General features: G+C 40.0%; 2 protein-coding genes across 4 annotated transcripts; both read right to left on the reverse strand.

Moving 5' to 3' along the window:
* Positions 1-4,567: 4,567 nt before the first annotated feature.
* Positions 4,568-26,604, reverse strand: mafgb (v-maf avian musculoaponeurotic fibrosarcoma oncogene homolog Gb). Of its 3 annotated transcripts, none has more exons than XM_004539010.6 (3): positions 26,420-26,604; positions 11,194-11,259; positions 4,568-8,810 (listed from the first exon to the last, which is right to left on the reverse strand). In XM_004539010.6, the coding sequence occupies exons 2-3, from the start codon at positions 11,227-11,229 to the stop codon at positions 8,331-8,333; spliced, it is 516 nt and encodes a 171-aa protein (XP_004539067.1). In that variant the 5' UTR covers positions 11,230-11,259; positions 26,420-26,604; the 3' UTR covers positions 4,568-8,330. The 3 variants fall into 3 exon arrangements, with proteins under 3 accessions (XP_004539067.1, XP_004539068.1, XP_004539066.2); XM_004539011.5 differs by lacking the exon at positions 26,420-26,604 and adding an exon at positions 25,512-26,263; XM_004539009.6 differs by lacking the exon at positions 26,420-26,604 and adding an exon at positions 11,392-13,316.
* A 6,882-nt stretch (positions 26,605-33,486) lies between these two features.
* Positions 33,487-42,073, reverse strand: pycr1b (pyrroline-5-carboxylate reductase 1b). Its single transcript, XM_004539008.4, has 9 exons — positions 41,910-42,073; positions 41,298-41,381; positions 41,109-41,179; positions 40,813-40,992; positions 40,330-40,437; positions 40,090-40,203; positions 36,680-36,772; positions 34,849-35,012; positions 33,487-34,626 (listed from the first exon to the last, which is right to left on the reverse strand). Exons 2-9 carry the CDS (start codon positions 41,362-41,364, stop codon positions 34,449-34,451), a joined length of 975 nt encoding a protein of 324 aa, XP_004539065.1. The 5' UTR covers positions 41,365-41,381; positions 41,910-42,073; the 3' UTR covers positions 33,487-34,448.
* Positions 42,074-52,241: the final 10,168 nt, after the last annotated feature.

Consider the following 52,241-nt stretch of genomic DNA (forward strand, 5'->3'; position numbering starts at 1 on the left):
CAGACAGACAGTGTGAAAAATGAAACTTTTTGCTTCATTTGCTGTACAGCAAATAGTTACACATGTCATAAATGCTTTTATATATTTATGCATTTCCATATATGGACTATTTTTTGTATAAACTTTAATTTAATTGATTATACTGTATTTTTTCAGTACTACAAAAGGCTTTGCCTAGGAAGCTTGCTTGATCTCATTAAACCCTGTACATAACTGTCTTCACTAATCAATGCAGTTATTGCAACAGAATAATGCAACAATATTCAACATAATTGATGACATTGTACGCACTGTTTTTATATAATAAATGCACTATATTTGCTTAAAAATGCTAATAATACTAAAGATTCATGAATGACTAACACGTAGACAGTTCCATTTTAAAACATGTTTATTGGTCATATACAAAATAAAGTAAGCTGTTTATCAACAAACGTACACTATATACATCAATAAATTAAACAATGCATCGGACCGATGATGAAACAGTTAATTTCATGATTACCCATACCTTGTCATCGTCACTATCTACAAATTGCCAAAAAAAAAAAAAAAAAAAGGAGCGAGAGAGAAAAAAAAGACAATAATTTAAATTGGAAGATAAATACTAACAAAGACTGTCACATTTTAAGTAGTTTCCCATAGAAAGTACTGCCATCGAATAATTTATTACATCCCTTACAGAAATATTACAAAACACAGAATTTCCTATTACAAGGGCTTTTCTGATTAGGTTACACCATATTCACACAAACTCACTACTTTTCAAAGGCTTTAAACGGACCATTATTTATACTGCGTTTCCATGTGTAAGATTTAGAAACACACACACAAAAAAAAAAAAAAAAAAATCCCATGGTGAACCTGGCTGAATGCTCGCATCAAGAGTCAAATTTGACGGGGACACTGCTACAATAAAAAATAAATAAATACTAATTTAAATGTGCTGATACCTGAACTCTGTACGATTTTTTTTTATTTGTACATTTGATGCAGGCTGGGTATGAACCTGGGATGCAAAAAACAAACATCACTATTGATGCAAACACCAAACAAAATGATCAAAGGAATCCTTGGTTCATTTACTCCTATCGATCAGGATCAGCGGTGGGTGAAAGGGCTTTTAGAGTCCAGTGGCGTGACTCACTACACAGGAAAATCACTGGATGCCTGCATACCGATTGGCCAAGCAGCAAGATAAGGAGTTAATGATTTGCATCTTCTGGAAGAAGTGTGGGTTTTGAAGAAGGGCTTGGTAGGCTGCTGAGTTAACTAAAGCAGGAGAGAATAAGTAGAGTGGTAAATGGTTAAGAGCTTTATCAGACGCATCTCCACCACTCCTTTTCTGTCTCTGTAAAATATTTATAGATGTAGTCTGAGTGGTTGTTTTAGGGTTTGTGATGAAAAGCTTCATTATGACGAGGGTTCGACCCCTGCAGGGGTGGCAGAAAATAAGGTCAGCATGTCTTGACAATCACAGGAGGTCTGAGGTGTCAGCTGACCGTGTCTGCTGAGTGATAGTCTGGATTAAACTTGTGTAATGTTTAACCTTTTGTTTGTTTAGAGATGTGGCACATGGTTTCTCACTGGAAATGCCACAAGAAGTTTAAATGTGGAAGACAAAAAAATAAGAACTCTACAGGTCAGCAGGAGGCCTTGCATGACGGCTGCATCATTCTCGGTTAGAAACGGATTAAAAAAATTAAATAAATAAAAACACAAGAATGCACCAATTGTGAAATTTTAAGCAGATAACAATGTTTAACCTCACTGGTGACTCAGCTAGGGTTAAGATTAGGTTTCTGAAACACATTTTGCTTCTGAAATAATTGCACAGTCAAATGAAATAATTTTAACAAACTCGAAACAACAACCTGTTGCGGTAAGGTGAAGCGGTTTGAGGACTTTATGGACTTATCAAAGGAACAAGTCGCTGCAGTTCTACAAGCCTGAGAGGAGTTGGATGTTCTTTGTGGAATTTAATTAAATCTTGCTTTGTTTTTTTTGTAGTGACTGTATTACTGCATCGCTACTACACTCTGTAGTCCTCTCACTCTCTTTTTTGTTTGTCTCTCATTGTAGTTACTGTCCTTTATATTTTTATTAACAACACAAAATTTAAAACAAATGTTGACGTGGATTCTCTACAAATACAAATATCTGAATATCAGATGTAAAAGACTTCAACCTTTTTCATATGACATAAGAGATAAACTGCTTACAAGTCCGTTACTCATCTAAAGTGGGGGTTTGAGTTACTAAAACACACAGTATACTTTTGTTTATCAAATGGCCAAAAATAACAGGCCAATACTGTTATCGACCGAGGAACAGTTTTATGGCCAGGTGAGGCCAGTTCTTTCGTAATGAAGCCTCATTGAGGTCTGAAGTGGTTTTGTTGCATTTGCATTTGGTTGCTGTTCTCTTGAAATCTAAATATGAGGGTCAACAGACGTGTCAATCTAAGCGAAGGAAGCCATCATTAGTTTCAGAAAACAAAATATTGTATTCTAAGTGTCGTCCAGACACATGCACCTGACTGGATGTGAGAGACCCATTCTGAGCTAGAAATGGACACCAAACTGATGGAGCACAACAAACAAACATCAGTTGCTGCAGTTTTTGAATGCCGTCTTATTTGCTGAATAAACTGATGGGAGTTGAAGCCAATATCTGCCAATAAAAATGGTGCATCCCTGTAAAAAAAAAAAAAAAAAAAAAAAATCCTAAATAAATTAATTTGAAGACTTTGTGTTTTCACAGTTAACTGCTAAGTGAAAGTGGGTAAGCCACACCACATATGCCAGATTTAAACAGAGGCAAGCTGACATTTTAATTTATCAGGTATATTTAAAAAAAAGAAGAAGAAGAAGAAGAAGAAGCTAAACACCGCACATTAGCTCTTTAACCTCGTCACATCACACTGTACAGTCAGGAAAACAGACAACTTGACAAACGACTACGATAGCGTCAGTGCTCCTGTGAGGCAGGAGTTTGGATTTTGCCAGTTTGCATAATTAGATGTGTCTATTTAACAGCAGCCACATGTTGACACATTAATGTTTACACAGAATGCTTCTCTCTTTTTTTCGTTTTTCTTTTTAGAAACCAGAGGAGCATAAAAACACAGAGAAGCAGCACACGTAATTGTACAATTTGACATAACTTACAGTCTCAACACAAGTTGAGTTTCCTCTTGTTTTATATGATGTCTCACACAAACACACACACAAGCCCATTCAGCTATCTTAGTGAGGACCTTCATTGACATAATGGTCTCCTTAGCCCCTTACCCTAACCATTAAAAATAAATGCCTAACCCTAAAAAAACCAAACAAAAAAACCAAACAAAAAAAAACAACAAGGTTCTATTAGTGTAAGAAATAAGGTTTATAATTATTTTTTTAGTCAAAATATTAAAATAATTATATAAAAAAATATTATATTGATATCGGATAGTTTAGACAGGTTCCCCTTCCACTGAGACTGCATGTATATTATAGAGTGTGTAAATAAAGTGTTACTTATAAAACTAACAGAAAATTGTGTGGATATTGATAAATACTAAAAAGTGAATGACCTCACAATTGATTTAACAGCACAAAATAAAGCACAAAAACTAAAAGACTCAGTGTTCTGTGGAGGCTAAATCCACTCCAAATCAAATCAAATCAAATCACTTTTTATTGTCACATCACATGTGCAGGCACACTGGCACAGCACATGCGAGTGAAATTCTTGTGTGCGAGCCCCACAAGCAACAGAGATGTGCAAACACAACAACACAAACGAGCAAAATACAAGAATGGCCAACCTGAAACTAATAAATATATGTACAATATATAATAGTGTATGCATTTCTGGATGTGTATACTAAATATTTTCCTACGTGTGTGTGTGTGTGTGTGTGTGTGTGTGTGTGTGTGTGTGTGTGTGTGTGTATACACATTTTTACAAATTAAATAGTAAAAAAATAAAATAAAATAATAATAATAATAATAAAATATATAAAATATACAGAGTTGAATATGTGCAAAACAAGTGGCATTTATATACAGTGTGGAGTGCATAATGTTGAAGGGTTAGTGGGACCTGTCTACCTTTTTGATTTTAATATCATGTTTTTAGCTGATATTTTAATAGATACCACTCTTTCTGTTAGCTCAAAAGCTGAATATCTCCACAATAGCTTAATACATGGATCAATTAGTCAGAAGGGCTCGACTACAGTACAACGCCAAAGATGACCGTCGGAGGAAGGAGAAGAGGAGCAGAAAAGCTTAACAGGAACTTTAAAGGAGAGTCTGGATGATCCAGCAGCCCCAAACTTTCTCTACACCTAACCATAACCTAGTTGTAACCCTGACACTAAAACCACATTTTGAGCCTCAAAAAGGCCTTCAAATTTGGTGTGTGTCCTCACAAGTGACTGTTGGTTCTCACAAGTATAGTAGAATGCAGATTTCGGTCCTCACAAAGATAGCTAGACAGAAACACACACACGCATGCACGCACAGCTGGCCAGTGAAAAACATCAGTGAGACAGGCAGGAAGCAGCAGACTGATGGAGAGGGACAGAATACATTTTTAAAACTCAGATAACGGCATTCAGGACGTACAAAACAGGGCGTTTTCTTTAATATGGAGAAAACACGTTAATACATTGTATGAGATACTGAAATTTGCTTGTTGCTCAATACCATTAGGTGTGATAAGTGATTTTCATTTGACATCTGAAGCTCTCTGGTTTCACGCCTGACTGAACGTGTGAACGTTTATCCGTTCAAAGACTACGGAGAAAAAATGTTTTCAATCACAAACCCATTTATCCTCCTGCGCCTTTTTCACTGTTCACCAGTTTGACTTCTATTTCTGTACAGATGAAGACACTCCTTACTTATCATAGTAACTGCACAGCAGTAGGCGAGCTAACCCATTTTTCTTCACAGTGGAGAAGTAGCGGTTCAGGTAAAAGGCTGCATGTATGTTTTCATCTGTGTAAATTGCTTCTCTTTCAGCTTTAAAATCAGGTTAAAAAATATTTGAGGCAATTGTACTCAAAGGTAAACCTCACTCTTTGACAGACAAACCATTAAATAGCAGAATAGTTTTTTTTTCACTTCATAAAACACCATATAACAATTGTTATTTCACTTCCCTGACACTTCAAGAACAGTTAAAAAAAACAAACAAAAAACAAATACAACTGGAACGATGTTAAATACACATAACCGTGTAAAATACAGAAGCAAAAAAAACAAAAACAACATTTTTTTTAATCACACACTATAAAAATAAGTTATTGAAGGAGTGGGTGTGATGTAGCCACAAAGGTCTTCAGCAGAGTTTCACATATTTGCTACTTTGCCTGATGACCTGAATACACAACACAACGCAGTGTGTGAGGTTAACCATAAAACTTCCTCATCTCGTTGGTCACTTTATCTGCAACAGGCTGCACAGACCAAAAATAAAGACATGGAGGCCTGCTCAGAAATACGTCACAAACGTGAACTCTGCCAAAGTGCAGTTTAGCAAATGATCTAACACGTCTGCAGGGCTGGAGCTGAACGATGAGGGCCGGGGAGGACAAAGACTACGATTTGAGAAAGAGTGCAGTTACTCACTGTGTCATCACCCGCTTCAGCCTGAAATCAAACACGTATCAAAGTCATATCCATGAAATAGGGAACGTTATATTACCTCGTCACATACCTACACAGCACACCACACACTAGTTCACGGCTACACACACGTGCCTAGTAGCTAGAGAAAAAACAAAGCTATTCAGTAGTTAAGCCACTTTTGGTACAATTGCAAAATAGAGAGATACTGTATATCAAACAGATTTTGTTATACTTTTTTTTTGTTTTGTTTTTTTATACATGTCATTACAAACGATGCAAAGATAATTGTCTTTATAAAAATCCAGACTCCACCATACATAGACAAAGATTCTTTAAGTATAGAACACCACGTAAGACTACTTTTTATGGTAAAGCCCGCGTGAAATATGTGAAATTCAGAGAAATGTTTGTCACCCATGCCCGCTGACTGCACTGTCAGAAATCACAGTTGCAGTTTGCAGTTGTAAGTTTTGCGGGTAAAAACAAGAAAAGAAAAGTGCAACCCAAATTGCTCTGATATGAGGCAAAGGTTTTCCTGCAGGTGTTGTAACCTACAGCAGACTTTGTTTATAACAGACAAATGTATTTTATGCAAAAAAAACCCAAAACAAGACCAAAAAAAAGAAAAGAAAAAAAAAAAAGCAAGAATAAAATTCAGGCTCTTTTTTTTTTTTGTTGCTAATCTCCCTTTTTCTTTTCACTTAAAGAGGACCTATTGTGCTTTTCCTTTCTTTCTACATATGTATACATTATCATGGACAAATAACAAATAGAAAAAAAAACAACCTGTGAGTGAAACGCACAGACGAGAAGGCTCAGCTTTAGACTGTTTTTCTACTTCTGGCCCAGTATGATGTCAGTGAGAGCAGATTCCCCTGGTAATTTCAGGGACATAGTTTGGACTGTGAGTACAGACAAAGATCTTCTATTTAGGATTAGCAGCCAATCAGAATACAGCCTAAATGAAAAGGGAATGGAGCTATAACTGAACTGAAGGGCTGCATAAAAGGACCAGTATCAGATAAACAAGCATTATTTCAACTCTGAATCATGCAAAGCCACTCTATGAAACCATGTTTTGAATGTTCTCAACTCATTGTCAATCCTTCTGCTTACCAGAAGGTTGCCTTAAAAGGGTGAAGAGCTAAAGCAGCTCATGTCAGACACAGAAATGACCTGAAGGGCTGCATCAAGGACTAGTGTTGAATAAATAGGGATCATTTTGCACTGAGACTTATGCAAAGCTTCTCTAGAGTCCAAGAATAAAAATATAGAGATGCAAACGAGCAGAATAGGTCCACTTTAAACAAATGACTTGCCAAGGTACATAACTGTTAATAATCATCATCATCCTTACGTGCTATTACACAGCTTAAATAACAGTGTACGGGAAGAGTTCAATGCTGTCACTAGCTGACTCCTGATTGGTCAGTTTATGCTATAAAGCACAAGCATACGCAACACATCTACACTGAATCTCCACCATCCTTCCACAAGTTATCATATTATTTGTTCATCAGTTATCCTTTTGACTTCTTCTCTATGCATATCACTAGGAGGAAAAGGCACTTGCCCTTCCAAATGTCTTGAATAATCAACTTTGAAGCAAAACTCAAAGAGGCTTTTATCTTCATATGACCATTTCCCTGAAAATTCCCACACTAAAATAAGGTCAGCGAATTAAATAACGTCATCTCCTTTTCCTATAATATGTTTTGGTAAATATTAATTGCCTCCTTTTCCCCTCCTCCTTTCATAAAATTCAGGAAGTACTGCATGTAATAATGGAAGCCAGTTGGAGTTGAAAAATCGAAGGACAGAGAAAAGAGTAGGTAAGAGAACGCGAGAGTGTGACTTGAAAGTAAAAAGACCATAAGAAAAACAAAGTAAAAATACAGCTACCCAAATATAGCAATACCAAAACGAACACGCGCCACAGAATTTCACAGAATTCCTGATATATAACAATTCACACACAGAGAATACACCTTGGACCTCATGTGAATGACAACACAGTACAAAACAGTAGAAATACAGTTACCACCATTGTATAATATATATATCTTCTATAGTACTTTTCTGAAAAAGTTCTTGGCTAGGTGGAACAAGATGGGGCCTCTCTGCAGCCACTCAAATCAGCAGGTCACATTAAATTCAATGATTTCCATAGAACTAATCAAGAATAAATGCTCTGATTCTCATGTGTGTTTAGGATTGTTTGATGATGTACCAAATTTCAATTTTATACATTTTATTTCGATCAGGCACCTCTTCAAATCTGTGTGCAAATTCGTGACATGGTTATTATGTACTTAAAAAGAGATTCACCAGCACTGAGCACCGAAAACCAAATAAAAACTGTTGGAATTTTCTCATTTTGAGTATTTACAAATGTCAGATTATTTTCTTGATCAGGAATAAGACAGTTTTCATATTATTTGGGATTTCCGGGTCTTCAGTGCCCATAGGAACCCTGTGTATTTGTCCTGCATTGGTACAAGAGTTCTCCTCCGCTTCCATCCTTTCCTTCATCTGCACTGATCAGAAGTGATAACGTGACAGGAGCGTGCCGTGACGATGCAAGCGAGGCCGCCCGGCTGTTTGTCTGTCAGTGCAGATGGAGGAGGAGTCCGGCAGAGGGGAAGATTGACTCAGATGCAGCTAAGCTCCATCCTGATGCACCTTCATCTCCCTTCCCTTCCCTCAAGACCGTGCGTCTGTTTTTGACTTCACTATTGTAATCACGCTCGTCGCCGTCGCCACCTTCCCTGGGATGAGCGGACCGATGACCGATGACGCCACCCCTCCCCCTCCCCCTCCAGCCCTGACCCCGACCCCGACAGTGGGGCTTCGTGCCACAGTCCTGGCGAAGGTCTGTAACGCCTCGTACTTAGACCTCAGAGCGTCCAGCTCAACGCGCATCGAAGCATTCTCATTGGCCAGTTTGTCCACCTCCTGCTGCAGCTGAGCCTTCTGCTTCTCCAACTCCTCCTTCTGGGTGACACGCTTCACCCGGCAGCTGGCGGCGTAGCCACGATTCTTCAGGGTGCGCCGCCGCTGTTTCAGTTGCAGAATCTCTTCTTTGGTGAGCCCTCGGAGGTGCTGGTTCAGCTCCCGCACCGACATGGTCACCAGCTCCTCGTCTGTGAGGCTGGTGCCATTCTCGCCCGGCTCACGCTTCACCTGCAGGACACAGGAAAAAGAGAGAAGTGAGAGAGAGAAAGCAGCAATGAGTTGACTGTAAAAAGCCCCGCCTGACACCTTTAAGACCTCATATTATCTGTTACTGCCAGGAAATGTTTATGTGGCCTGAACATTCAGACCTGTATCAGACTCTCCAGTGGCCACGTGTCACCCTGCCAACCCAGAAAACCGAGATTTAGAAGAAGTGGCAGCTGTTGTGCTTTAAGCCAAACCATGACCTTTCTCTAAACTTAATTACCATTAAAGGTGGCTTGGTTAACAACATATTGAAAATAATTCACGTGTTAAATCTGTGACATGATTTAACCATCCACATTTCAAACAGTGGTTTGTGGTTTACCGATTTCTAAATCCTGAAGAACCCAAGCTTAACCCCAACAAACTCTGGCCCTTGGAGTTTTTTATTAAATTGTTATCCTAAGTGTTGACAATCAGGGAACAAAGAAAATAATCATCCTACCATGCACTGTTTTGCTTTCTCCAAACTACTGGGTTAGGGTTACCACATATGATGACTCAGGCCTCAGTTAAGAGGCGAAGTCATTCCCTCCACCACCAAACCCTCAAGCCTGCAAATGTAGACTTTGTCATGCTTTAAAACGGGAAAATATTTCTAGTACAAAAACACAAATGAGTACATGTAGCACTGGAAAGATTTAATAAACAAAAAAACAAAAACCCCTTCATTACTGCATGAATTCAGGGTTAAACTTTGATTTAATCATCACAGTTTGGATTCCTCCATCAGCTGATGCAAAGGTCAGCAGATGACTGTGGTGAATGGCAACAGACATAAATGGACCCAGATCACCCTCTGCACCACGTCCTGGACAAGCAGCAGAGAACTTCGTGTGTGTGTGTGAGAGAGACTATGTATTCCTATCTTTGTGGGGACCAAAAATGAGAAGTTCAGAATCCTGGTCCCCATAAGTTTGAAGGCATTTTTGAGACTCAAAATGTTTTTTAGTGAGAGCTAGTACGGGTTAGTAAGGGTTAGGGACTCATTTTTGATGGTTAGGGTTAGGGTGAGAGGCTAGGGAAAGCATTATGTCAATTCGATGTCCCCACCAGATATGAATACCACACGTGTGTGTTTCTTTTCAAGCTCCTTATTCAATTACATTTAGATGTTTAATTATTTTGTCACAGGTTGTGTTTAATGGTTTTAGTCATTTTATTTTGGATAAATTCAAAGAAGAGTTTTTAGAAGTAGTATAGGAGGTCCCTCTCCCATGTAACCAGCTCCCAGATCCCAGGACTGGATCAGGTGATCCTGAACCATCCCTTAGTTATGCCGTGAGAGTCAGGCTGCTGGGGGGACTTCCCAGCATTGAGCATGTTTTTCATGCCTCGTGTGTTTATCCCGCTACAACATGTGAATGATGTTTTTCTTCTCTACTCTGTAGTTTGTGTTTTGTTCTCCTTGTCTGTGATATCTCTGCGCTCTCTTTTTGTCTCTTCTTTTCCCTCCTCACCTTCCCATCTGCTTATTTAAATTCAAGTTCATTTACATAATCCTTTAAAATGACTGCCCAGAGGCATTTCAAAAAGCCCAGAGGTGTGCCTTCCTTCTAGCATCATTTTGGCTTCAGATGGGCATTTTTTAAATTCTGCGGTCCTCTGAGAAAGTTTTCTTTTCTCATTTGATCTTTGACCTCAAACTGTACTGAGTTTGGGGTAGGTAATCACTAAAGGAGAAGCATAAGAAGACAAAATTGTCCATTAGGCATAGGGGTATTGATTTTGATGCTTTCCTTTTTTCTCTGCTTCCCCTCACCCAATCTCAGCAGATAACGGCCCCTCCTTGAGCTTTGTTCTGCCACAGTCAACTTCCTGTTAAAAGTCGTTCTTCCTCTCTGCCATCACCACCTCATATGGGATTGTCTCTCTAATATCTTGGGGTTTTTCCCTTACAATATAAATGGCATTGTGAATAAATATGAAATGAGTATTTACTGGTGTATCAGCATCCCTTAGTTATGCCGTCATAGGTTCAGGCTGCTGGGGACTTCCCGTGACCTGAGCACTTCTTCCCACTGCCATGCATTTATATGCCACTGCTGCATATCATTATCTTTAATCTACTACTTTGTGTTTTTCCCGTATGTTGTTATGGGCTCTGTGTCCTTTTCTTTTTTCTCTTCTCTTTCCGCTCATTCTCCGACCTTTAAGGGCAGATGTCTACTCCTTTCTGGGCCTGGTTCTGCTAGAGGTCTCCCGTTAAAAGTTTTCTCTTCCCAAAGTTCCTGCTGTTAGTGGACCATCTGATTGTTTCATTTCTCTAGAATATTGTAGGGTTTTTAACTTACCCAACAGCTTACCCTGTATAACTAAAATAAAATTGAAACATGCACCTGCTTACCTTCAAGGCTTTATTTCCTTTGTTAGTCGTCGTCATGCCACAAGAGCCTTGCTCTTCTGAATGAACCTGTGGAGATGCAGGAGAGCACAAAACATAAGCAGAGAAACATCACAGAAAAAAAACATTAAAATAAACTGTGTTTAAGGACACCCTCTCTTCTAACAGTCAATTAAAAAAAAATTGCAAACCAATACCTACCAAGAGGAGTGGAGACATGGTAAATCTATATCTACTATGTTGTGGGAGCATGTTCCACTGTTGTATCGGGGTGAGATTGTATGAGTGAAAGTGACAGAAACTTTTCTTAGAATTTTCCTGACTTCCTGTTTCCTTGTGGTTACACTGACATTGCCCACTACCTTTGTGTTGTTGCGCTCTTATTGGCTGGCTTTCTGCCAATAGGAATGAAATGAGTGTGAGTGAAGAGGAAGTGGTAAAAACTGTGGGAAGGACTCCAGGGGAAAACCAACTGTTAGAACGTCCACACAAACACACACGCACACACACACACACACACACACACATTCTCCGTACCAAAGATGAGCAGAAAACAGATATAGACCTACACCTACTGGGGATAAAAATGAAATCATTGATGCCTTTGCACCAAAGTGGAAACGAGACAAAAAAGAATGGAGATACAAATGTGTGAATCAGAAGTCAACAAAGACCGAGCGTGGAAACGCAAAGGATGAGATCAGCCCTTAGAGCGCACGGCTCCATGATGAGCATCTCCGCAAGCTCTCAATGAGAATCTTTGTTTGGTGACCTGTGTGTTTGTGTGTGTTCATAAAGGGCGGCTATTGTAGCTGGTGCTGAGCGATCATCATGAGACCAGTCATGACGACGCAGCAGATTCCGGATCTCACTCCCTCCCTTCTCTCCTGCAACACAAATTTCTGCTCTCCTCTCTTGACTTTTTGTTCTTCCCTTCTTCCCTTTAAGGGGAGGACAATACAAGATATGGTTGTCAATCACGAGTCATTAGCCAATGAGCATGCAGCATCCCTCAGATTCAGAGTCAAATCAAGCCCGAAGTCATCATATCCATTTTAAAAACAGAGACAGCAATGGCAATAATTCTCAGATTAAAGCCTCACAAGGGGACCTTACAAAGCAATGGACGATGTAAAAATTTACATCAGTCTTAAAGCCCCCAAATCACACACACACACACACACACACACACACAAAAAAAAAAAAATCAAACAAACCTCAAAGTGTCACAATCCAGAAAGGTTTCTTTATTAACGTTGAGCATTATTGTCACGGGATATATCACAGATGAATGCTGCCTTTCATTTACCTCAGAAGTCGTTGTTGTAGAAGTTGGAATTTTAGGTCTATGATGTAGGAGAGCAGCCGAAAGAAGAAGACAACGTAGAATAACAGAAACAAGAACTGGTACCCTGGATGACTCAGAAAGAATCCAAGATAAAAGATTAGCCTTGTAACAAAGGAGACCTTTCATATTTTGACCAGCCACCTATCCCATCATATGGTGTTATAAGTTGAAAGTTTACCCTAAGATGTACTTTTTGAAGAAGTTTTCTCCAGTGAATTATCAGAAAACAGATCAAAGATCCAGGGTCTATGATATATCCCCTGCTATTGATGCTTAAAGTTATAGAAAAAAATGTTTTCATTTAGACTAGAATCATTTGGAGTGGTTATAAAATGGATTTGGTTGCAGTTTTCAACAACGCTTAAATGTGTTTTTCAGTCCTGTCTTATGTGGTTATTTCATGTACTCTTAGTTATGAGGGCTCAAATATGCTGGAAAACAAAACAGCTTTAGATCCACCCCTATGCACTCTGAGGGCCTGTAACTCAAACGTAACAGTTTCACAGTATGGTGGTTTGCATCATTTCATTATAATAAAGCTATTCTGAGGGGGTCAGGTGGAAACTTTTCTCACTGGACTAATTTCTACGAAGGCGTTATCACACCTTTCTTAGGTGTGATGACATTTAAATGATACCGGGCAACACGACTCTTTCCATTTTTTCTATCAAAAGACACCAAATGTGTTAGTGAGCCTCCCTCACAACGCATCACTGCCTGCCTGTCTGTTTGTGAGGGGGCTTCAGTATTTGTGCATGCACTGCCACAAATCCTACAGATATAAATAGCTGCAGATCAAAGAAAAACATACAAATAATTATGCATGCACACACACACAAAAAAACATGTCAAATGCACAGCAAGTTAAAAAAAAACAAAAAAACAGTTTAAAACTCAAGGAAGTGGTGAAGAGTGAAAAACAACAACAACAAAAAACGCGCAATAACATGCGAGGCTTAATCCGATGGAGAAATGGCACAGCTTCATTTAAAGCATTTGACTTCAGCACTTAAGGTTCTTCTTAATGAGTTACGATCAGTCAGTTAAACACAATCTTTTATTAAAGAGCTTCTTCTTGAGAGCTGAATGTGCCGCTGCACTCTTCTGTTTTTTTAGGATGCAGCCTCCCACAGCTGAGGTGCACGCTCGCACAAAAGATGAATCAAAGACATGAAGACTGAGGTTAGCTGCTGGGGGTTGGGTTGATGCAAACAGAGGGGGCATAAAGGGGGCTGTTTCCCTGACAGGCACTGGTTTATTTCCCTTGTGCCCAAACCCCCCCATCCTCCATCTACATAGAAACAAAAAGCATGCTGCCAAACACACACACACACACACACACACACACACACACACACACACACACACACACACACACACACACACACACACACACACACACACAACCCTGCTGCTATGCCAGCGGGGCACAATAAAACACACATGCAAAATGGTTGACTGCGAGTACACAAGTGTTTTAAACAATGTCGTACTCGCATACTGCAGAGGTTTGATACCACATTTAACGTCGTAATTAAAAGCACTTTAAAAGGCACTTTAGATGTTTATATACGCAACATAAAAGGTTGGCATGGTGGTGCAGTGGTTAGCACCATCAAGTCACAGTAAGAAGGTTCCTTGTTTGAATCTTTAGGGCAGCTGGAGTGTTTCTGTGTGGAGTGTACTGGCATCCTCCCACAATTCAAAGCAGTTAGGTTAACTGGTGATCCTGTGTTGGCTATAAATTTGTGGCTCATAGACATTTATAAATCAGTTTTCCACTTTATAAATGCCAATTAATTTCCAAAAAGGTGCCAGGTCTATTCTTGAATCATTCTGCTCTATCACAACACCACCGAATGTAATCAGATTTATAAACCGTAACCAAACACTGAGGAATTACAAGCAGTGTCAAAAGACACAGTATAAACCCCCAGAACTTCATCACTTTACTTTTTTTAATGTTTTTTTTTTGTTTGTTTGTTTGTTTTAACATTCTGTTTACACCTGGAAAAAAAAGTGTGTAAAACTGCAAAACCACTAGAAAAAAACAGTGATAAAAATTTTGGGTGCAGCGCTCAGCATTAATTAATTGGCTCTTTGAGGGTGACTGCATACATAAGCATAATTTATCTGCAAACAGGTAAATCAGAGTCTGCGTTACCTTGTGTCACCTTTACAGAAGCAACACAAAACAAAAACCTGTATGTCCTAATCCATCATGGTTAGACAACAACAACAAATTTCAAAAAACTGACTAAGACCAGAGGATAAAACTGCAACAAACTGTGTCTTTTTGGGGCATCTGTAAGTCACCCAGGTTGAGGATCATCTGCTGAGCAAAGGCATCGCCATTCATCTTGGGTGGACACACAAACACAAAGGGCCAGAGGTGTCCTTCCCATCATGCTTGTTAGGTGATCGCTGCGGTGTGGTCAATGCCACAGCCACTGTTGCTACAACAGAGCTTTTTTTTTTTTTTTTTTTGCTGTGGCAGGCTGTATTTTTATGGAGCAACTGAAAGAACGCTGACGACTCAAGAGCAGAGCTGCTTACGGTTACAGCAGAGAGACAACACACACAAACACGGAGGACGGGATGTGAGGACAGGGATGGCAGAAGAGCTGAGAAGTGGTGAAGATGAGTAGAATATGGTTGGAAGGCAAAAAAAAAAAAAAGATGAGAAAGTCAGGAGGGAGAAAAAAGATAGCAAGGTGAAGACAGAAAAGAAGAGGAGGAGGAAGAGGAGAGGGGCGCTGGTGGTGAAGGAGGACTGAAAGAATGCTGACGTCTCCAGAGCTGATTAGCGTTACACAGAGACATCACACCCACAGCCGAGAAAAATGCTGAGTATGGAGAGAGGACAGGGTGTGAGGAGACGAGGGGGGTGCAAATGACAAGGGAGAAAGAAGAGAAGAAAAAGAGAAGCAAGCGAATAGGGAGGAGCAGGAGGAGGAGAAGGACAGAGGAGGAAGGGGGGGTGGGAAAGCATTTCGGTGAAAATGCATCCTCAACACATTTGTAAGAGCTTAGCTGTGGAGTACAGAGAGTGGGGGAGAGAGAGGAGGAGGACGAGTAGGGGGATAAAGCCCCCCCAAAAACCCTGAACTCAGCAACGACCACAACTAAAACCTCCAATTAGAAAAGTTCTGAAGCTGATCCAATGCAATGAAACCACTGCTGACCACCTCCCTCTCCCCTCAACCTTCTTTAACACACAAAATAAAGAAAAGACTTCACATCTCTTCCTGTTGACAAATCAAATCCCACAGAAGGGACAGGGGGATAGTCTTGCAAATAAGAGCTATTAATAATAAAAACCAATACATCCACACTCAGACTTGGGGAAAAAAAATTAAATAAATTCAAGCATTTATTTTCCCCAAGGCTCATATTGCAACTCCCCGGGCAAACATTTCAGCGACAACTATCTGTCGGCTGACCGTCTTTCTCAACAAAAAAATTTCCACAACAAAAGTGGCGATGATAGAAGTTAACCGCCCTCTGGATGTCCTTGTGGGTTCAAGAATAATTTTATACTACCCTTTTTATTGATTACAGCAAAATGAAATTAAACATTCTTGATTGGGAGAAAAGTAACCTGACATATCCTCCTTCATTCAGGCCTTTTTCTTTTGTTCCCCAATCTGCATAAGAGACACGTTGATCCCTGTATGAGCCTTGATTCCTCCTTATCCGGTTGCCTGCTAGAGGCAAATATTTATCATTTTTCCAGTTGACTGTATTCATAACACTGTGTTTCCATTGGCTATGCATAGTGAAGTATTATAAGCATGCAAGCAACCTACGTATTCAACAGCACATCTGACGGCAATGATGCTATGCAAAGGTAGACTGTGGACTGGTTGAAAAGTTTACTTGAACAGAAAAGGAAGTGGCAGCAGAGTTCAAAACAAAGATAGAAGCATAGAAAATACTGTTGTTTTTAACACTCAGTTTCACTTCACTACAGAGAAGTTCTTTGTTTCTTTTAACTTCTCTCTGTTAAATAGAAGGAGCTAAGCTGAATAACCAACAACATCACAATAAAGAACGAGAATAACTTACAGGCAGGTCGTTTTTGACAGCGCCCCCTGGTGACAGCGCACAGTTATAACATTTAGAGAACGATCCGCGTATGACCAAAGCTCAACCAGGTTGCTGCCATGATGCTAGGCAAAACTTCACTTCACATTCGATGTGAACTATTAGATTACTGGGTCCAACTTTCCTGGCTTTACTCATGACTGCATGATCTACTGGGAAGAGGCACGTTTTTGCTCTCCTTCGACACACATTTCCGACATCAGTCTTGCAGAGCTTCATAATTTTTTAATAATTTTATGCATTTTGTGGATTCATTGCGGAAACAGTTTCATAGTGTCAAAGTATTTGTTAGTAAGTTAAAGAGATTTTTATTGAGATAGTCATGCGCTGTCTCAGGCCTACCTTTTCAAGGGGGCTAGGGTCGCTTAACCACATGAACAGGCGTTTTACAATTTTCACATTCATTAGGCTATTAGGGTCCAGGCGATGTGTATTTTGTCAGGATAAGGTTTTTAGTGTACTTCCACATGTCTGTCCGATTTGCATGACTATGCAGACTCGTCTGCAGAGATTTGACTTGACATTGCACCAACTATGCATGTGTAGTTGGCTTCAAAGAACTATGAAATGAGTTACAAGTCAACCGTAGTGTCTCCAGCTGCCCACGCTGCAGCAGAATATAATCACTGCTTAAAGGTGACTGTGCTTTTGGCATCAGGACCCCTCTGCACTGGAACAACCTGCCTGAGGAGGTCAGCCTCCCAGTAGTCACCTTTAAATCACCTCAATGCATTTGCAATGATTTTCTTTTATGCCATGACATTACACGTAAGATCTTCTTACTTGCTGGTAATCAAGCTTCCTAATTTTAGTTTTGCCATTGACTTTTATTTTTTATCATTCTGTCTTGCACCCAGGATGAAAACCAGGGTAATAGTGCAGCAGGATGTGATCATGGGGCTAATAAAGATAGATTAAAAAGAACAAAGGACACAGCATGATGAGACATAGACTGCTTTCTCTCGCAGACAAACAGGATGATGAACTCTCTCTGTGCGGCTGGCTTCAGACAGAGCTCTAATTAATCTTGTTTGCGAGAACCTTTTGCCCCGGCCTCTACTGCCACACAGAGAGGAATTTCTTAGAAAGAGACTTGCTATTTAAGAGCCGGTGGCCTGCTGCAGACACACACAGTGGAAAATAAATGGCCAGATTAGGCGCTCCAAAAATGACCCGGGGGCTGCGACAAGTGGGTGTTTGCGCACATAAACAAGTGAGCATATATAGCCAATGATCAAGAATAGATTGTAAGAGTCACAAGTCATTTGTGATGCAGTGGCATTGCTGCGTTTATTGAATAATCCGACAATAACAACTGCTTTAACTGTGTCTTCTCCTTCAGGCATTTCTCTAAGCAATAGCGGGGGGGAAACACAAAGGATGGCAGCTGAGTGAAGCAGTAGACGCGCACAGTAGGTCGTAGAGAGGACATGACAGAAAGACATAAAGGAAGCAAAACGTAGGGAGAGTGAATTGAAACCTCAGACAGCTACAAAACTCAGCTCCTGGCAGCAGTCCACCTTGGGTTTGTTAAAAAACAGAGCGAGTAGCTCTCATTGATCCCGTGTGGGCCGAAGATGGTGAGGGAGTCGGTAAATAATTAACGATGAGCTCTGTGTGGAGTCTGATTGAGAATTAGGAATCAGATCAGAGATAATGGCAACCTGTGTGTAGAGAAAAGGGAGGAGCAGCGATACAGGACCTTGGGTCTGAGGAGCTGAGGAGTGACAAGGAGAGAAGTCACTAGTATGGGCTATGTGTGTTTGAGAGTGTGTGTGCGCGTGTGTGTTTTAGGAAAGGAAGCTATTAACTGGAGGTTATGCAGAGCGTGAAATAAGCATGATAACACAGACAGAATGAGGAGATGGAGAAAACACAGGAAAAGTCATGGAGAAGAGGAGTCTAGACCAAGGGTGTCAAACATGTGGCCTGGGGGCCATAACCGGTCTGCAAAATGGTTCAACTCAGCCCACCAGAGTCAGAAAAAAATTGTAGTTACTCCAACTTTTGAAAAAAAAAAAAAAAAAAGAAGCATTGTGACATGAGCGTATGACACCGTACATCGAAAGTAACGTCACAACTGCTGGCGTTCAAAAAAAATGTACGTTTCCTTCAGCTCTCTGGTTTTTTTAAGCTGGTGCTGGAGGCAGAGTTGTTAACACAACTAATTTCCATAGGTTAGTTTAAATTTTGCCCTTACTTTTCTGCTGTGGTTCACACCATTGCCTGTATGTAACCATTCTTGAATTCAAGATCATTTTCTGAATGCCAGGAGTAGTTCGTGCCCCACCCTCATCCACTTTCTCATCTCACATACCCCTCCTTAGCACACGTGGATCTGCCTCACCTGGGAGCTTGAGTTTCCACTGAGGTCCTCTTCAAAACACAGCCTAAACAACTATTCTTATTGAACCTGCAATTCTCTTACAAAACATGTTTTCAAATCTAATTGAGGATGTGGACCCTGCCAGTGAATGTGTGTTTGTATGTACTGTTTGTTGGCATATGCACACTTTTTACGCATTTCTCTTTTTAAAGCACTGTGTGTATTAAAAAGTGTTATACAAATTAAGTCATTATTAGTAATTAAAATCACTTTGACATTGATGTTCTAGCCCCTCATAAACATATATGGAATCACTTTCACAGTTTACTGAGAGTTAAAAAGGGGCAGCGTGCGTGTGCGTGTGTGTCTGTGTTTGTGAGACAAGTGCGTTATTAAAGGCGAGAAAAAGTCCTGGTGTCGACACGTTTTTCCCATTCCAGGTAGTAAGTCGGAGTGTGATGACAAATTTCCCAACACAAGCAAAAAAAAAACTGCACTGTCAGGCAATTGAGCTCTGGCGCCTTTTTTTCATAAGTGCTTTTTTTTTTTGAAGAGAGAAAGCATGTAGCGCAGGTTAAGTCATTTCTGTGTGTGTGTGTGTGTGTGTGTGTGTGTGTGTGTGTGTGTGTGTGTGTGTGTGTGTGTGTGTGTGTGTGTGTGTGCGTGTGCGTGCGTGCATACAAACAGAGCTGCGAGGGAGACAGGGATAAGTTAAACGACACTATAAGTTTATTTCACCCAGACGCCGTGCATCCCAGGTCAGCAATACAAACTCGAGACAAAGAGAAAGTTCGAGTCCAAGAGCAAAGTAAGCACGGCGCGACTCTGTGGGGAGGCATTCATCATTATCAGTCACATTAATGGGAAAGTATCATCAGAAAACCTTTACCACAGGGAGGAGGAGACACGTTTGTGGTTTACAGAGGTGCACTCGGGGGCAGTGGTCTCTTTTGCACTGCGACATTCTCCGTGACTATTTTAAGGTTTTCCTTTAAGATGGTATGATGGGTATTACGATATATTTAAATGCGCACAGAGGGGCAGAGTATGTGGACATTTTACCGAAGCAGTGCTGCCTGCTTCCCTTCAATCTGATATTTATCCTCCTGCTAAACGCAGCAGTTTAAAACAACACATGACTAACAAAACTTCACTTGTAAAAACCATAAACAATTCTACTACTTTAAAGAAACACGATTAAATGCCAAGAATTGTGAAGTGAATAGTGCTGAAACAACTTCCTGATTTAAAAAGCCTGATCTTCCAGCTTTTCCCAGGCTAAAACTGGACCCATTATACTTTTTCTTTGTGTATATATGACATTATAAATACAAAATATTTGTACAGGCACTGAGTAACAGCCTCTTTGAGCCTGTGAGCCAAAAGCTCAGACTTCAGATTACTCTAAACAGTGAGTTTTAAGTAGATTTTTCTACTCTTTTATTTTGTATTTATCTGACAGTCACAGACAAAAAGCCCGTTTCCAAAAGGGCAATTACTGGAACTAACTTTAATATCTGTTATGGACTGTCTAACAAACAAAGCATTTGAAGATGTCACCTTGGACTGTGGAAAAATCATTACCACAGCTCAGACAAGAAATTACAGATTACTGCAGTAACATTACTTGGTGGTGAAAATAATCATTAGGTGCAGTCAGCTGCTTCTACAAAAAGGTCAAACAGATTGAGAAGGAATTAATAACAAAATATATATATATATATATATATATATATATATATATATATATATATATATATATATATATATATATATATAATATTTTTTTTCTTTTTTTCATGACTATAAGACGAAAAAAAGATGCAGAAAATACAATGAAACAAAGGTTCCATAGCTTCAGCAGGCCCTAAACGCTAATTCCTCATCAGCTACATTTGCTCACTCTGAAGGTGATTAGATCTAAAACATGCACTTGTTTTGTTTGAGAATAGGTCTGATGTTTACTTTGCAAGCCAGCCTTCAATATGAGGAGGGGAAATGAAAACTCAGTCGAGACACCGGAGGACCATTGTTGCTTGGAAATAATTTAATGCCACAGGTGATAGCAAAGCCGGTGCCACATTCAACGCACACGTATCTCTGTTCCCTCTCTTTGCTCCTTGGCATTGATCCACTCTGTTTGTGTGTGTTTTAAAGCTTCAGAAATTCATACCACAATCCTGGGATCGTCACACTGCAGTTAAAAAATGCGGCAAGTTGGCATAGAGATGATGCAACTGGTAGACAACCGCTGGTGCGGATACTTCTGTTACCAGGGCCTTGCATCTTCGCCGCTACAAGCCAATCACAATATCTCATGGCTGCATCACTGGTGAGGTATGGAATGAATGTGTGAGTGTTATTTTTTTTAACTGGCGGCATCTCTAAAAGCTCCAAAATAAGCCCAAAGGCCCACAAAGGAAAAACTTGATAACTTTACTCAAAGACTACAATATCACTTCACCGATCACTGAAATGCACGACACAATCGATTCAGGACCGAAATCTAGATCAACAACTTAAACTGAACTTCAACTTTTTTCCATTAAAAAAAATAAAATAAAAAAATCCCTTTGACATGCTGAAATGAGATTTGTCTCATTTTCATACACTTTCTGGTTCTCAGGGAGGTTATGAAATAAGCAGTCGAAGCACTTGTGGAGGGCGGGTACATTAAACGCACACACACAGACTCGGAGACAGAATAACACAAGGACAAGATGCGCACTCACATCGAAGCAAAAAAGAAAACTGAAGAAAAAAAAAAAAAAAACAGTGGAGCACAGCAATGATTATGCACCAGATCTGCTTACACCATATTTCATCATTACTGTGGAGAAAAAACACTCAACTATTGATCTGCCCCACTGCTTCCTTTTCTCTCTTCCTCTCTCTCACTGCAATTCAATCTTTTATTCCCGTGTTTACTTATCGCATTTTACTTCCCTCTCACTCTTTTAGAAATCTGCAAGCAAAACAAGACTTCTGAAATGGTTCCCAGTAGTAAACAAGACCATAAACATGCAAACACTACTTAGAAATTATGTTCACAAACACCGCGTTCTTCCTCGCAGACACACATACACACACATACAGAGGAGGTGGACACAATATCAGAAACACCTGTGCAATCTAATGCAATCCAGAGCTGTAGCCCTGCAATAAACGCTGCCTTTGTGCAGTCTCTTTTTTCAATGCAATCTCAGAGCAAGAATGGATACAAAAATCATGAAAAAAAACCTTAAGATAAAATTCTTTACTTTAGAACAAAAACATCATTAAACATCATGTCCTCAGACTTTGTTCACAGTTACTGGGTATGGATCTAAAATAACCTTTTGGTACTGACATCAATGTGTCCACATTCAGTTTAAGACCAAATTAATAGGTGCTGATGTATTTTAGAGGGAAAAACTAGATTTACAGTTCTAAGCCAATAAATAAAATATGTGTTCTAAGCATTAGTAACAAAACCGAGGCATGCTGTTGGCAACAGCCTCAGAACATTTGATCAGTTAGGAAAAAATATCAGTTCCACAAAAGTTTGATAACATCACTCTCACAGATGGAAAAAAAAAAAAGAAAAAAGGACAGGCAGTGAAGATGAGGGATTATTTTTCGAAGCTAAGAAATGCTCAGAAAGGAAATTTAAAGGACATATATAAATATATATATGAAAATACACAGAGTCTCTCTAGAATTTTTTTCACTGGATCCACATACGATGTGTTGCTGATAGTGCTGGGCAATTCAAGCAGTCTTTTTCATCTGCCAAATTCCACTTTAACCTCTGTCTATAGATTGTGCTGACCATCTTGAATATACCCAACTCCTGTTGTAGCTCAGTAAATCATCCTTCCTTATAAACACAGCCAAAGGAGGCTCTACATCACACATGAGCAGAGCCTAACGGCCACCTCAATTCGATTCCCTACAACCTTAAAAGAAAACTAAACAACCACCCAAAAATCAATAAACACTGCGTGAAAGGAGGCACACGGGAACCCTGACTTCAACTGCTGCTGGTGCTCCTCGTTCTGCTCTGCAGCCTCTGTGAGTTAGAGCACAGCAGCACCCGTTCTCCACCTGCTGCAGGTTCAGTATGAGTGACCCTCAAGCTAACAGCGGATCTCCAGAGTAGAACAAGAGCTACTGTCCCCAGCTGCATTAGATCTTGTTCTGAACTGGACTGCAGAATGACCTTAGTAGTGACTGGGCTTTCAAAATAAAAGCATGGGGGTTGTGAACTAGTTGTCTCAGGCTTGTTTTGGGATTATTTAAAACATTCAGGCAATCTGTTATATCTACCCAAATTAATGGATTTTAACATTCATCAGCAATATGTGTGTGTGATATTTTCATTCAGATGTTCCATGTGAGGCCCTTTGTTTACTATGACTATCACTGCTCTGCATGATGCTTCAACACCTTGACCACCGTACACGTAGGGCATCAAACAGTGTATATGAACACACATATACTTCCTTCCTCGTCGAGGCTTCAAGACAGACAAGAAGAGATAGAACGCAATCAACCACCATGCACCAAATGTTGTAATGGCCAACTGATAGTAAAATCACTTCCCTTTGTTACATCTCCTTTCTACGCCTCAACAGTGCAGGCAGGAACTCACACACAGCTTTTAACCTTGGTGCTTGGCATACGCACAGACACACACACAGCCCTACAGCAGGAAGATCTTAGCTTCTTGTAGGTGTTTTATATCTCCTGCTTTCTTTGCAACCTCTCACATGTATATACACACACTCACACACACGCACGACAAGGCAAAGAAACTAGCTGTGGTAAGTAACAAGTGAAAACGCCATCTGTCAAGCGAGAGCGCATTTGCTTCGCCTCAGCATTTTCAGGGGAATGCCTTGAAGACAAAAAGGTCCTTGTTCTCAATCTCTCCACAAATCCCATCTCTCATTCTTCCTCCCTCTTCCTTCATCCCCCCCTTTTGCTCTGCGCGCCTCGCCGCTCTGCCACCATCAGCAAAGTTGCACACATAAGCATTGGTCAGCGTTCAATTACCGCGAACACCAGGGAAGGATGGGAAAGTACTTGACAGAGAAATGCACTTCAAGCACTGATTAAATACCGATACCAAGTATAAAAAGCTTAGCCCCTAGGTTGTGTGTGTGCGTGCGTACATGCAATGAGAAAAGGAAATGGGAAAAATCTGTGTGTGTGTGTGTGTGTGTGTGTGTGTGTGTGTGTGTGTGAGAAAGAAAGACAGTGAAGAGGGAGGGTTGGTGGTGGTGCTCTTCTCTCCAATACTGATACAACTGTTTCATCATTATGACCCTCTATTACAGTACTTGCCAACTTGCTTACTACATACTTTTGATACACTCTGCAGAGTGCTGACTCCAACTAAAGCTGCTGATATGGAGTCATTAGGGGGGTGAAGTTTCTGTTTTTCTTGTGCCCACAGAGCTTCCCTATTACTCTTCAGTGTTTAAGAGTTGCAGCGCTCATAGGCAGAAGATAATGGCCCATCCGCAAGAGATCAATCAGAGGAAATTCTGTTGCACAGCATTATAGCTTCCTTTTTTAGCACACGTCTCAGTGTGGGTTCATTAACCGCCATGGGAATCAGTCCTTCCCCTCAGCCTTCATTTGTGTCTGTATTTTTAATGATATTTACACAGGAGGTTCTTGTTTTTAATCTGGCAAAATCAGACTGTATTTATTTATTTTATTAAAAAGTGAACTAAAGGTTGAGGGGTTAACTCTATAAGGTCTGAAGCCGCCTCCATTCGCTCGTTTTGTATCTGACCCTGGTATGCAGTGGACCCAAGCTCCGGTTACCTAGGTAACTCTCTAATGTCAATCAGCCGCATGTTCCGCTCTCATTGGTGGCTTCTTCGTTAAATACCGTTGAAGTTGAGAAAAGTTCGACGGTAGACCCGCCCATTTCACGTCGCTAACCGTTATTTCGCCCCTCTTCGCTCGTAAACGGTGAATGTCACTGACTTCACATGGCTTCTGGCCGTCAGTATCGTGGCCTAATTTATCAGAATGTGATTTTAATTAAAATTACTTTGGCTTTAAAACATCCGAAGTCTAGGCAATCAGAAAAAAACCCTAAACAAAGGCTTGGGGGATTCAAACATCATGGGGTTAAGCCACTAGATAACAAACATCGTGCTCCAGTGCACATAAATTAACTAGTGTTTGCTGAATACTACAAAAATGTACACATTTAGGACCATTTTAAAAACACCTATCCTTGACCCCGACTCCGTGACCAGGTCTAATTTCACCGCCGTGAACAGACCTCCTTCCTTCCCTCTACGCCAGACCTTTGTCCGCCCGCCCGCCTGCCGCCGGTGCCATGTTGCCATGGCTCCCTCGTGCCTCCGCTCTGCTCGCGCAAACGTTGAGAAATACGAACGTTGTGATGAATCAGCATCTCTGCCGCGAGCTCAAGCCGGTGAACCAGCAGCAGCAGCACCGCGGCCGGAAAACCGAGTAGACTCTATGAGAGTAAACCCGGTAGTACAAGTCCTTAAAACGCCAAAAAATACTCACTGTTGCTGAGTGATACGCGAAGCGAGCGGCTGTCTGTGTGAAGCGGCTGACACAAAGCAAATGTCAAAACAGTCACTCGGGCAGTTCGGCCACAATACTCTCTCTCTCTCTGTAGCTAGCCGCTGGGCGTCTGACAGCTATCGACGCTCCAGCATGACAGCCAGCCGTGTTTTGCCTTGTTTTAAAAAAAAAAAAACAGAAAGAATTTTTTTTTTTACATATTTTTATATTTCCACCTACAGCTAAACAACCAGAGAGCAAACGAGACGCTCATATATGAGAGCCCTAAATCCCAACATAGCTAACAAACAGCTGACTAACGGTCATATCACATCTGAACCAGCAGCTGGATATGTCCGGTCTGTGTGAGCGCCGCTGCCGCCGCTCCAAATGCGAGGCGCAGTCAGAGAAAAAGCTGAGGTTATGTGCCGTTACCGAGGGGGGTTTCGGTGCTTTAAGTAAACACTATACATTTAGAAATTTAACAGGCACAAAACAAGGGAATCCCCGGGCACCGCCGCGTCTCCGCGCGGTCATCTAATTCCGACACTTCTTTTTCAGCCTGACAGCCACACTCATCCTGCCCCCTTTGTCTGTCTTATTATGAAATCACCGGTTGGTCGGTAGTGCGTGGCAGCTAGAGCGACCGACCGCGTTTCAGTAGCGCATGTACCAAAGACCTCGATGATGATGATGATGATGATGATGATGATTCAGCACTGCCAGACTAATGCCCTTTAAACAACAGCAGCAGCGGCGGCGACGGCGGCGGCAGCGCACACCGGGACAGGCGGCAGTGCGCCCGCACTGAGCGGCAGCGACGGCGGCCGTGCACACTCAGCAAAACACCTCTACATTCAGCACTTTCTGAAGACATTTCAGTTTTGATTTCGACAAAGCTGACTCACCAGAAGTCAAACCGGCGCCTTTCGCCCACCCGCAGCTTCGAAAGGTTGACGTCCGCCGACGGTTCGTCGACCCGGTGTGGAGAAGACAGACAGTTGGAGAAATGTTTTTCCGCTCACGCCTTCTCTCGCAGGTCTCCAGATATATCCACTCCTTCCCCGCTTGTTTTAGTCTATGGTCGGAGGCGCCAGACGTCAAATGATGTTTGGATCACGTGGCTTCATTCATGAAGGATCTACGCAACCCGCTTTTAAAGAGACACGAGACACTACTACTGTGTGCTTTAACAACAGGCAGCGTGGAAAGCGTGACACGACAGCTGTGCACATCTCTATACTTAGAGCTAACATTTGAACCTCTGATCCAACAATAGGACAAAGAGCGGCGACACAACCATCTAACACTAAAGCAGCGATGCTCTGAGAGGCAATGGAAATTTATCACCCGACAAGTGGAAAGACAGTGCCCTCCACATTTATGACTCATTTATTTTTAATAATGTTGTGTATTTTTAGGAATTTTACCCCTTTGTGTTGAACATGCAGCTGAAATAGGGACTAGGGTATGAAAACGGGTAAACAAAGAGATTAAAATAAAGAATTCAATGCGAAATATTTACCCACTTAAAAAAATTATGAAATACCTTAATGTTACAAGCTAGTGCAGGATTGTCAAACATAAGGTCCCACGGCCAGAGTGGGTCGGCAAAGAATTCAATTCTGTACACTGGATGGCTTTGAAAAAAGTTATGTACACGTTTTCACCCACTGCTCCTACCGATAAAGACCTCCTCGTGGCCTTTTATACTACCCCAAAGTAATTAAATTATAGTTTTCTGTATTTCACACATTTACTTCGTACAATTTAAGCCCAAAGAGTCACAGATTTACTACAGCAGCATTTTTTCATCATGTAAGAATTCAGACATACCGTTTTAATTCTGCTTCATTTTCTTATATTGAGATATCTAATTGATTAAATTTGTAGTTAAATTTCTGTATACTGAGAGAAAGGTTGAGTTTCACTGGTCCGGTCCACATAAGATCAAAGTGTGTTGTATGTGGTTTTGACATCCCTGGGCAAGAGAGAAATACAAAAGAGAAAATTACAAAATACAGCCACTTTTTAGAAGAGGTTCTCTATTTTTTTCCCCAGTTTGAAAACGCACGAATGTGTAACAAAATGTACCAAATACACTCAAATTAGTTCACTATTCTGTAAGGTGCTAAAGAAGATAAAGAAGAAAGGGGGTAATTAACATGCTTATAGCTACACATTCACCAGCCATTTAATAAATTACACCCTGTACCAGCTTGTAATACCTTCGCCTTAATTCCTCATGTCACAAATTCAGCAAGATGCTGGAAAAATTGCTCTGGGATTTTGGTCCACGATAGCATGGTAGCATCACACAGCTGCTGCAGATTTGTTAACTGCATTCACATCCATGATGTGAATCTCCCATTCCACCACATCCCAGAGGCACTTTATTGGATTGAGATCTGGTGACCGCAGAGGTCATTTGAGTACAGTGAACTCACTGCCTTTCTAAACCACCTATCTGCTCCATTCTGACGCTTAGTTTGAACTTTAGGAGTTTGTTTTGACCACAACTGCATGCCTAAATGACCAAATGACCTGACCAAATAACCAGTGAGTGTGTATCAGAGAACCACGCAATGTAAAATTCTCAAATTTATGCCTTGTATTAGCAAATTAATATTGCACATGACGATAGTATTTGACAAAATGATGGTGATGGTGATGATGATGCCTCTTAATGAGTCTCTTTGTCCCTAACTTGATGGTCTTGCAAGCAATGCTTGCTCTAAGGCAGTAGTTCAAACAGGTTGTGATGAGTCCTCATGGGGACATATCACAATCATTTACTTGTTCTTCTTTCTTTTTTCTTCTTCTTCTTAAAAAAAAAAAAGGATGTGTCAATGTGACACAGCATTATTATTAATGACTTAGCTTGTTAATTTCTAGAGAAACTGACTGCAGTGCTACACATATTGGGCTAGAAGAGCAAAGTATTTTTAAAATGTGTTTAATATCCAGTTCTAACTGTAGTGATTTGCAGTTTTTTGTTGCTTTTTTTAATGGTTTGCTGCCATGTCACCTTTAAAAGGCCACGACATGCAAAGCCATGAAACTGGAAAAACAAAACTTTTGTAATATAAACATTATTTCTTATTGAGTGTAACTTATACTCAATGAGGATTTATTTTTTGACAATTCAAGATTTCATTGATGCTTACTTTAGTGCAATCTTGGACACGCTGGCTCACCTTTTCCATCAACCAAGTCATAATAAATTGCACTGTTTAAAATATTAGCCTCTCTCACATGAGATTTTGTCTCTTTTCTGCTCCGCAGAAGAGCACCTGTCTGGCCAGTAGTCAGAGTCATGCAACACTTCCTTCCCTGTTTTGTAACACATAAAACAGCCATGAGCTACCAATCCTCACTTACAGTACAAACAAAATTAAGGGCTGATGTACATTAGTATATCAATATCCATTAGCATTTCTGAGGAATTAACGACTTCACATGCAAGACAAGGAAGCACTCTGCCAATATTAGCAGCCTATTTCCAGATAATGCCACTCAGTTTATAGGGGATAGCTGGTATTACATATTCATTGACCGATTATTTCCACTTGGCCGTGCACAGGCCTTTGAGGAGTAAATCTTTACCAGGCTGCTGAAAGTGAACATAATAATGGGGGGTGGGGGGTGAGTTGTTATGAAAATGACTAATATATACATGAGGTCAGTGTAGAATTTGATTTAAGAGCTACCCATGCCAAGACTGCTGACGAAAATGTGAGCCCTTGTATAGGATATCAAGGAAAAACACAGTGTTAATGCTCATTATATGTCGAAGCAGCCCCACTCTTAGTAAAAAATATTAAAATTATGCTAATCCAAATCCAGCATTATTATATGTATATTTTGTGTGAAATAAGCTAGTCTGCATAATGAAAATTCATTATTTTTTAATTTAATTAAAAGCTTTACCTACTTGCTCCTCCACTGGTTTTGGAGCCACACAAAAACGGAACGCCTGAACCACAAAGCTAGTGGTGGAAAGTAACTGATTATACTAACTCATGCATTTAACCATGACTAAGTAGTTGTAAGAAGCAACCTACCTCTAACTGCTAACCCTATGCTTTCACAATATGTGATTTTGAAATGTATTATTGAGAATGAGAGAATGAGAGTCTTGACAGTGGGAGCACAAAAAACCTCCAACAGTTCAAAAAACACGCATGTTAGGTTAATTGACCGTAGGTGTGAATATGAGTGCGCATGGTTGTCTGTCTCTCTGTGCCAGCCCTGCAGCAGACTGACGAACTGCCCAGGGTGTACCCTGCCTCCTGCCCCGTGATCACTGGGGTACGCTCCAGAACCTCCCACAACCCTGAATTTTATAAGCAGAAGAAAATGGATTGGAGTGGGCTTTTTTTCAGCTTCTGAAGAGAGGAAAGATGAAAAAAACAACAACCCTGCAAGCCACAGGGTGAGAGTAAAATTGGAAGTAATTTTGATTATTTTCATTTTTATCTGTTTTTACCCTTCTTGTTCTATATGAAAGCTATTAATGAGAACAACACACATGAAAAACAAATAAGTGTACTTCTATATAATACTGCTAAAACCGTAGAGAGGGTGCTAAAAAGCTGGTTGATCAATGCTTTTGGTACATCATGTACACACCTGTGCACCTGTCTGATTCCTTGATAAGTATCAGGTAAATAAAGGTCAGCGTTTCCAGGAATCCTTTCGCTCTGTATTTTGCAAGTTGGCAATAGAGGGAAGCCCATACTGCAGATTCACTGGCTGTGTGATAACCGCCAGTGTTTCCTCTTTCTGGGGCCGTTTCACCATACAGCTGCACAAAGCTGATACTGTATCAGCTCTCAGATCACACACAAACACACACACTTGCACACACAGATTGCTGACACTACACTTGAGTGCACAGAAAGCAAAAACAGAGGAACTTGAAAAACAAACACCTATTTACTCGCTTGTCTGTGTGAGTTTATCATTTTGGAGAGGATTAAATGAATGTTTGTTCCATCTATCCACTCCTCTTGGTTTCTGGCACTCCTCCTGGCCTTGACACAATATGCAAACAACCGTGTTACTGCAAAGGTCAGTGATTACACTGATTGAATGGGGATGACAGGTAGCATCTGGCCTACCTGTGGACAGAAATCCCATGCTGAGCGAGAGCGCACACACACATACACACACACTATGCACAAACTTTCCACTCAGGATTAACTACTACTGAACTGCCATCTTAGACCCTCAGCCAGTGTCAAGATGATTGACACAGAGCACATCCTCTTCACCTTGGGTGGAAGAGAGCCGCCGAAAGCCGCCCGACCAACGAAAGGTAACAGAAGTCTAATAATGAGAAGCAAATGGAAGTCTCTTCAGGAATGGCTAATCTTAACGGACAGCGGCGGGAGCAAGCAGAGAATAACCTTACGGAATAAAAGAGGGATTACCAAGACACTTCAGCGGCAGAGAAAAACCATTGCACGCACAAATAAACAGCCAGAGTCCGCTGAGAGCATGAGGGACGCAATTTAATCAAGGGACACTGGTGTGTGTATTAGTTTAAGGAAAATAAACTAATCCTACAACAGCTATAAATTGTTCAATTATAATGAGGACATGGCTCTTCACAAACCATCACCCTTCTTCCATCATTTTGCTTCGCCATTATGCACCTGTGTATTGGCTGAATACACCCACAGGCCTATCTCATTCCAACACAAAGTGCCATTTGTTAATCCAAAATGTAGCAGCCTGGAGCGCAGTGATTGGCCCAAAAATCGGAAAAGTACTCTACAGACCTGAAGTCTGCAGTAGCTACTGTCTCTTAATTTCCCCAAATGCACCTGAACTTCTGCCCTTTTCTATCAGCTAATTCAAAACTCGATATTTAGGGCCAGATTTACTAAGCAGGGCAAATTAGCACATGCAAGAACATTTTTCTAGGGGTTTCCAGCCTGAAACCATTACTTACATTTGGGTGGCAAAGAAAATAATGTCCTGTTCATTTTTTTTTCTTTGTGGAAAATCTCTGTAAGCCAAAGAGTTAATTTATTTTGGTCACTCACTGTTATATTTATGCATGCTTGACTCATGTCACAGTGGACCTTACAGACTGTGACAAGGAATGGGAGACGAGACTTAAAAACATGGGAATTCATTTACTTAAAAACTTATTAGACTTATAAGAACTTACATTTATGAGCAAGACAGTGATGCAAAGAATGTATGGATGAGTAGCAGTGTCTGCAAAAAACAGAAGAAAGAAACTAAAAAGCAGCCGGTGGTAAGAGTCTGCAGGAAGGAGTAATCTTTTAAAACAGAGCTCACTGGGCCAGTGTAGAACTTATGAGGCTTTTTACCCTCCAGTTAGCTCCTGCAGGACAAAACACAACACAAAACCGAGGCATCTAATACCCACATGGCCCCGATGTGAATTTCACCAGTTCATCTTGACCATGTCTACATACCTAAATACATTGAGATGCTGCCATGTGATTGGCTGATTGGATATTTGTGTTAACAAGAAGGTGAACAGCTGAATAACCTGATAAAATAACTGATGAGTGTAGAATTTATTTATTGGTTAAAATTGTCTGTATGGGAGCATCATCCATCAAAAACAAATATTTTGTAAAGAAATTCTGCTTGAAAAATAGTCACTGGACGTAACTCCAGTTCTATGAGTATTAACTAGGCTTCATTTTTGGTTGTATGGGGGGGGAATCACTAGAAAAAGCACAAATGGGAGTTTGAGGTTATTTGGGAGGATCGTCTAAGAGTGATCCAATTTCTGAACACAGGTCAATTCATTTAACTAATAACCAACCCGGTTACTAACAGCAGTGTAAATTAGAACTTCACAAAATACACACACAGGCAGAAAAAATGAGTAATACACTAATAACGCGCACGAAAAGTGAATTCAGTTTAGGGCTTGCGCCACTCTCTGAATACAGGGAAATCTGACAAGTGATGCAGATTTTTGGGTGATAAACTGTTACAGAATATCTCATGACCTCCTAGAGCTAACCGCTTTCTGGTTAGACGCTTCGCTGGGAACCACTGAACTGATCAATCTAACAAGCTCCACATCAATAAACACTAAACATTTACACATTCATAAATCAGTAATAGTCTTTTAGAATGTTGAGATTCATTAAAAAAAATATTTCGAAAATAATAATTTATTCAACATTTTTGAATAAACTCATGTCTAAGTTTATAGCTTTGTGTATATCTGGTACATTTAATCCTTAAACTATTTCTCACTGAGAATTTATTTTTCTATTTTGGCAGTTTTGGTCCTCCGTAGATTTAAGTGGTACTTTTAGTAGCCTACCATCACCTGCTCCACCCCACTCATGTCTCTGATCTCGTCGAGGACTAAGGACACACGAGGACTGAATCTGGAGAGAAAAACCACGTCCCCACCCCTTGGTCATAAGTCTTGCTAACAGAAGGTGTCTAAAATTGGAGTGCGTTTCCTCTTCAAACAACCAATCACAATGCATCTCGAGGCCAGCAAGGAAACACCGGTCTACCTCTCATTATTTAAAGCACACACAAGGTCTAAATTTACCACACAGAGATCTGATTGGGAAAGAATTCAGAAGGCGGTGACCTACGAGAGGACATGATACGCGACACGGGGAGAGTTTAGAATGGAGATTGTATAAAACATGTAATTGTAGCACTACAGCTAATGCTCTTTTCCAATAAGGGAGGTGGTTTAGTTATATTTGATGCTATATTAAGGTTGATTTTTAAGCCTCTATTAACAGGCAGCAGCGTGAAGACGGTAATTTGATCTTTACAGGCACACTTAAATGGGTCACATTGATCAGAGGACGCCATCTGGAGGCCAGGGTGCACATTAATTACCAGCTAATGGACATAAGCGTAAACTATAAAAATGAAACATGCATAATGGCGTTCGGGAAACAGGGAAGGGAAAAAAAGAGAAAAGAAAAGAGGATGAACAAAGAAAACAGATTCTGTTTCTTTAATATCAACTTTTTGACTTGCATACCAATTCAGTGGCTGATGCACCAGGTAAAATAGACATTATATGTAACATTATGGGGGTAAAAATTCAGAGAGCAATACAGAAGTAAACAGGACCGTCATATAATCCATATGATCTGTGATGCACTGTGTAGATGATTTAAGCTTTCTTGTTGCCCGTCCATATAGGAATATCACATTGTTCTCCATAAAAAAAAAGAAAAATACATTAATTAGTGCCTTTGGGTTTTATAAAGCACAGCAATGCTGAAGCCAGAGGTATAACAGTTTGAAATGATCTTTGAACGTCCTTAAGTGTTTATATGTGACAGACAACAAAGAAAAAAGTTAACATTTTTGTTCCATCTGCATTCAGTCTTCATAACACTGTCAGACAAAGAGAAATGATAATTATTTGGTACATGATGATTTACATGGTTTCATTTCTTTTTTAAAGACACACATTTAAGACGTACATTAACAGCTTGATGTTGCAACCATCTGCTGCCTGGCGTGCACCAGGACCTCATGATGGCCCACTGGGTCATTACCGTTTAACAGCCCCAGAGACCGTAGAGCTAAAGCACAGACAGACAGATTGTTAATGCACTTTCGCTCTTCAGTGAGTGTATGCATACAGCAATCCCACATCACAACATAAGGCGATAACTGTGAGCAGCGTGCACAAGCACATCTGTGCTTGTGTGTAATGTGGCGATGTCATCAAGAGGTCCGCTGTCCGCACGTCAATCAAGTATCAATAAATAATTTTGCAAAGTCATTTGGATTCGATTTCGGAGCAGTCCTGAGTCTGTCTTTGAAATTCTATGGCTGAATAGATGTACAGCATGAAGGTCCACATGTGCACGTGCCGGCACACTTAAACTTGTAACATGTTTGTGTGTCTTTGTGTGTGTGTGTGTGTGTGTCTGCCACTCTGTGTACTCAGTTCTTCTTCTTGAGCCCAGAGCCGCGATTATTGAATAAGCTCAGCCCTGATTTGCTGTTCCCATTAGCCACTCCACCGACTGTGACTCCAGGCTGCTGCAGCACTTTGTCCAATGTGGTTTTCTTAATCGCTGCTGGAGAGATGCGCTCCTGGTCTGCCAGGTACTGCAGCTCCCTGCGAGGACAAGAGAAATACTAATGTCACGAGTACACTAAAAATGAAAGGTTTTCTGTGTGTGCCATGATAACTATAACTAAAGGATAAAGACAGACACACAATTTAAAATGTCACAAAACTGAGTCAGGACTAAACGTGGAGTGAATGGGAAAATGGGTCAATTGAAAAATATACAGTTGCAATTTTTACATTTTTTTAACGACTTTCTAATTTTCTCACCGTGTCCTGATGCAAGAAGCCTCCACTGCATTGATAAGGAGGCTACGGAAGCCACCGCTCTCCAGAAAGTGCAGGGCGTGGATGGTGGCGCCCCCTGGTGAGCACACATTGTCCTTCAGCTGGCCGGGGTGTTGCTCCGACTCAAGCAGCATCTTTGCTGCTCCCTGAAAGTGAACATGAGAAATATGTAAAAATAAAGGAGGTATTGCAGAAACAGTGCAGGTGTTGGCATCCATTTCTATAGAGCATGGACAAGAGAATAAAGTCTGAGGCGTAGCTCAAATAATAAAGTTGCTCTGTATGCCACTAGGGGTTGTGAAGCTTTAACCTCCTGCTTCTCAGCGTCTTCTCTCACTTATTGTTTGCAAATTCTGCTGATCTGTTTTATCCTGTGTCACTTCTGTTGTAAATGGAGCACGTATGCAATGCAGAATCAGATTTGATGGCCCCAGCCAAATAGGTTTCCGGCACCATGCTGGTGTACAGCGAATATTTGAATGACACCTTGGATGATTGGTTGGTTACCATTTCTCTTAATTTACTGAGTAAGAAACAAATTAACACCACTTAAAAAAAAAAAAAAAGAAAAAAAAAGAAAAAAGGAAAAAAAAAGAGCAATATCCATTACCCATCAATCCAAGAACTGTCTCTAATTCTTCAGCTCAACACAAACTCTGTGTCGTTTTAACTCTCGTGGTTGAGTGAGCGAACCGTACGCTGAAATGCTGCAGGGGCTCGGGATTTGATTCTTCCCTGCATGTCATTCCTCCCGGCTCTGTCCCTACTTTCTGTACAATAACGGCTACAAAAACAAACAAACAAAAAAAAACAAAAACAAAAAAAACAACAACAACTCACCCCCCAAAAATACATAACTTGGAATACAATCGGCTTGGTGCTGCATACGTCAACAGCAGTCCTTGTTCTGCTGTGCAGCCTTACAAAGCTCAGGGTAACAGCACAAGAACCAAGCTCTGGTTAGGAGCTCAAATGAGCTCATTGCCAGCTGCAATATAAAACAAAGGAGATGGAGCCCATCCAAACATGGGGTGAAGAAGCAGCTACATGATATCGACACAATAGCCCCCCGCCAGCGAGTCAGCGGTGAAAAGATCCCCCCCCCACCAAAAAACCCCAAAACAAAACCATGAGATTGGATGGGTTAGCCCATTCAATAAAAGACTAAGGAGTTATCCTCGAGTAAATCAACTGTGGATGCTATTGTTCAACTAAAGGGCTAAAAAAGATACATTTTTATTTAATTATTTTTTTAAAAAAAAAGGCCAAATGAGTCCCCAGATGTATCTGTGCAGCCCATTCAAGTAATGTGTAGAAAACAATTCATAATAACATCTAACTTGTAAGCGCACACACACACGAAGCCTGAAGCAACTGCCATGATAACAAAAACTGAAATGAGTAATTTCCAGTAATGTCTCTGATAAACTGCCAAAGCCTAATCACATCCCAACAGCGCCGTATAAACAGAATCAAACTACATTTAAGTTTAATGTTAAAAAGAGCAATTTAAAATTTGTGCAGACCCTGCAGAAAAAGAGCTGCACGATCAAAATTTATCCTTTTCTTCTTCTTTTGGCAAGCCCGAGTGCCCCGCAGGTGTTTATTTTTCTTGGGTTTCATTATTTTTTCGTTGAACAAAAGTCAGCAGTTATCAGACGGCAAAATTGCTGGATGCACTGAAAACAGCAACTCAAGCTTAATAATTTTGTTGCCTCCAAACATGCAGCGTAGCAGATCAAGGAAACTTAATATTTAGAATAAGTGCAACAGAAGAGACCTGAATGTGACACACAGATTTAGCACTACTGACCAACAGGGCCTGAGCTCCAAGTCTGACAGCGAGCCTCCTCGGCAGTCCCATCTTCACTCCTCCGTCTGCGAGAGCATCCAGGGCTGTGAACGCCTGTATAAACACAACATTTTCTATTATTTTAAGCAACAAGAAAGTCATCAACATGTCTTTAAAGCATCTAAACCCATCACAAAAATTCAACATCACCTGGCCCGTTTCAGACCAGAGCCATTCCTCCCTTGGCTTATTTTGAGAGCCACCCCACATTTCAACAGATTTGAGAAATACAATGTTACATTACGGTACGCAGAAAAAGTTGAGGACGGAATAAAATCCTGGTGGACACAGTCTGCAAGCTTCATCTGCAAATCATCCAGTGCCATGGGAAAATCTTTTTGGGAGGCAGAAATGTATCCAACTAGGTCTAAACTGGCCAGCAGCACCACAACAATAGAAGACATGAGGCAATAGTTGCACTGCACAATGTTATTTTTTCCTCACAGTTCAATTCAGTTTTATTCCTGCAGCATCCGTTCATAACAGTGATCTCAAGGTGCATTATAATATAAGGTAAGAAGATCGACTGTGAGTTGTACTTGGCGACAGTAGGGAGGAAGAACTCCCTTTTAACAGCAGAATGAATAACAGGGAGACACAACCATCTGCCTTGACTTCTTGGATCGTGAAGGAAACAATGACGGACAACAAACTACAAGTGAGGGTAGAGATCAATTTAAGCTACTGATTAGTTTTCTTATGCTTCTCCTTTATTCTTTACATTCCACTAAATATGTCTAGTGTGAGGCAGGAAAGTAAATGCTCTCCCAGAACTAGTTTTTACAATATGCTGTTGAACAGCCAGCACAGAAAAAAGAAAATAATCCTCAGAGCCCATCCATCCATTCTTTTATCCTTTTCAGGGTCATGGGGGTCGCTGGAGCCTATCCCAGCTGTCACAGGGCGAGAGGCAGGGTACACCCTGGACAGGTCGCCAGTCTGTCGCAGGGCTAACTCACATAGACAGACAACCATTCACACTCACATTCACTCCCGCATTCATACCTATGGGCAATTTGGATTAATCAATCAACCTGTATGTCTTTGGACGGTGCTGCACCGTCCTCAGAGCCCTTCAAATGTATTTAGAAATACCTGCCCAAAGCCAGAGTCCCACTACAAGCAAGTCGTGCCAAAGGCATGCCTTCTTAAACGCCCCTAGTGACTCATTTTGGAAGTAACTTTAAAGCTTTTATGTTCTGTTTATCACTGGAATTAAACTGCTTGTAAAGAATCAACACTCAAATCTAATACAAAACATCTACAAAAGTTTTTAAACACCTCTTTCCCCATGAACGTTTTACTTCTAACACCAACACCATCGTTCAAGAAGAAAAAGAAAATCTGAAAAGATATCAAGTCAGGATTTTTCAAGTCCGCTTTCTTACAAGATCTCTGCTAAAGCTCAGATTCTATGCAGACATCAGCCAAAGACACATTTACTCTTGATTTCCTCCACCAGTGCTTACATCGGCCTGCTACACACGAAATTTGATGTGACATTTTCGAAAGCAAAGAGGACTGAAATTTGGAAACACACTCGTGGCACTACAGGTAATTACCAAGGACAGGATATGACAAAACTGCCCAAAAATACCACAACAGCACAAACACGAAAGGTCCTTTATATGGACAGGATATATACATACACACCTGCCAATGTTTTTTCCTTTATCTAGACCTCAAGCTTGAGACCATGTGCACAATATTACCAGTCACTGAAAAACAGTGAACACGCAAAGGTTTCTAAACAGTCAGTGCAGTCGTGACTAGCAGGTACGAAGCCAAAACAATGTGTTCTTGAATCAACCTAATCAGAAAAAGACACATTTTCTGCTTACATCTATGAAGAAGTGCTTACTTTTCTCAACATCCTGTCATGAATCGAACGCTTCACATCATTATTTTTGACATCTTATAGACTAAATAATTTATCAAAGGCTAATGATTAGTTTCAGACCAGGCTGTGAAGCCTGACAGCTGAAGATAAACAGAAGTAATAGCAACCAGTCTTCGAAAAATACAGCGTATCAGATCATTCCTGCATCAATCCACATAAATCCCAGTAGCTCTGAGTGCAAAATGGAGAGGGTGGTTTGATAAAAATATAAATAAATTCCTCGTAAGACACACTGTAAGACGAAGGATGCTGCAAAATTTTAAAGGGGATCTATTACCCATCTATCAATTTTCTTCTCCTTCTCCAGTTCAGGGTTGCAGAGGAGCTGGAGTGGAGCTCGAGCAAATAAAACAATAACACACTTTTTAAAAAGGTGTTATGTTTACAGTGATGTTGCTCTGTATCATAAATACCAGTGCTGAGGGTGCGAGTACTCGCTGTAGTATAGTACAAAATCTCGACATCATTGGTGGTATAAAAAAGGGGAGGAAGTCAGACCTGGAACCAAATACATTTTTTCTCTTTTCAAAGTTGTTTTTGGTTCCAGGAAGTCTCATCTTTTCAAAGTGTTGCAACATCTCCCTCTGTATAATGTGTAAATCTCTAAGCATCTGTACTGATAAATAACTGAAATTGCGATAAAAACTGACATGATCGTACACTTGTGTCTTCAGTCTGGCACAGCGGCCGATGCTGTCTGGTTGGTTTTATACTGATTATATACAGATTACAAAAGTTCAGCCCAGAAGCTAAGAGGTTTTTTTTTTTTAGACTGTACAGAGGGCCTGATAAACAAACTTTGTATTTCCATCATGCATAACTATTACTACTTGGAGTCCCATAAGAAAGAAATAGAGATCTGGAAATGAGAATACCAGATTTTGTTTAACTAAGAGGGATCTAAAACGGCTCCTTTCAGACAGTGGGTGAACTGAGGATTTAGATAAAAGCACAGTTTAAAGGGAATAACTGATTAATAATTAACCGAACCCCTTTACCTGGCTCAAGCTTGTCCTTAGGGAGGCTCACACCCGACATATGCATCACATGTCCACATATAGTCAAGATGTCACTGTTACCTGAAATCTACTGGCTGTCTGGAGATAATGTATTTAACCTTGAGCAAATAAAACAAGAATAACTTTTTTTTTTTTTTTAAAGGTTACGTTTATCAGATTGCTGTTGATTTTCTATTTGGGAAAGACTAAAACTTCTTTGGAGGCATAGAAACATTTTTACGCACAAAAACCTATTCTAGCAGAGTCATAATGGGCTAGAATAGAAAATGAGTATAACAGGTCCTCTTTAATGAATGAATTCTGCACCAGGCTCCAATGTAGTCTATTTTAGGATGAAGGATTACTCAGATTATTTCATCTGTGCCAGGCCTCACTGTAATAGCCAAAACCTGGATCCATCAGACTTTACAGTCATCCTTCCGGGAAACAAAACCACCCCCGAAGTGACTTACGTAGGCAGGTCCGCTGCCACTCAGACCGGTGACAGCATCAATGAGGTCCTCCTCCACTTCCGTGCAGAAGCCTACGCTGGCCATCAGCTGCTCCAGTAATTTCCCATCCTCCACCTTGATAAAAATGCCACAGTGACAAAATGTATGTTAATGGGGTTAAAATAAAGCTGAAATCCCACTACCTGATCATACATCTTATCTTTTCTGACAATAAACACGAGGCGATTCATCCCTCTTTACCTCTGCATGTGTCCCAGTGGCATACACTGTTGCTCCCTCTTTCACCACCACTGGAGTGTTTGTCATACACCTCATGACTTTAGGAGCTGAGCGGTACTGAAGCAGCTTCTGTAAAATTAATAGGAAATGTAGGCGATGTCAGTAAATGAGACGTGTTTGAAATCACACCAGAGCAGCTTAATTTAACTTAGTGATATGCAAGAAACAAGTCAGGAGATGTAAAACACATTTGGAGCATTTAAGTGTGTACATTTCCTCCTTTCAAAGTACAACAAAGACCTACTTTATCAAACCTAACTCAAAACATGGTCTCTCTATTAAATTTACTCCCAGGAAAATTACAAACATGCAATCATCCACATAGAGAACATGCTGTAAATACCGATTTTAATGCAACATTATTCATATTTTAGTTTATATCTATTTATTAGTGCTGGTACAGCCCCTTTAAATGAAAAACTGAACTAAGAGACCAATGCTCACCTTTTCTATGGAGCTTATGGTAACACCTGCAGCACAAGACACTATGAGATGACGGTCCTCAATGTCTGGCCCAATCTCATCCAGAACGAAGGGGATAATGTGGGGCTTTACAGCCAAAAAGAGCACATCACTCTTGTTGACGGTCTCTTTGTTACTTGTTGTCAGGTTCACTCCCATTTTCTACAGGAAAAGAGCAAAAAAGACAGGGGTACTTGTCATGAAAACTGCAGATGTTAAGACGTGAAGAGGCGGGGAAGGACAGGTGATATCACAATAACTATGTGGAAACTTCTCACCCTCAGCCCCAATACCGTGGGCAGGTCTGTGTCTGGGGAGCTCGCTGTAATCCTGTGGGTGGCGATCACACCTGGTGACAGGTGGAAGCAGAGAAATAAATAACAGCTGTAAAATAAGTCCTTACTGAGGCCCAGAGTCACAAGAAAGATGGACAAAGTGGAGAAAAAGAGCTAAAAGACTCATATCACCTGCAGCAGTGAAGCCCTTCACCAGTGCATGAGCCAGCTGGCCCGCTCCAATGAATCCAACACTCATGATGTGGCACTTCTGTCCTACAGTGGAGGAGGGGGGAGAGTCATCTCAGTCCACCAGACTTTTCACATTTTACGCCTGACTAGCAGAGAGAAAACGTCCTGGAGCTGGCCCGGACAACAAATGATGGCCAAAGACTCATCTGACACTCTTCCAGCACCCATGGCTGACTCCAGCAGGATATGAGTGCAGTTACTGATTTACAGTGAGCTTTACATCTAAATAAAACCTATCTAAATGCCGTATATCATACAAATACTCTCAGCCTTTATTTGAATGTGCACGGAGCTAAAGGCACTGAGTTTGTGTCTGCAGTGTACAAATCCACGTAAACCACGATTTCACATGTTTTCAGTGTTAAATACTGACTTACACAACCAATTAGCAACTATTAGGGGGCGTTAATCTATGAAGCGTTATCCTTATTGAAATGATAAAGCCATTAGCTAGCCGTTGAGCTCCCTTCCCAGCTAACTTTTTTTTAGCTAGATTTACACCCATAAATGACTGAGAAACATGGCGGATACATATTAAACATGCTAAGATACCTTATCCAGACGCTCCAACTGATGTTTCTGCGTTGATGGATATAAAGTGTCGATGTGACCGCCTTTTCCCGGTGTCAAAAAAACACACAAAAAACACCAGTTTTTTTGTGTCAACGTGGCTTCCTTTTTCTCAGCCCACATGTGAGCTCAGAGCAGCAGCAGACATCAAAGAGGACCAATCACGACAGACATACTCGGAGTCTCTGACCAATGGAGATGCTTGATTATGAAATATGGGCGTGGTGGAGTTGCATCAGCTTCATCCCGGGAAAAATACAGGTCACCCTGTGCGTTTCAAAGTAGGTCATGTTCATATAGTGAGACCGGAACTTCCAGCACATATTAAGACAATAATATGTGACCATGAACCGAGTGCTAGTATTTAGTCGAGTGTATCAAGTAACAATAACAGTTAAAACACAGAAAATGTCTGTTTTTTCACTATGTAGTTTAAATTTATATATATATATATATATATATATATATATATATATATATATATATATATATATATATATACATATATATATATATATATATATACATACATATATATATATATATATATATATATATATATATATATATATATATATATATATATATAGGGGTGCAACGATATTCGTATCGATATTGAACCGTTCGATACAGTGCTTTCGGTTCGGTATGCATATGTATCGAACAATACAAAATTTGTAATTTATTTTATCAACTTTCCTTCTGACGATGCTGTCTGTGTTAAGCGCTCAGTGAATCTGCGTTCGACTACTCCGCCTAGGCTGCCCTAGGCGGAGTAGTCGAACGCAGATTCACTGAGCGCTCAACACAGACAGCATCGTCAGAAGGAAGAGCGCAGGGCAAGCTAGCGAGACAGAAGTTAAGCTCTCCTTGTAACATGGACCTTACCCACCCTCATTCAGATCTGGTGTTTGGAATTATTTTGGTTTTCATGTGACGTATGACCCTGAAGGTAAGCGAGTCATGGACTAAAGTAAAACAGTATGTTGGATGTGCCATGCAATGCTCAATTACATGGGTGGGAACTAGTGTGTTAGCGCAGTTAGCTTGTTAACGTGTTGGCCGTCTAGCCCCATGCACGGGGCGATCGGCAGTAGCTCGTTAACGGAGATTTGCCGTGTTGTGGCGTTAAGGTCATTTCAACGAGATTAACCTGAAAGCACTAGTGGGAACACAACGAATATGACTGCACATTTATGCCGACATCATCCTAGTGCAAAGACAAGTGGAAGCAGAAAAAAAACAAGCAAGCATGCTACTAACTTTAGCCGAGTCATTTAGATAGCTGTTTAATATGCTGCTGAGAATATAGCCCAGAAGAAGCGGATAGTATAGCTTTTATTTTGGAAAGAGACATTTCTCTGTAATAAACTCTCTTTTCCAAAGATGAGTGATTCCTCAATCAGATACAGGGCTCGCAATATCGCTAGCCCGACGTCCCGGTGCTAGCGATTTTTTCAGTCGGGGTACCAAAATCTATCTCTGCCCTGCCCGTTGGGCTATTGTAGGAAGGAAAAATATATGTCAATGCTTTTGCATTCTTTCGGAAATGTAGCTGGGTAATTATGTCATTGGCATCGGTGAGCCACTGTCAATATGCGACATATTGAAGTCGCGTTTGAATTTGCGCTTGTTTTTTTGCTTTCACTTTGCAATCGCGCGAACTGTGTATAGAGAGCGACAGCACTGATCTGTGAGTGATGATAATTTGTGCACCAATTCCTCTGACATCGTCTTATTAATCGTTAGCTTACTATGCAAACATGACAAGTGAAATCTCCCGCAGCTTAAACATGTGAGAGGTTGATCGCGCAGAGAATCGCTGAGCTTATGTGAGTGCGTGTGTAAAAGCAGCAGGATTTATATTTGACTACGATGACCTGGATGACTGAGAACCTTCACAGACAGATATATATTTTAGTTCTGCTGAGCCAAATAAGACAGGTCAGGGTGAAGAAGTGACAGTCAAAGAAAAGCTTACCACAAAACGGAGAAGTTATGACAAATCAGACTATAAGGCAAAAAAGAAAGTGCAGCTTTATGGTTTCATGGACAAAAGAATTTCTGTGGCTGCAATATGACGAGCTAAATAACCAGGGCTGCACATAAGTGGTCCGCAGGTGCGCATTCGCTGTCAAAATAAAAAACACGCACAAGGGTTAGGGTTAAATTTAAAAACTGTACTTTTGAGTTAAAATATATATTTATAATTTTAATAAATGACAAATTAAAAAGGCATGAACATTTTTTTTGTATCAAAAAAATATCAAACCGTGACACCAAAGTATCGAACCGAACCGTGAATTTTGTGTATCGTTGCACCCCTAATATAAATATATGTATATATATATAAATATATGTATATATATATATATATGTATATATGTACATATATGTGTGTATATATATATATATATATATATATATATATATATATATATATATATATATATATATATATATACATATATGTGTCTGCTCATGAGTCTGCCTGTCAAGTTCAGTGTCCTGTCTGGTTCTCTGTGTCTGTTAAGTTTCCTGTTTTATTCTGAAAGTTCATGTCTCATGTCAGTGAGTTCAGTTTTACCTCTCCCCTATCTCGTTAGGTCTTATTTCTCCCAGCTGTGTCCCCCTTCTGTCTCTAATTCCTTGATGACTCCCTCAGTGTATTTAAGCCCAAGTGTGTCTTTGTGTCAGCGTCGCGTCGTTAATGTCTGTTCACCCTCACTTGCTGCGTGTTTAGGATTTCCAGTCCTCCTGCATCTCTGTTTAGAGTTTTGTTTGCTTTTGTGAGTTTTATTGTGTGGATGCCTTAATAGGCATCCACACTATTGAGTTCCTGTTTCTCTTTATTCTTTATTATTCCGGGTGTTTCCGTACACTTTTTGCCGTGGATCTACTTCCACAATTTTTGTGCTATTTTCACCGTTCAAACTCTAAACTGTTCTGCTCTTTCTGCTAATGCCGGCTATGACTTTTGGTGTTTATTACTATTATACTTTTTAAAAATTACACTTTTTTCCTTTAATTTGTCCCATTGAAATGAATGGGAAACTTCCACAATTCTGCTAAAACTTTCTTGTCTTTGAAACTTAACTACTGCCTCATACTTTCACCTAGAAACTTCATTCAAACTTTAAAATGTTCTCAAATGATTTGGCTATTCCTGTATGATTCAGCTTTTTCAGATCTTCTACCGTTTTAATCTTATCCCTCTTTGAGTTTTCAGTTGCAAAATTGTGATTTTTCAGAAAATACATGCGTTGCTATGGTTGCTATGCAATTAACTCAGAGGGGACAGTGAAACTGTTTGAATTTTCTCTTCATGTCCAAACAACTTCTTGCTACTCGCTCAATTTCCACTCAAGCCCCACACATTATACATCAAAACGTAGGTATTTTTGCTGGCTTTCAGAAAATGTCACTATCATTGTTGTGGGACTTATAGATTTTTTGCAAATCTCCTCAGAGTAACACAAAGTCAGAAAACTCTCCATATAAACTCAATGGAGAGTTTGTTCAAAATCACCGCTGGATTTCTCTAATGAGAGGCATTTTCAAATTGTCATATCTCCTTAACGAAGCGAAGTTAAGACATGAGGCTTGTCCCCGTATATGTTCAGACACTCCTGACGCTCACAATTCAAGAATTTCTTTCTCACCTATTACCGTTCTGAAATGAGTTGGACTTGTTTGAGGGTAGGAAATTTGTCCCTCGCTCAGATTTCATCAGATTTCAATCTCTGGAAATGAACCACTTTTTTCTCTCGTCATATCTTTTTGATGGATTTCCACAGAGCCCTGAAAATTTCCATGACTGTTCACCAAAGCCTGCTGTTTCTTACGGTGAAAGAATGATTTTGATGCTCCATATAGATTTTGAGTTACCAAAGGTTGTTTGAGCGCAAGTCAAGGCAGTTTTTGCTTCGCCTCTACTCAGTTACAGTGTATTACAAGTCATATATCTTTAATAATTTATGTTTTATCTCTGAATTATGAAGACCTGAAGATTCCCCCATCTCTTCTGAATAAAACGATGCCTGAATGACCGTTCTAGCCTCTACGGTTAGGAAATTATGGCCATTTGTTCGAGGGGAATCCTGAATGTCAGAAATACACTGAAGAAAACTCACACCTCTCTCTGTGTCTGTGTGTGTAAGGGCTGACTACAGCAGGTGCAGCTAATTTAACTGACCTTCATATACCAAGCCCAGACTCTCCACAGCTCCTGTTCCCTTTACTCTCTGTGTATGTGTGTCTGTGTATCAATATTTCTCCTATGTTTAGGTATTACTCCTCAATCATAGTATTTCTGCTAAAGCAAAGTACTTCTACTACATCTTAGTACTTCTGCTAAATCATAGTATTTCTGCTAATTCATAGTATTTTTGCAAAATCATGGTATTTGTGCAAAATCATGGTTTTGGGGCCAAATATTTCTGTTATTTTATAATATATGTGCTGAATATATTATATGTGCCAAATCATAGTATTTATCCCAAATTATAGTATTTATGCCAAATTACAGTATTTCTGCTAAAACGCAGAAATAGTACCTTTTAGCAGGAATTTCTACCAAAAGATAGTACTTCTGCTAAATCAGAGTATTTCTGCTAAACCAGAGTATTCCTGCCAAATCATAGTATTTGTACTGAAACATGGTACTTCTGCCCAATCATAGTATTTGTACTAAATCATAGTACTTGTGCCAAATCATAGTATTTATACCCAATCATAGTATTTCTGCTAAATCATAGCATTTTTGCCAAATCATGGTATTTGTGCAAAAACATAGTATGTCTGCAAAACCATAGTATATCTCTTATGTTATAGTATTACTACTAAGGCATAGTATTTCTGCCAAATCATAGTATGTGTGCCAAATCGCAGTATTTATACCAAATCACAGTATTTGTGGTAAAACATAGTATTTCTGCCATATTGTGGTATTTGTGCAAGAACATTGAACTGTTATGTTATAGTATTACTACTAAGTCATAGTATTTCTGCATTGTTATAGTATTTGTACTAAAACGTAGTATCTCTGCCAAGTCATAGAATTACTGCAATTTCATAGTTTTTTTTAGGAAATCTGTTATGTTATAGTATTACTACTAAGTCATAGTATTTCTGCCAAATCATAGTATTTGTGCCAAAGCATCGTATTTGTATGGAGTCATAGTATTTCTTCTAAGTCATAGTATTTTAATCAAATCTCAGTAGTTGTTGTTAAAACGCAGTATTATTGCCAAATCATAGTATTTGTACCCAATCTTAGTATTTCTGCTAAATCATAGCATTTGTTCCAAATCATGGTATTTGTGAAAAAACATAGTATGTCTGCAAAACCATAGTATATCTCTTATGTTATAGAATTACTACTAAGGCATAGTATTTCTGCCAAATCATAGTATTTGTACTAAATCATAGTACTTGTGCCAAATCATAGTATTTGTTGCACATCATAGTATTGGAACCAAAACATAGTATTTGTCCCAAAGCATCGTATTTGTATGGAGTAATAGTATTTCTTCAAAATCATAGTATTTCAATCAAATCTCAGTAGTTGTGTTAAAATGCAGTATTATTGCCAAATCATAGTATTTGTACCCAATCATAGTATTTTTGCCAAATTGTGGTATTTGTGCCCAATTAATAATTCTGTTATGTTATAGTATTACTACTAAGTCGTAGAATATCTGTTATGTTATAGTGTATCTGCGGAATATAGTATGTGTGCCAAATCGTAGTATTTATACCAAATCACAGTATTTATGCTAAAACATAGTATTTCTGCCATATTGTGGTATTTGTGCAAGAACATTGAACTGTTATGTTATAGTATTACTACTAAGTCATAGTATTTCTGCCAAATCATAGTATTTGTGTGAATTTGTATACTGTAATATCACTGTAGTATGTAGTGGCTAAGTAGGGGGTGTTTACAGTGTAAATAGGTCATCTCTTGTGTTGGAGTGCCCTCTTGTGGCGCCTTTTGGGTAGTGCCTTAGTAAACGTGAACCCTGTAAGAAGTGGTATCAGACTGATTTGTAGTGGAGGAATTTGTTGCCAGTTTTCTTAATCATAGAAACCACACCATATCACCTCTCCACATCCTCCTACTGTATGCCATGCCTCCCTGTACCATCCATCTGACCGCCAATAAACTCCACCTGTGGTAATCTAATCCCTGGATGTCAGCCTCTCCTTCTGACCGAGGATAGTTACTATTGCAGCACCACCCAGCATTAAACTGACGTACACCATTCTGTACAATAGTATTTGTGCTAAAAAGTAGTATTTCTGCCAAATCATAGTATTACTGCTATTTCATACTATTTAAGCGAAATTACAGTGTTTCTGCAAAAACATGTTTGAGGGGTGGAAATCTGTCCTCCTCTCATTTTTCAAACTCCGAAAATTAAGCCATTTCTTCTCTCGTCATATCTCCGCGACAGAGATACAAAGAGCTATGTAAATCGCAGTCAAAGTACACCAAAGTCCGCTGATTCACCCAGTGCAAGAATTATGCTTCTATCCCACCTAGTTTTTGAGTACAAATTTATACACTATCACAGACCGGTAATTCATATTGATAATTTATTACAATTCTGCAAAGTTTTATGATTTTAGCAGCTTTTCTAATATGGACCTCAGATTCTTGTTAACAGTCTATGGCAGAAATACATACAAGTACACAGCCTGATGAAGCAGACAGAAGCAGTACCTCTGATTGGTTCAGCATTTTCACCTCTTATCAGCACAAATCTCAGCCTCTTCTGCTGTTTTCATTAGAATTGTAAGCTTTTCCACCTTTTTTCAGTTACGTGAGAACCAGTTTGGCTCAATGAGTAGCTGAAAAATATCAGCCTCTTCTGCTGTTTTAGCAGGATTTCAGAGTTCAGCTTTTTCACTTGTTTTAAGCAAAAATTTCAGTTTCTTTACCTCATTTCACAACAAAGTTCTTCCTCTTCACCTCTTTTCTGCTAATTTGAGCTTCTGCTCCACAGTGCACATTGTCCCTCTCATCATATCTTTGCTTGTGACCAGAACTCATTTGGCTCAGAGGGTAGGGCATCTGCCGTGAGACCCGGTGGCAGAGGTTTGAATCCTACCTGTGACAGTTGCTACACATGTTCCCTGCTTGCATGCGCTCTGCTTTCTTGTGTGTCACTGCTCTCCAGTGTGTCATTACACATACAGCCATCTTCAGCAAGCACTTCTGCTTCTACACCTCTTTTCAGCTCATCTTTTTGCTTCTTTGCCTCTTTTCAGCAGAAATTCTTCTGATTCACCTCTTTTCTGCCAAATGTTTAGCTTTTTCACCTCTTATCAGCACAATTCTAAGCAGCTTCTGCTAATTTCACCACAATTGTCACTCTCTCCACCTCTTCTTTGTGTGAATGAGTTTGGTGCAGTGAGGTGAATCGCCACCTTTAGACCAGAAGGGCCAGGTTCAAATCCTGCTCAGGGCAATGATTTTTGTTTTGTTTTTTCAACTTTTTCAGCTTTTTTCAGCAGACATCTTCAGCGTTAAGGCATCCACACAGCATTTTCGCAGGAAATGCAAATTTTTCTAGTTTTATCTTGATGTTCTGCTCCAGCAATCAAGCTGCATTTTCTGTTTAAACCTCGTGTCCTGAGAATCCTGCATTTTGGGTCCACCACTCCTGCCTGCCTGCCACACAGCCGACCATGACAGTATTAATACCAATGCTGGTATTAATATCGGATTAATACTAGTGTTGAATTGAAATTAAAATATTTTTGGAAATGAAAAAATATACCTTTAAATATACCTCAAACACATGAATTATTAAAAAAATAAAAAGTTATTTAAAAAGCAATTTTAAATTATACCTTTAGGCACTTTATTACTATCATCCTCTCACAAAAACACAATTTGTTTGTATTTCTTTAGTCGATTCTAGAAAAAATGCCAACGATTACACAAATTGGCAGGGATGAAATAGTTTTTAGCACTAAGAAGGTGTTAAAAAGGAGCTATTAGCCAAAATCTTGGCATATGGTGGTTTGAAGTGTGTCCTTACAAGTTTCAGGAAACTGGAAAAAATGAAGGTTAAAAGAAGTGGCAAGCTTAAAAAACATTCACATAAGACGAACAGTATCTGAAAGTCATGTCCTTAAAAAATCTAGCAAAGACCTGACACAGAACCTGAGAGATGCATCTGACCCTTCAGCTGATCTATCTGTTCAACCAGAACCTCATCAGAAATGGTCTCAGTGGGAGCGTGGCTGTCTTAAGGAAGGGAAACTAGACAAATGTGGAGGTATGCCAAATTACACAAGAGCTGAACTGAAATTCAGCGATATCAGGTCTTAAGGGTAAATTTTGGACTGAAATCACTGTCATTATTGATGTCATTAAGATGATAGGGATGAAGTGGACTCGGGGTCCGTGAGCAGTGTGGACTATTATTATTATTATTTGATGTGTGTGTCTTCTGCACTGCTGGTGTTCCTGTGTTCATGCCTGTGTACTGGCAGGTATGTGTGGGTGTGTGTGTGGATGCAGGTGTATCTGGGAGCACCTGTTTACAGGCATCTTCAGGCCTGGTGGGTGTGCCCTGCCAGGTGGCTGGCCACACCTAAGGAAATGATCACACACCTGCAGCTGATCAAGCATTGTCGGGGGAGCTACAAAGCAGTGCAGCTGAGAGCTCCTCGACGCTGGATCGTTGAGTGACTTTCCATCAGTTCTCAGTAAATGTGCAAAGTAAGTGCCAGTCTGCTGTTATGTAAAGGTACGGCTGCCTTTGTAACACATACATATTTGTATGTGAAACACATACAAAGAAACATACTTGTTTCCCCTGGAAACAAGAAAGCAGCTGACGGACTGTACACAAGGAACGGAGACAGAGCACGGGAGTCGGGATTGCACTGGGGATTTATTGTTGTTTGGATTGTTACATCGCTGTAAATAAACGCACTGCCTTCATCAAAGAGTGCTGCATTTTGGGTCCTATTTTCCTCCACATCCCCACAGTCTGCCACGTGGACCGTGACATGAAGAAAGTTAGTAGGATAGATAGATACATTACAGATTACATTTTAACTCCTGATGACAGAGTAAAAAAATGTCTAAGATCTACGAAACCCTAACCTATAACCTATCAATATAAATAAAGATTATTTTTCTTGTTTCTTTGTTTTAGTGCTCTGTTTGCCAATACTTTGGATATACATTTTGGTACAAAGACTCTGATATTACTTGAATTATTAGTTAAATCTGGGCTCATCTCAGTTTTAGCCAAGCATATATCACTGAGGACTCTGAGTATCTGAACAGCTGGCGCTTTCAGAGCTCAGCCTTGCATTCTGCTTTATATATAGACAGGAGCATAAGCAATCCCTCAGTGTGCATTCCTGTGAGAAAATAAATGGAATGTGGTCCCGTGAAGAAGACCTATCACTTCTTCCCGTAGTGTGTAAATTTAGGCTGGTATGGAATGGGAAACATGAAAAGAACAGACAGGCATGATAGACAAGAAGAGGGTTGAACCTTTTAAAATGTGGAGAGGGGAGATTTTAACATTAAACTGACAGTTACAGGACAAGTTCTTGGCTAATTCTGAGAATATGTGCTGGTGAAATACCAAGGGATAGGCAGCCAAACTGTATTCATACTCCATAGCTCATTAGCGTATGTGCTATTCAGTTCTGCTTTATTTCAAATTCTGTCAACTCTAAGGGGAAAGAAAAAAAAGAACTGGTCCGCAGTCTCCTGTTAGAATAACAATCGTCTATTCATATTCAGCTCCCTAAAATATCTCAAGCCAATTCTGGTAACCCGCAATGTTTTGATGACTCATGCTTTCCGTGCATTTGATCAAAACGTCAATCTTGTAGAAGATTTGCTGTCTGCAGCACAGAATCACAAAAATGAGGTGATGACTTCTGAAGTACAAAGACAAACCTCTATAAATATCAGTACTTTTGTGTATTTTTATGAAAAGTACTAAACCCACCAGTGTGGCAAGTGATGAAACACACAGTGTTCCTCTACCTGTTTAGACTGAAAATGTGGGATAAATAGAGACTGTGGAGAATTTCTGCCTGACGTGTCTTTAAATTTTCAGTATCAGGTCAATCTTAGCACTAGTGTAGGTGAGAAAATAGTGAAATACATAATAAAATATTACTCATTTAAAGGGGTAAAATTCTAAATACTGATTATTAATGATTATAAATACTAAAAACATACTTAAAGTGTAAAGTTTTTATAGATATGGCAATAAATGTTGTGCAGAGGATCATAAAACAAATGTCCAACTCCTGAAAAGTATGTTC

Source organism: Maylandia zebra, linkage group LG6, assembly GCF_041146795.1.
Source record: "Maylandia zebra isolate NMK-2024a linkage group LG6, Mzebra_GT3a, whole genome shotgun sequence".
Classification (NCBI taxonomy): domain Eukaryota; kingdom Metazoa; phylum Chordata; class Actinopteri; order Cichliformes; family Cichlidae; genus Maylandia; species Maylandia zebra.

Excerpts from the sequence above, each read along its gene's own strand:
- mafgb (XM_004539009.6), bottom strand. The coding sequence starts at position 11,718 with ATGTGTGTGTGTGTGTGTGTGTGTGTGCGTGTGTGTTTGTGTGGACGT. Across the intron at positions 11,260-11,391 it reads CCATGTCTCCACTCCTCTTG|GTTCATTCAGAAGAGCAAGG; the intron begins GTAGGTATTGGT and ends GCATCTCCACAG. Across the intron at positions 8,811-11,193 it reads AAGGAAATAAAGCCTTGAAG|GTGAAGCGTGAGCCGGGCGA; the intron begins GTAAGCAGGTGC and ends TGTGTCCTGCAG.
- pycr1b (XM_004539008.4), bottom strand. The coding sequence starts at position 41,364 with ATGAGTGTTGGATTCATTGGAGCGGGCCAGCTGGCTCATGCACTGGTG. Across the intron at positions 40,204-40,329 it reads CCACTGGGACACATGCAGAG|GTGGAGGATGGGAAATTACT; the intron begins GTAAAGAGGGAT and ends ATTTTTATCAAG. Across the intron at positions 34,627-34,848 it reads GCTTCTTGCATCAGGACACG|GGAGCTGCAGTACCTGGCAG; the intron begins GTGAGAAAATTA and ends TTGTCCTCGCAG.